The following is a 72,089-nucleotide window of genomic DNA, read 5'->3' as shown; positions in this document are numbered from 1 at the left end:
ATCAGAGGTCCTGCCCCTTCAATTGCCCATCAAAGGTCAAAAGCCTGCAAGCTCAGCTCTTGCCTTTTCAGGGCTTCACACCTTCAGCACTGGAGGGAGGGAGGGGCCAGGTTGCTCATCAGAGGTATAATGCAAGTCAAAAGCCTGCAAAAGTCTCCTAGAATGCATAAATCATCAAACATTTTAGTCTCTGACACAAACTCATTCTCTTTCTGGGTAAGGGCACTCACTGTTTTCCTTGTACCTTCCTTTGATATACCAGATGGAAGCAGGACTATGACATTCTAAGTAATTTATCTTTCTTTTCAAATAAAACTGAGACTTTCCCAACCTTCAAATCATATCAGCTAGGGAAGACAAACCTGGAAAGCCATTCAAAAACTTTGTAATTTCATACCCTCAGTTTTCAAAGAATATTGAATAACAGACTGTTTTGAGGAACACCACAGAAATAAAGGTCTAAGGGAATCAGGGAGCTAGCCACCTAATTATCTAAATGTGAAAGTTACCCTAAATATGCATTGTGGTTTCAAAAATTACACTAAAATATTAGAAAAATGTGATCTCAGATAACTAGGCAGTTATGATCAGGAGAACTAATACAACATCTTTCTTACAGATGCATCTTTTCAGACACAAAGTATTACTGATGATTTTTTATCGTCTGTAGTTTATTTTCATACTGTTTGTGTTAATATTTAAATTTTGAGCCATTTCTTTCCCAAGGAAAGTCAAATATTAATATTATTCTTATTCTCATGCAAAATAATGAAAATTATGCAGTGATATGCATGTATTGTCATTCTATTCTTACCAAAAAAAGGAACACTGAATTTAACATGTGCACTTCTGATTTTGTTAGACTAAAGGAAAAGTGATTGGATTATGCTGCTTTCCTTTCTTTTGATATACAGTTGTCAACTTCTCTTAACAGAACCAGCTTTTTTCCTTCTTAGTTTTTATGTAGTATTATTCTTATTGAAAATGCTCTGTGATACTTGATCCTCGTTAGCCATTTATACACTCTTAATGCTTAAATTTCTCGAGTATCATTATAAACTACCAATCCTTTGCCTCTTCCTCTTTTCATTGCTTTCTTTTGATTTCTTGATCGTTCATGAGAACGTTCTTTACCCATAGCCTGCAAATGAAGATCTATTCTTTGTGACACTCTAGGACAAGGTCAATCAATTGCAATAAAATATTTTTCATTTTACCACAGAACTGAGTCATGAAAATAATTTATGCAACTTCACTTGATTAGGGAGAGTTTGCTATATGAAAGATTTCAAGTATCTTGATTGTATGCTCCATTAAGCACTCTAAATGTATTATATTCTGCTTAATGGCATTGACAAACAGGTGAGAGAGTTTTACACATTTCAGAATCTGTGACTTTTCCCAATTTATTCCTCCCTCGTAGGGTTACTGAAGCTGTCTTTGGAGAATAAGATGGGAAAAGCTGATCTTGGGGAGGAAAAGTCACGTGGAGGTTTTTCTTCTGTCCATATAGTTCATGTTCAAGATGTGTTTTTAGGGTGTTCTTTTTTTTTTTGGTCAGCAATATTCTTTCCACTCTTTCCTGACTAACAAAATTATGGAAGTATGTTCATTGGTGACTAAATAAGATTTTGAAGAACGCATCAACACAGAAGTGTCTATGTTTCTTACTCCAGATGAACTTTAGGATTTGCATGAACTACTTCCTTTTTTCATTCCCTGCATATCTGTTCTTATCTACTTTTGGGGAGCAAGATGGTTGGAGAGATGAAACATCTTATCCACTATGCCCATGCTTCCAGTAACTATGCATAATAATTTATGTAAGGAAAACATATACAGAACTACACACCTAGAGGAAAGGATATTGTCAATAATCAGGGAATATTAAATTTCTGTTTATTTATTTACTTGCTTATTTATTTGTCCTTGCTAGAACTGAATCACCTCTTGCTGTTAGTACCTTGGAAATAACATCTGAACAAAAGCTTTGAAAATAACTGTTTACTTCTTGTCATACAGAGATGATCAGCAAAACTGTTGGTCTGTACTGGGGCAAAGCTCCACAGTCACTAGAAAATGATAGACCCTGTTATCTTCCAACCCCAGCTGAAGAAATGAGTAAAAATTTTTGTAAGATATGCATTTTTCCAACATGTATTTTTCATAAGAAGATATTATTTTGCAAGGGATTCTACCTCAGGTAACAAAATTGAAGTCTAAGAGTGAATATTCTATTTGAGTTAATAATAACATACTTTTTTCCTAGCAAAAAAAATTATGAAGACTTACTTCAAATATTTTTCTGTTAACAAAACTTCCTAGATCTGTACATTTTTATTTTTCTTAACTGAAATATAACGCAAACTGGAAAGAACATTTGAAGCATGAATTTCCATACTTCGCACTCCTGTTAGAAATCACTCCCTATAAAAATCCTGATTTATGAAAGAAAACAAAGATACGGTAGAAAGCAGTACTTTTCTTAGCTAGTAAGAAAAGCTATTAAGAAAAGACTACATCATAATTTAAAATCATTCTTGTACAATTAGATGTCTATATCTGTAACACTTTTTTGTTATTTTCTGTGTAAAAAAACCTGAAAGTATTTAAACTATTTTCATGTACCTTTATAAATGTTTGCATTAAAAAGAGAGGAACAAGATCCTATAGGATCTTCTCTATGACTCGATCTTCTCAGAAACAACAGTACCTATATCAGATGTACACAAATGTAAGTACAGTGTTCAAATCCACTTTCTGCATCTTCACATCTTTGTTTAATTTATCTCTTCTGGGACAAAAAAGGTGTGAGTTTTGGGGGTTTTTTTTGTTTTGTTGTTTGTTTGTTTGTTTTTAGAGAAAGTTAAAAAGCCCATAAGAGGGTGTAGACAGTGCATTCTGTGAAACAAGTAATTGTAAGTATTTGTGGAACATGTCATCAAGTTATATTATCTAATGTAGTTAACTGATCAATAATATCAATATGTAATAAGTAGGGCAATTAGACATACTAATAGACAGAAAAAGAAGTGACAGAATCAAACCATGAAACATAGAATGTTAATATAAAATCTCAAGCAAATCAACATCCCTCATAAGCCAAAGCATGTCCTTACATATCTTTAAGCACTGACATTAATAATACTACTTCTTGTAGTTCTAGTAGAAGAGGGCAACATTTATTTCTTTACAGCAAATTATTCAGAATGTTAACATTTTCTAACTAAATGTATTTATTATCATAATTGTAAAAGAGAAATAAACATCACAAAATTTAAAGACTTGTAGAACACTGCTGTCTAAATATAAAATACAGAGCCTCTTTTTCATGCAGTTTTGCACTAATCACACATGGGGTATTAGTGTAAGAATTTTCAGTGCTCATATAGCACTTTTAATGCTTTGCAATATTAGAATCCTCGAGAATGGTGATCATATTTCCTATTCTATGGTTGAAAATATAAGTGTACATTGTAATTAATAAAATTCCCAAGATCACATAAGTATCCTGAGATAAAAAGTTTGTCTTGACTGAGCAATGATAAAGAGAAGTCCCTTTTGGCCTTCAATATTTTCACCTTAAAAGAAATGTAGAATTCAATAATCTTCTGAAAAAATGCAAAGGAAGTTTGAAGTGAATAATTTTTGCAGGTAATTTTTTTGAGCATTGTTTACACAGAGAATCCCATATCATCAGTTCAGTTGGTTTGAGGGTTTTTTTTCCCAGGTCAACTTTACAAATGTCTATGAAAACTTGTCTACAGATAAACGCTGTTAAGCTGTTAAGCCCAAGTGGCTACTAATCGGCATTTTTGGGAAGTGAGTCGGAATTTTCTGTTTAATTTCAAATTATTACCTATGTTTTCATGTTGACATGAGCTAAGTGTTTCCACACTAATACTACCAATGTTATTCTTAGTTGTATTCTTTTTGCAGCTCAGAGGGAATGAAGATTGCTTCTGCATTATAAATCCTGTTATTTATCTTTCTAGTCATCTTAGCTGAAAAAATTTCTCTACTACATTACATAGAAATATATTTTTAATTGCTCTTGTAGATGCCTTAGATTACTCTTGCCACCTCTTACTGCCAGTTCAGGTTTTCTACAGGTCCTGTGTAACTCTGCCCTCTAGCCCCCCTGAGTTGCCTTGGGATTCTGACCTAGGAGAAAGTTACCCAGAATACATCATCTTAGTCCTGTAGGGGGGCAGAGAAGGTGGGTTGGATTGCAAAAATGACACATTCCATTAAATGATGGAAGATCTAGAAGACAAAACTTTGGTGCTAACCCAACAGAGACATGGATGAGAGATCTGTTCCCTGAATGGACTAACTGTAAGACTTTTGAGAAATATGATGCTCTGCACTTCAGCACACCAATACTTGCGGGTATATTTTCAATTGCATACAAATATGCATGTGCTTTCTAGAGTAATTAAGCTTTTATGTCTAGAATGAAGGTCTTGTCTTAAACAAGGTGACGGAAATAAGAGACTTATGCCATCTGTGAAGATTTTTACTGTTGTTAAAAATCTAAATAAAAATTTACATGAAAATACTTGAAACATCAGTGGTATAACATCTGGAATACTGTTTATGAGTGGCAGAGTTATGTTTTTTCCCCTTAATCTTCCAAAATTAAACCATAAGTTACACATAACCTTATTAAATTATTTTCAGCATGATTTGTTGCAAAGTTAACACACAACTATGTCTAAAGATACCAACCGCTGTCTGCAACCACAATATTGATTCCTAATAACAAAGCGCCGGTATTTATGAATGACTCAGAAAGATTTGGCTGTAGTGTGGTATAAACGGGTCTGTTTGTTATTTGGTTGTGGGGATTTTTTGTTTTGGGGGTTTTTTTGGCTCGGTTCGGGGTTTTTTTGGGTTTTTTTGTTTGGTTGGTTGTTTTTTTTGATTTTGTTTTGTTTTGTTACCTACTATTTACAGAAATCAAGTACTGTATGTTGGAAGGATTTTTTTTCTCTCTTTTTTCTTTTTTTAGAAAGACCATCTTAGCAAGTTGACTGGATCAAAACATATGAAAATACAAAATATGTAACCTCAGCATTCATAAATTCAAAGCCGAAAATCATCTAAGATTTCACACAAGTAAATACTGATTACAGAGTATGAAGACATATATTCTTAAAAGAACACGTTAAAATAGAAATTAGTAATGTGGGCTATATAACAACATAAACATTTCTGCACTTCTTTTTATGTCATGAATTTTAAATGCCTGTTTCCTAACCTGAACCCTCTTTCTGCTTGTTGAAAAATGAGGCTTTTGAAAAGCCTTACACTAGATCCCTGTATAGGAAAGAATTAATGCAATGAAATAAGTAAACTTAAAATTTACACTGAGCCCCATCTTTAACTTATTTTAAGCAAGATACATTTAAGATAAAATCAAACTCTTTCAGTGGAAGTCAAGTTCTGGATCCTATAGATCTAATGCACTTGAACTGGAGAGCAAAAGTGAAAACAAAAAATGGTTTTGTTGAAGAAGCACCGTCTTTATCTTTGGAAGAAATTAAATGAAATTATAACTTTGGGTGTAATTTTCTTTTAACTTCAGGTTTTTAAGCTCTCTTCTTGACTTATTGAACAGATATAAGTTTTCATTTATTTTTTCTGTCTAAAATTTTATCTATAATAATTTTGGTCATAATTTTTATTAGCTTTGAGAAATAGCAAAAAAATTTGGGTAATATTTTTTTCTTCTATGGACATATTTTGGAGCATAAACATTTTTGAAACATTAAAACTTTGATATAGAGGAATTTCTCATGTGGAGTATTGAGACATTAAGGCAAAATGCTTATGAATAATGATGGACTCATCTGTCCATGTTTGATATTTCAGACCAAACTATTGATAGAACAATGAAAATTTCCCCCCTCTTCTTTCACTTTGTTTTTTTTTAGTTGCTATTTCTTAACAGGTTGTGCTCCATCTTTGATATTCTGGTTGGACCTAATGCTTTATTTTATTTAATTTACTATGAAAGTATTTTTTAAAAAAGAATATGATATGGAAATATGCTGAAATGATCAAATATGACCTCTAACTGGAAAAGCTGAGAGATTGAAAAGCTAAAGGTAGTAGGAGATAGAGTTAAGGTAAAATAATGCTGGAATACATATTTCACTTAGGTTTACTTGCTGTATGCTGGCCAACCTTGATTAAGTGTCAAGAATACTGAGTAATCTGGATCCTGGAGAGATTGTTTTAACAGGGTAAAACAGGCATCAGAAAGCTGATTTGCCCCGATATAAAATTTATTGCATCTATATGCTAACGACCTTATTTCTGCATCTTCAGCCATAACACAAGTTTGTAGTCTTACTGAATTCCACCAAGTAAAATCATGTTGTTTCAAATTAGAAGTACTCCAAAAAAGTCTTCAGGAAGAATTTTTATATGAAATAATGGTATTGGTAACGTAGAAGATGACAGTTTTCTTTTTTCCACTGTGTACCACTCCAATGACAAGAAAAATTATGCAGCTTGGAAATGCCATATCTAAGATACACATATCATACATACACATACCATATATACACATACCATATATAACCTTTTGTGCGTACTGGTATCCTAAGAGTAAAGAAAGCAAACTCAAAAATAAGGAAAGAATTTTGATTTGTAACTTGGAGAAAAAATGTTTTAAATGGTGACAAATACAATGGCAAGTGATTTTATTCTTGGCATAGAAAGTGTTTGGATTTTTTATTAAAGAAGTAGTGGGACAAAAATGTGATGTATATATTTCTTAGGACAGAAATGCGTTTAAACTAAGTAGACGGAAAGGTTGGTTTAATACTTGGAATGCAGAAGTTATTTCATAAGGATAGTTGTTTAGGCATTAGAATTTTTTAAAGTGTGCTTGTTGAAGGCTGTTATAATTTAATGCCACTTTAGTGTAAATACCAATAAAACTACCTTAAACTAATGGAACATGATATCATAAGTTAATTGTGGGGGAGAGGTACTATCTATACTTAATTAATTAATATGCAAATTAGACAATTTAAAGATAAAAGACCCATTAAAGAATTATTTGTTTGACTTCTTTCTCAAGGTCATGTCAGAAGAACTGACATTCATCTTGTTTTTGTCTTATAGAATGGCAAGCGTGAGAATGATTGTCTAATTTTGGAATTAATTATCATTCTAGCAATAAAGACAGCTCACATTTTGTTTTTTCTTGCATTTTCTATATGCAGATTTGCTACCTACTTTGAATTTAAGTTTGGATTTTTGGGGGACAAATCTGAAATATCAACAGTGTAACAAATATTATTATCACAAATTTCACATACACATGAAATATGCACTTTTTTGGATAAATTTGTAGTCAAATGATAAGTCTAGATAAATGATAAATACCAGTAGCCTCTCAGTTAAGATGTAATTTTTAGCAAACTAACCTATTTTCCTTTTGTAATCATTAATTTTCTTTATTACCTGCAATAACATTTCCAAGTAGTCCCTAGTTCCACTTAATAGGTTATGAATAATTAACTTTGAAACTATGTACCTAGAAATTTGATATAACTTCTTCCAACTTTGTCACAAGTCATTTCCGCTTCAATAATTACAAAATATTTTGTCTCTATACATAGAATAGAATAGATTAGAATAGAATAGAAATCTCAATTTTGAAGGGACCCATAAGGATCTTTAACTCCAAAATATTTTCATCAGCCTTGGTTTTAAATTCTATATTTCCCACGGAACTATTAGCCAAATTCAACACTTTATTAAGCCCTGATCTTTCTGGGTTTAGATAATTTTTTCATCATTATTATATTTCATCATAATATTTTAAAGGCATGTTTAACAATTTTTCTTTCTCTAGGTGTTTTTTCTTTCTCTAGATGTTTGTTAAAGAAGTAGTGGGACAAAAATGTGATGTATGTATTTCTAAGGACAGAAATGCCTTTAAACTAAGTAGATGAAAAGGTTAACTCTAACTCTAAAGTTAGCAGTTGCCATAATGGAAAATAAGATTTCAGTGATTTTGAAAGGAATGAATTCTGAAGAGGAAAACGATATGTCACTATTTTGATCAGTTTTTGCGGAAATCGATCCACAGCATTCAAAATAAATGCACTGAATTATTGGCTGTAGCTAAACCTTGACTCTGTATATATGTGTGCATGGGTGGGTGCGTGAGTGTGTACATACAAAGGAAGAACTGAGAGCGAAGGAAAAAAAAATAGTAAAAATAAAAAAAAGGTTATTTTCTTGAGTTAAATATTGAAGTGCTTTAACCCAAATTCTAAATGAACTCTAGTTTTCAGCCGTTACATGCCTTTAAAGATAAATTACTGTTGTATTTTAAGACAATTTCTAAATTGCATGATGAGTAGCTAGGAAAACTTAAAAAAATTAATTTCATTATAGCTTTTATTTTCTAATCTATAATTATTTTGAATTAAGAAATCCAGACCTGTTTCTATGTCTTAAATGTTATCTTAAATATTATTTGCTAATGCCTCTAAAAATTGGTAATTTGGGCTCTTCTTTTCAGTTTGACTCCTCTAATTGTTCAAATAATATATATTTTTGTTTTAGATTGTTTCAGCAATAATAAACATGCACATTCAAAAATCAGTATCTAAGAATGACATGGATATTCTGAATCTGGATTTGCTTTCAATATTGTTCCAATGTAGGAATATATGACACACTCTCTCATTGATTCCTGTGTGCTCAACAGGCATTTATTCTAATTAATTCTTGGTTTATTTCTTCCTATTATATTTTTTCATCTATAAAACAAACAATTAAAAATTTATAAATATATTTTCTTAATGGCAGATGCACATAAAAAGAGTAAGAAGACTTAATGGAATTAGTTTTCAGTCAGGCAAACCTAGCTGCTTTGACAGCTGAATCCACCATTTATATCAGTTTTCCTCTAAGTGCATTTAGAAACCCTGCAAAAAGAAGTAATAATTATATAAAAAAAATTGCTTTCCTGTTTTGTCTTCCCAAATTTCCAGTAGCCAAAAAAAGAAAAAATAGTAAAGTTACATGAATTGGCTGGAAAAACTCAAACAAAACAAAAGAGACACCCATCTTCCAAGGTTTTTTAAACCTGAGAATGGGTTCTCTCTAAAAATAAAATAAAAAAAAATAATTCCATTGAAAATGAAAAATTGAAAGTGTTTTTTAATGATTGTCAATACTCCAAGAATTTTGGGATGGAGAACAATAATCAGCTTTGATCCATCTCCTACTATATGTGCAGGTTTTGTCTCTAATAGAATTAGTATTCTTCCTAGTAGTTGTTACGGGTCTGTGTTTTGGATTTGTGCTGAAAATAGTGTTGACAATTCTGGGATGTTTCAGATATTGCTGAGCAGTGCTGACACAGAGTCAAGGCCCTTTTTCCTTTTTGTACTGCCCTGCCACTGAGGAGACTGGGCGTGTACAGGAAGTTGAGAGGGGCCACAGCCAGGACAGCTGACACCAACTGACCAAAGGGATATCACAGACCATATGCCAGCATGCTCAGCATTTAAAGCAGGAGGAAAAAGAAGGAAGAGGGGGACATTTGGAGTGATGGCATTTGTCCTCCAAAGTCACCATTACATATGACAGCACCCTGCTTTCCTGAAAATGGTAGATTATTTACCAGGTGGGGTTAAGCCACGACACTATGCCATGAATAGCGATGGTTATTCAACTTTCATCTCTCTTTGTATTCCTTGTATTCTTATGGAGTTTTTAGTATTTTATGTTTCTGACATTATAAGTTAAACGAGAAAAAAATCAATCTGTATATTTTATTTTTTTTTTAGAAATAGTAAGAAAAAGAAATGACATAAATTATTAATTTATATCACTTGGAGAAAAAGAAATGATGAGGCTTCATAAAAAATGTGTTGTAAGAAGGTAAGAAAGAGAAAAATAAAGAAAAGTAAAAGTTGAGATCTACCTCCTATCAAATGTTTTATGACTCAGTGAGCTGATGTAGAAGATTTAATAGCCAGTAAAACTGTTCAGCACATCATTGCAAGCCAGGAAAGATCTAACTGTTTCTTTCTTCAAAGGGGATAAGAGGCTTTCTGTGTCAAATGCAGGAAAAGGAATGTCTCTTTCAATTGTAAAGTTCAGAACAGTCATTAAGTACTTCACACATTTATCATCACTAGTGAAAACATGCTCTTAAACTTGATGCTAAGAACATTGCCATCTGAAGTTAGCATATAAAAATATATAAATAAATATAAAAAGAAAAGAGGGTTTTCCTTTATATCCCTTCCTCCCCTCACCCTTCACCAGTTTAAAGCTAATTGCAGTGTTATTGACCAAGGATTTTCAGAGAGGCAACCAAGCAAATACTAGACCGGTCACATTTATTCTCCACACTCCATCTGGTACCTCAAAACTTTTTTTTATTTAAGCATCTCTGATTTCATAATATATGACCATCCTGGAAATTTGGGTTACTTCTGCAAACTTTGTAACAGAGATCATTCAGTGCCCTGTTAAAGAATCTTGATCAAGGGTTGCCTAGCATATTGTAGAGTTCGTATCTGTACCAACACTGAGACTATAGGCAACGCTAAATGAAGTGCTCACATTTAATTAGTGTGATAGCATCATAGTAATCTGGTGTACCACTCTGCTAAGATTTGACTTTCCAAAGAATCACTCTATGCAAATTATTTATGCAATTCAGAGTAATGTTAGTGGATGCAAACAGTGAAATATGCATCTTGGAAGAGTAGAGAAAAAATATTTATGCATAACTGTAGATCACGACTTCAACACTGTGCAAATTTTTGGAGTGCTGATGTTTAACAACAATCTTCTGCCCTGCTATATGGTTAAAAGAGATCTGACACTGAGTAAAACAATTTTTTTCCAAGGTAGGTGAAACTGTAAAGGTATAACCATTAAAAATGTGGGTTCTTTGAAAGATATTCATTCTCTAATATGATGAGTAAACAAAATAGATTATATGCTCTGTGCTTAAGGCTGGGATTTAAAGAATCACAGAATGGTTGATTTTAGAGGGGTAACTCTGTAAGTCATCTTGTCCAACACCCCTGCTCAAGCAGCACTACCTAGCACTGTCCAAAGAGATTTTGAATATCCATGGGTATTCCACAGAGATTCCACAGCCTCTTTGGACAACCTGTGTCAGTGATCAGTCACCCTCACGGTGTTTCCTGACATTCAGATGGAGCATGCTGTTTCAGTCTGTGCTCATTGTCTCTGGTCCTGTCACTGGACACTGTTGAAAAGAGCCTTTCTCCATCTTCTTTCCCCACTCCGTGCAGGTATTCATGTACATTGATAAGCTCTCTCCTCGAGCCTTCTCTTCTCTGGCCTGAACAGGCCCAACCACCTCAGTCTTTCCTCATATGTGAGCTGCTTCAGTCACTTTATCACCTTTGTAGCCCTTCTTTGGACTCTCTTCAGTATGTCTATATCTCTCTTGTACTGGGAAGCCCAGAACTGGACATAGTACACCAGATGTGGCTTCATCAGTGCTGAACAGAGAGGCAGGATCATTCCCTTTAACCTGCGGACGACAGTCCTATTGCAGTCTGGGATACCATTAGCCCTCTTTGATGCAATGGCACATTTCTGACTCCATCCAACTATGGGTCCACAAGAACTCACAGGTACTGCTTTCCAACTGGGTAGCCCCAGCATTTACATGAGGTTGTTTCTCCACAGCTGCAGGACTTTACAATTCCTGTGTTGATCTTTATGAGATTTCCACCAGAACACTTCTCCAGATTTTCAAGTTTCTTCTTGGTGGCGGCAAGACATGAAGGCATATGATCCACTCCTCCCAGTTTGCTATCATCCTCAAAATTGATGAGGATACACTCTGCCCTATCATCCTGATTATTTATGAAGATGACAAACTGAACCCAGTATTGACCCCTGGGGTCCCCTGCTACTTAACAATCTCCAATCAGATTTTATGCAACTGATCACCACTCTCTGGGCCCAGCCATTCAGCCAGTTCTCAGTCTATCTTAGTCTACTCATCCAGGCCATATTTCAGCAGTTTCTCTATGAGGATCTTATGGGACACAGTGTTAAAAGTCTTCCAGAAGTTGTGACAGATAGTATCCACTGCTCTCACCTTGTCTACCAACTTAGTAATTTCATCATAAAAATTTATCAAGTTTGTCAAGTATGGTTTTCCCTTCATGCATCCATACTGACTACTGATCAGTTTCAAGTCCTTCATGTATCTGTAAACAGTTTCCATAATTTTCCTAGCAATCAAGGTCAATTTGATTTGTCTGTGGTTCCCTGAGTCCTCCTTCTTGTCATTTTTGAAGGTAAGACTGATATACTTTCCTCCCTTTCTCAGGCACCTCTCCTAGTCAACAAGTTTGTTCAAAATATATTGTAGTGGCATCAGACAGATCCCTCTATTCTCATGAGTACATCTGATCATGGTTCAGGACTTATGGATGTTTTTTATGCTTAAGTATCATCTAACCTTGTCCTACTACACCAAAGGTATGTCTTTACTCCGAATTTTCCTTCTGGGACCTTGTGTTCCGAAGGCCAGTATGACTAGCAAAGGCTGAGGCAAAGGCAACATGCAGTACCTCAGCCTTTTTCATGTTCTGTGTAACCAGCTCCCCCATCTTGTCGAGTAATGGGCCCGCATTTTCCCCAGTTGTCTTATTGCTACCTACGCACTTAGAGAAACCCTTCTTGTTATAACGCCCCTGAACACTGAATTCCATTTGGGCTTTAGCTTTCCTAATTCATCCCTAGAATATCAAACAATGTTTCTGTGTTCCTCCCAAGTTACCTGTCTTTGCTTCCACACTCAGTTTGTGTTTGAGTTTGGCCAGGAACTCCTTGTTCATTGAAACAGGTCTTCTGCCATTTTTTACCTGACTTCGTATTTGTTGCGATGAACCACTCTTAAGCATGGAGTGAGGGATCCCTGAATATTAATCAACTTTCTTGGGCCTTTCTTCCCTCCAGAAGCTTATCTCATGGGACTCTTCCAAGCGGACCTTTGAAGAGGAGGACATTATCATCAATGCACTGCAGAAAACTCCTGGATCGCTTATGCCCTGCTGTGCTGTCACTTCTACAGATATCCAGGTGGTTGATGTATCTCATTGTCCGTGAATGTAAGGCAGAGGGCCTGATCCACTCATTCTTCCTGGTCAGATAGCCTATAGCAGGTACCCACTATAACATCAACTTTATCTGTCCTCCCCCATGATAAGATACAGGCTGCTTTATGTTAGTCTCTCATGATACATAAATTTTCAAAGGAGTTTACAGATGTGCTTGCATAAGTCTGTTAAATATTTCACTCTGAGAGTTTGACAAGTAGACAAAAAAACCCCAACAAACTAAATGGCAGAATATAGACAATAAGACACACCACTGCAGAAACATGAAGAGTAAAGACCAAGTTCTTCATTGTCCAATATAGTGTCAGATATGGTAATACAGCAAATACACTAAATTTTTTGGACCCCACTCTTCAACTTCCAAGTAATTCATTATTGTAATTGATTATTCATTAGGGTTACAGCAGTCCAATATCTTACAGACTAGATGACAAGGCATTTAGAAAGTCAGTGTAAAATTTCAAATCCAGTGAAATGGGGAGACAGGACCTTCATGCTGATATTGAGAGGAGATCCAAAAACTGATTATTTAAATATTGGGCTGGAAGGTGGTAAAAATATTACTGTTCTTTTATCTTGAAAAATATTTTTTATAGTAAAAAGTCATTTAAAAGGGAGGAAGTGTCCTTTCCCATATAAAGTGTATAACAAGATATCTACATGAGATAGTTTTTGCTAAGCTTTTGTTAAGCAGCAGTACTTTCAAAGTATAATTGCCCATTATAAATTTGGTAACTAAATGAGTAATGCAGGATTACTGATATTTGATAAAACCTGATATTATATCTTTTGTTATTCATCCTAGTAAGGGAGTTAAGTTTTCCTTTGTATCTTCATTAGTATCACTGTGATCAGCAGTTTTAATTTTGGAGCCTGTGGCTATGTATATGCTGTTAAAGACCAGAGTCTAAAGTTTGACACACTGATCAAGCTCTTCCTAAAATGGATCGGCCTTATCTTTTTGTCCTAGGTGCTCTGAATCTAATGGGACTTTCCTATCTCCTAGTTGCTTATGCTATTTCATTGCCTCTGTATGTCTGCAATTAAAAAAAAATGGGTTATGCTGTTTCCTTAACAGTGGCAGAATGAAATTGAAAGTGTGTGCTACATGCCCTGGGATACACATGAAAGAACATTGGAGGACTGAGGCTGCAGAGATTGTTTTCTGAAGGAGTGCCAGATCAGTGCAGAGTTTGGAGCATAATAAACATGGCATAGTGTCCACCCCACTGCTTTTGGAGAAGTTTTGGAGGTAAACTATTCTTTGACAATGTTGAGATAGTACCTTAAGGAATGTAAGTTGGAGCAGTCCCAAATAGACTTACACAGTGACCTGGCAACAAGTATTGTGGACTTAAGGGGTCAAGCTTGCTTCCTGACTCTCTTGTTCAACAACACAGATGTATCTGGTGGGACTCAGATAATATGATCCCAGGAATAGGGCTGGACAAGAGTAGTGAATATACCAAACTTTATACTTTCTATCCAACCTGCTTCTCAACCAGAATTACTGGGTCAAATTTTAATTTGCATATAAATAACAACTCCTTCTAGGCAGATGGGAATAACATTGTTGTCATCTTCTAGATTGAGTACTACCTTTGTTTTGGAAGACGCTGAATTTGAACTTGTTGCTTGTTATTCAGCCAGTCATTCTACCTGTTTGTCAAAGCATATAATGATGTTTACTCCTTCCCGAAGTGATTTGAAAAAGGCAATAAATAACTATTTATCTGTAAGCTGACAGGTTGAGTGTTTTTATCTGAGAGTTTCACAAAATCTTATAAGCCAAAATGATAATTAAACACCTGGATCTGAATAAGTTCTTAAAGTTACTACTGATGACCAATTTAATGTACTTAAAGAGATATGGGCATATATCAGCAGTGATGGACAGAAATTTGAGAGATATTAATGTATATCATGCAAAATAACTCCAGACTATTTATTAAGTATATAACTCAGTTCAATACCACAGATTCTATTTGTTTATTTGCTTGATGGGTTTGTTTTGGTAGTCGGTTTTTTTTGTGGGGGAGTTGTGTGTGTGTGTGCAGAGACAGTAATTCTCTATGGATTTAACACAATAATGTCATATTTGATTGGTTTAAGTGGTGCTTCATCATTATAAAATATTATCCACCAAATTCATTAGGGATTGTTTGAAATTTAGCTCTTCTGAAAATCAGTGCTACTCTGGATATAAAAATCTAAGATTAGACTTTACAAACTGAGATTCAGCCATCTAATAATCCCTTACATATCCACAGTTGTTTTCTTCTAGATAGATACCTTTAGAGGTCTAAGAATACAGAAAGAATTATTGGTCACAGGGTTATATGAAAATCTTGTCAGTATTATTTTTTAATAGAAGAGTACTGCAGGGAAGAAAATGTTGTGATAAATTTTAAATGTTTTTTCCAGATTTAGTAAATTCTTCCATGTAGAAATAAGTACAGAACAAAGCAACACGTAATTAAAGAATCTATATATACTGTAGGGAGTGATCTGATTTTATGCCATGGTAATGGCTATTTACTCTGCTACGCATTAGGGAAAAAATGAAAGGAAGTTGTCAGTGTTGATTTTTATCTCTTCAGCCTCATCTGGAAAAAAACAAAGTGCTATTATAGACCAAGTCCATTTCACCTAATTTTATGCAACTTCAGGCCTATATATTATGAGAATATTTTCCTAAATCTATATTCCCCACGTAGAGACTAGGATAATTCCAAAGTTCATTTCACAAATGAGATGGATTTGTCTAGTCACTAGCAAATATTTGGAAAAAACTTTGTTGCAACTCGTACTGTTCATTAGAAAAAAAGTTCTGTCACAAAGTGTGTTTAAATATATATTTAAACAAGAATTCTAAAAAGTAGCTATGGTTGTTTCAACTGCCTAGACAGCTACCTTGAGACTTGAAAGAGTTGGTTACTGTATTATTTTCTTCTGATAGATTTCTTTTACTATGATCAATGTACTTTACATCCCTGTTGAATTCTGACTTCTTGTAGGGGTCAGTTTCTTATTCCCTAATAGTTCTACTAGGGATGTGCAAACTTAATATATTTGTACCATTTACTGAGTTTGCCAAATCACAAGAAACATGCAAATGTTTTATAAACTCTCAGGGGGTTACAATGTAAAGAAATGAAAACAATATATGTGATACCTGTAGAGTCAGCTGGCAGCAAAAAGACAGGAGGGAAAGCATTAAAAAAACCCCTTGTTTGGTTTTTATGGTGACTCTTCTAGGAATAAATTGACTATGATGTGGGGTTTTTTTACAGCTTGTAAAGTTATAGTCCTGATTGATGTTAAAGATATTTTTTTCCAAAGATATAGATTAAAAATACTGCAATCAAAGAGAAAAATACTGTACCATGCATATTACACTTCTATTTCCATACTCCAAAGTAAGACTTCTTTAAATATATCATTGATTTATAGATTTGATCAACATAACTAGTCTACTCCAATTGGGAGGCCTGGAGACACACCATCTATAGCGCAGCTGTCTCCTTTGAGAACGCCCGCAGGATCACTTTCGAGGAGAAAAGACAACGCAGAAAGAACTGTGTCTTGCAGAATATACCACCTAAGGAGTCCTTCTGCTGTGCCTTTTGCAATTGGACATGTCTATCTCATATTGGCCTTATTAGCCACCAGTGTGCCTGTAACAAATGTGGATAGAGCCTTCCCAAATCTTCGTTAGCGAAGCCTAGCCATGAGATTGATAGATGTTAAGTCACAGATGTTAAGTCATTACTAATTTCCAAATATTACAAATTTGCAACTATTTTGGAACAGACTACTCTTGCCTAAATTGCCTTCTTTTGTTCAAGGAATGTCAGATGGTAATTTGTCTGAAAATTAGTCAAAAATAAGGACATGAAGGAAAGTTATTGCCCTTTAAGTAGAGATTTTAAGTTATTATTATATCCACTAAATATCACCTTTCAAACGTACCACAACCCCACTTTTCGTTCTTTTGATATTGTCAGTAGTAATTGACAAATTAATTATTTTGGTAAGCTTTAATGATCAATTTTAGAGTTTTTTTCTATGCCCTATTAAATACTGAGAACTTTGGATAGATCCAATTGATTCTTCCAAGAGGACACTCTGTCAACTCTCAGCTCTGAGACTTGCTTTAAAATCAAACCACAAGATGAGAACCAAGAACCTGGGCATGATTGAAGGCCACAGCTGCCTCAGATGGTTTTTCTGGAGGCCCTAGAGTTGCATTAGGGCACCACTGTGCAATTAGATGGGTAATTTACCACTAGGCACTCATAAACAGAGACTGCCTGAGGCTCCTGTGTGGAAAAGGTATGAGTGGATTATGGCAAATGTTATGTTTATGACTTCTTCTTGGCTCTTTGTTCCTTAAGTACCAGGAAAACTGCATATAGGAAAGCTAAGGACCCATAAGGACATGAATGTTCAGTAAAAATTATGACCTCCACAGTATTTCTGGTAGGGTTAGAAATAAAAACTAGTTTGCTTTTAGATTTATGTCCAGGGTGGTAAAGTACTAGAGACAGGGTTACTGCAAGCATCCAGAGTTTCAAGGAATAAGTTTATATTATCAAATAAAATAGGTTCATTCCCCAGCATTAAGGACTACTGGCACATCACAACTCCAGAATATAGTGACTTTTTCTATTCTGCCTGCTGGGAACCATCAGTGGCCTAAACATTACCTGGAAGAGTGCTAGTTCATACAAGCCGAAACAACGCCAGAGGCTAGAGCTCACTATTAAAGAGTGAAGAAATGTCCAGGATTTAAATCTGTGTCCCAGTTCTATTTATTTTACTGATAATAACATAGTCATTAGGTTCACACCTGAAGAGTTTGTGAGTTTTGGTAAATCAGAGTTGACATGAACTGATAGATCTGATTTATTAAAAAAATAGCAAAAATTGTATTATACCTGAACACAGCTTATGGGAAATAAATCAGAAAAGAATGGATGAAAGCATATTTTTTACAAACTCTAAATATTTTCAATCTGTTTTATTTTCTTACCTCCTTGATAACAGCAGTTTCTTTTTGTTTCTTTTTTTTTTAGTTTCTTTTTTATTTCTTTTTTGTTATCTCTTTTTATTTCTCCGTTTTTTTTTTTTTTTAATGAATTAGAGATTTATTCCCCTAAATCAAGGCTTGTTAACTTTTTAATTAATCATTTCAAATGAAACAGTCATTCTTTCATGAAAATGAGTCACATTTTCTTTGTAATATTTTGTTAGTATTAGATGAAGTATACAAAGAAAATTCAGCTTAAGCATAAACCTTGAGTACTGTGTCCAGCTCTGGGGTCCCCAGCACAAAAAGGACAACAACCTGTTGGAGTGAGTCCAGAGGACAGCCATCAAGATGATCAGAGGGTTTAAGCACCTCTCCTATGAGGAAAGGCTGAGAGAAATGAGTTTGTTCAACATGGAAAAGAGAAGGCTTCAAGGTGACCTAATTGTGGCCTTCCAGTACCCGAGTGGAGACTACAGGAGAGATGGAGAGAGTACTTACAAGAGCATAAAGTGACAGGACAAGGGAGAATGGTTCTAATCTGAAAAATTATAGATTTAAATTAGGTATTCGGAAAAAATTCTTTACTGTGAGGGCAAAGGGGCACTGGAACAGGTTGCCCAAAGAAATTGTGGATGCCTCATACCTGGAAGCATTCAAAGCCAGGCTGAATGGGGCTCTGAGCAACCTGGTCTAGTGACAGGTGTCACTGCCCATAGCAGGAGGGTTGGAACTGGATGATCTTTAAGGTCCCTTCCAAGTGAAACCAATCTGTGATTTCATGATTCTATGATAAATATTATATACAGATTTTCTGGGACATTTACTTCCTTTTTTCAAAATTTTGATTGTACAGATTATCTTGCAAGGATGGACACATCTGCATGAGAACATGGCTATGATGAGATTAAAATTTGTCATAATATGCTGCCTTCTTTCTATTATGTGTAATAATGCAAAAAATAACATATTTTTCAATTTTCTATTTCTTCCTTGCCTTTCTCCTTTCCCTAAAGAAATGTTCTAATGTTTTAGAGAAAGAAGATATAAAAGAAAATGATCCCATTAAATTCAAATTTTCATGGGAAGAAAATGGATGACAGAACTGTTCATACCCACATTATTTGAGATTTGATATTTATTATATTGAGATTTTGCAAATCTTTATTTTTAGGACTTTCTATAAAATTTGACCAAACATTGAAGTCTTTTTATCTTATACATTTTTTGCATGTCTGTCTTACGCTATTTTCAGATGTTTGGGTTTGTGCTTTGACAGACAGAAAAGGATAAATTTCAGAATGAGTCTAGAGAAAAAATGTATTGCTGGCTTTGTGTTAATCACACAGTCATTTGGCAGAAAGCTGTAGCTTGTCCATACCTTGGGGAAACAATTTTAATTTTGGCAGCATGCTTGCCCTGCTCTCTGGAATAGCCCTTTTTACTATCTCTTAGAAAGCTCTGTGGAACACAGCTAAGCTACAAAACTCAGAAAATTGTGGGTTGCATGTGTTCAGGAGGGACTCAGTCTGTATTACTAAACTACTATGCATAGCATGCAAGAGAAATAAAATCTGGGCTTTTCCAGGGAATAGAAGAAAGTTGCTAAAAATTACGAAAGCTATAGATGCAAGCAACAAACCGACCTATAGCTGTTAGCCAGATAAAGCATTCAGCTTCTCACATTGTTGGCTTAAGTCAATGAGCAATTCAGCCTATGCCTGCTAAGGCTGTTAGTTCCTCCTGCTTTAATCAGAGAGATGCCTGTAAGTCTGAGTTCAGTGCCCACCGTGTAAAGTTGACTATTTTTTTTATTTTCTTGATCTAATGCATGTGGATGAATTGTTTTTACTCAGGAAGCAAGAGGGGAGGTCTACAGTGGGCTCTTTATGTTTCAGATCCCAGCCTGGTCAGCATCCAGAATGAAGTAGATTTTTTTGTGTGTGTATTTACAGCTTCACAAAAGTAATGTATCTCAGCAGTCTCTTAAAAATTGTAAAGAACTTATGTTCTAGTGTTAGAGGGAAAAACTTGATAATTATGTTAATAAAAGTTCACCTAAATGAAGGCAAATTATATTCCTCCATTCAATATTTTAGGTATCTGAAGCTAGAACTAATCTAAATATTTCAGGATGATGACTCATTGCCTAAGAACCCTAAGGTTTGGCAAAATTGCATATCATGGGAAAAAAAAATCCTAATTAGTAATTCAAAAGATAAAGGATATATGTTCTCATACATATGCCATTGCTTCTCATAAACTGAAACTTTCCAACTTTTTCAATATAGAATATGACAGCAAGAGCTTATGATTCAGGGACAAACACTTGTACAGTCATTATTTATCATAGAAGATTATAATACCTGGCATTTGTCACCTTTTGCATATGGATTACTAACTTATTTATGGTACTTGAAGGTGCAATGCATATTGGTCAGTGTGCTCTTGTATAGTAGAGCATTTGTGTAATGAAATAAGGAGTAAATTTAAAAAAAGAAAGAGACAAACAGAAAACATTATTTTCAAGGTTATAAAAATATTAAACATTAAATACTGATATGAAATTTATCTGAAGTGCCTTAATTTCCAAACCTCCGACTACTGAAATTGTAGAGAAAATCACATGAAAACAGATTTTCAGATGTTTTCTACTTTGCCAGTAGCAATTTTAAGCCAAAATCCTTTTTAAGCCAAAATGCCAGTAGCAATTTTAAGTCAAAATCCTTTTAAGACAAAGAACAACTTGTATCAAAATGTTTTGGCACTTCCAATTTGAGCTTCCTGAAAATGGTAGAAAATTAATCTAAGTGTCTAAGCATTTCAGGAAGATTTAAACAGAATGTGACGCTAGAAGTGACAAAGGTTAGAGAAGTCTCCTTTCTGACTCAACTAGTTCACTGATACCAAAAAGAAAGACACTTCTGTTGGATCCCAAAATATAATATCTGCAGAAAGGAGCTTAATGGGTTTGTGCCATAAACCTTGGAAAACAGGGGCTGAGAAGAATCCCATGAGGACTGGACACTCTTCACAAGACCTGTTTAAGTTCAAATTTATGGGTTAGCCTGGCTCCTGCAGAAAAATAAGAAAGGACCTTGAGATGATTGTATCCGACCATGTCTAAACCCTTTAATCCTCTTCCTCCCCATATAATCTTGGTTGAGGGAAATATTAACCTATTGGGTAACTGTAGTAAAAACTTGTGTAATTCCCTAATTAACATAGCTCGTCCTCCTCACTAACATGTCCAACCTCCAAGGCCCTTAAATTGTGCTCACGTGTTCAATAAAGTATTCCAGTTTTCTACCCCATACCTGGGATCGCTTAGTTATTGACTCCCCACTCACTTCAGAGGATTAAATTGTGGCATTCAAAAATAGCATGAGACATGAATTGCATCTATATTTCTCAAAACCAAAACCAAAACAACAACAAACTGATCTTCTCTACTCTTCTTCTGAAAATATATCACCTTCTCAATTTTTCCTGGAATGTTTAACAAAGAAACTAATGATGGGAAAAAAAAGTTTACATTCTTTTAGAATTATTTTCAAATTTAAAAAAAGGAACTAAAGAACCCCCTGTTTTCATTAACTCTTGTTAAAGAAATTGAAACTTTGCCATGGAAAGTAAGAGGTATTTCAACTTCAGATGATGATAATAATGAAGAAGTATTCCTTGGCTGGTCAGGTCAGCTCAAGCATTTAAAATACAAGTTTTGAATTCACTTGGCTGATTTTTACTAAGCTTTGGGAACATTTTAGCAGTTCTATATCAAGTCTGGTTGAGAAATGATGGTTGGTGACATCTCTCAACACTGGAAGTGTGTCTGAGTTATCTATCCACAGGACTGAAGCATTTAAATGATGGCTCTTTGTGAATCCATTTTGCTTAGACAGAAATATTAGAGCAATATTAATACACATGAGGTTCTATGAAGGTAGTAGCTGTAACCTAGGAGGGGGGTAGCAAATCCTGTAGCTTCATCTAGATGTGCAGTTGTTCCTAGAATAAACATCTATTTCCTTGTCCAAAAGTAAGGTCTATCAAGAATAATTTTGTCTTCACTGGTAGCTATATTTCTATAACAACATCACTGGGGGGGAGGATAATGGACCACCACAGAAAGTCACACCCATAATCCAAGTAGCAATGTTGATATAAAGGGCGTGAATTCATGAGTCATACCAGGACTAGGCAGGTTTCTCAAGACAATGATGTAAGACTGATGCTAACAGAGCAATCCAGATGTTACTCTTTTCAGCACACCTTGACACTATAGTAAAGAAGACAGTATTTTAAACGGATGGATGATGTAGGGATTACGTGAAGTAAAACCAAGCTCATCTGAATATTTCAAGTATATAGTGAATAATAATATATCTATAAATATTTAGTTATTTCCTCAAAAACACGCGTAATGTTTTATTCAAAGCAAATTTTATATTGCCCCAGTACCATTTCACAGAATTTGTCTACAGAGATTTAATGCCTGTTTAAACAAAGTGTTAGATATTCCCAGAGCTGACATGACTATGCCAACTTCTATTTTTACAACATTCTATCAATAGTATTCAGACTGCTAAATCTACCCACTGTAGCTGTTCTTAAAGGTATTTTTCAAATTTTTTTTCCTAAAGTTGTTACCTTATGCAGCTGATACAAATGTGAATTTAGCAAACAGGAAATTTGCTAACTGTATTTCTCTGTAGACTTTCATCACAGCTGTGTGAACTATGTTGGAGCTCCTTTTACAACAGTCATGGTCTATCAATCTGCTGAAGGAAGGCAGCAAAATTATTTCATGCCTCTTTACAAATACCAAAATACTTAATCTAGCTATCTTTTCCCTAAACCTCTACATTTACTTCTGTGTTCCTGGTTTTTTTTTTTTTTTTTTTTTTCAGAAATGTGAGTGCTAACATCCTTTCTAGTGCAGCAGATATTCCTGTGCTTGTGGATGTTATCACTTACGGATGGGGTATGTGCTTAGAGCAGTGATATGTCATGCTATTTAGTTTTGCTGAATTCTTGATCCCACTTCTTCTTCTTCCAGAAACTAATTTAGCCTGTGCTATCTGTTCAAAATTTGCTGCACTTCCGCATCATATCAGCACACATAAAGGCAGCACAGACAGCAAACAGGCTACACCTGGGCTTGGGCACTTTACAGGTGAACATCTTTAAGGAAGCACATGTGTTTTCCAAAGTACTGGATTTGCCTAATGACTACACTTTTGTGCACCAATTAGCTTGCTGTAAACAGAGTTTATCTTTAGGATAAGGAACTTTGCAGGTGGGTAAAACTGGCATGAAACTTCTCTGGTAGACCATTCTTCAAGAGGTGAATGTAGCAGCAACTTGCAAAGGGAGAAAGATGATTTGTTCTGGAGAGCTGCTTGCAGGCAATGTGATATGTTTAGACAGAGTAGCCCAGTGACTCATAGGGATGATCCAGCCTCAGGAATGCCACAGTGCAGATTTAAGTGGGTAGTGTAGATGCTTTTAGACTGTGCAAAGGCTCTGTACTTGTAACACCGCCTCTTCCCTTCCCCCTTGAAAATTGGGGCTACAAGAAATAGCAAATACCACAGCTGAAAGTTCCTAAAGCTGCCTCATCCCATTGTTAAAATCATATCTGCTCAGAAGAGTACCTAAATATATACTGTAGGACTATTTTTGATTGTCGTAACTGCAAAAATGCTCTTTCTCTTGATATTCCCTCTATGTGAATGTACAATAGACAGGATAATATGCTGAGGAGGGGAAAGAGCATAACCTAGAGGTAACTTGGCAACAGTGGAGACAGATGGCTGATCTGAAAGCATCAGAGGTTTGCTCCCAAAGTACCTCCCAAAATAGAGTTGGTTGTAAATTAGAATTGCCCTTTACAAACAAGGTGTATTGCTCTAAAGTCTGGCCATCTGATTACGGGCGCAGATGGTCTGATACTGTGGAGATTTAGAGGTGTAAAGGGATACATGACAGGTAAGTGCCCCAGGCTCATGTCTCAGTGGCCTAAGGTTACGCAGGCTAGATTCAGTTTGTAATTCTTTTTGAACAAGTATTTTTTTTATAAGACTACTAACAAGGGTGCCAATCCTGTTGTTTTTTTGAGTGTGCAAGTTATGGACACTGCTTCAGTACATAATAGATCAAGAACGACAACTATTTTTATATGAACCACAGAGCAATCTAGGCTATTTTGAAAGATCATGTTCAGTGTAGGTCTAGAATATTTAAATATTTGAAATGTATTATGTATGTATAGGTGTAGGAATCTAGATATTTATAAACTTCTTACATATATATACATATGTTTACAGAAGTTTACAAACACATAGAGTAACATACACACATACACACAGATTTATAAATACATATATGCTCCCATATAAAATTATTAATGTATGTTTAGTTATGATGCAAAAAACCCAGATTTTACTCCATCAATACATTAAATGCATTTATGTATACTGTATATTTATGAAGCAATACAATTGTCCTTGCATTAAAGACTTGATTTTTAGTGCAAATAGTCACTGCTTTAGCACATTATCGGAAACTTTACGGGTCCTTCTGAGCTGCGGACATCTGGGTTAACAGAAACTGTGGCTCCTATAACCTAGCTTAACAGATGGAGGATAAAAAAGGAAAACCTGTTTCACTAAAATATTTAAGGTGTATAAACCACTCTTAAATAGCTCTCCATTAATTTATGAGACACATGCAAAATATATAGTGCATTTCAAAACATTTCTTATTCTATCCTAATCCCAAATTCAGGGTAAATGAGCTTAAATAAAATCACATTTAACCTTGTTTGCCCATATATATATATATGGGTTTTATATGCACATTATACACACAGTTTTTTATTGGACAGTGAGATAGTAACTATTTAAAGGTCCATTCCTGAACTTGGAGAAAATATAGGTACATTACAATGCAATATGTAGTACCTTGTCACAGTTGTTGTGGCCTTATGAACTCAGATGAGAGACTTCATTGTATTACTTGATTCCCTTCTAATCTCTTGCTTCTCATGTCTACTCAAAATTAAATAAAATAAAAACAAAAAAATTGAAGGTCAAGGATCATCTCCTATAAATTTCTGTATTTCATACTCAAAATACAGTATAGCAAAAAGAATACTTTACTACCGTGGAGAAAATGAAATGAGTTGTAATTTTATTTCTGGAAAATATTTCTTCATATCTGCAAAAGAGTTTCTGGTTTTCATCTCATGTTAAACTTTACAGTTAGATTGATACTGTTGAGACTGGGCAAGAGGAGACATTAAAAGCCTGAGAAATATTACTGTTTACTTTTCCATATTTATTCTTATGATTTAGATTTATTTGAGGTAGTAGGAATTATTTTCAAAAAGGAAGCTAATAACCTCTGGACATTACTAATGTGTAACATTCCAAAAATATTTCCTAAAATATTCCTAAGATATTTCTTTGATAGTGGACTAATCATTTTTATTCTTTTCTTATTTAGCTCAATTACCTTTAAGAAAAAAAAATTAGTATCAAGCAGACAAGTACTTGGACAGAATACATTATTGATATTAATGTCTATGCAGCATGAGAAAAAGAACAAGGATACTGGGGGTCTCAAAAGGATAAAAAAATTTAGTAACCTCTTAGACACTGAGATAATGTCTTTGTATCTCTATATGTATTTTTGAAACCCTTTAGGATGAATTATTCTTTATAACAAGGACAAGGCAAGGTTTGCAGGTAGGGTTTGCATGCCCAAAAAGCTGTCTAATCTTTTTGGAAATTCCACGTGATTAATGGAAAATGGTACATCTCCTTACAGCTTTTACCCTACTGATATCCTTAGCTCATTGTAGTTAAAATAGAATGCCATTGTACAACAGGTGGTTATTTTACCCTAGTGATATATGCAGTTTAGGTATTTCAGTAAGTTTCAGTTTTTCCATGAACAGTCTGACAGTTGAATACAGCATCATATGGCTAAAAGTAATTTTGAGAGCAGGCAGCAAAGGTTTTCTTTCTTTTAGTTAAAACCACCAGAAATAAAGTTTATTTCAGCAGTGCCTTTTTTTAACTGAGATCCAATTCTACTCTTAGTGTCTTATGTAGAATTGCTGGTCAGCAAAGATGAATGTTCATTCATTCATGGCCAGTCTTTGTGAACAAAGATTTGGGAAAGGTCATTACCCTTCGAGCCTGCACAGTGGATTCTTTAGGTGAGACACAGTGTGTGCTGAACTGAGCCCACCCTTTAATCCTAAGGTTCATCTGCCGGGGCCGAGCGAACTTGGATGGTGGCAGGCCGTAGGTTTGTTTAGAGTGACCTTCTCTTAGATGGATGGCCTTACAGGGCTGACGAGCTCCATCTGCCCGGAGGGGTTCCCTGACCGGGAATCGAACCCAGGCCACGGCGGTGAGAGCGCCACATCCTAACCACTAGACCACCAGGGGTCCTCAAAAGATGAATGTACATTTTATTCAAAGAATTTAAGGGGACCTAAAGGATACTGTGATCCAGCACAATGACTTTCACAGCTGGAACCTGTATGGAAATGCTAAGACCACACTTTAATTCCCATTGCACACTAAATGCAATATCCCTGATCCTGCATTACTAAAAGCTATGGCAAAACTTTCACTGGCTGAACTGAGGATTGGACTAGTCCCTGAATCACCTGCACACTCAATAAGTGTAATTTTCTATACCTATGGGTAAATTAAAAAAAAAAAAAACAACAAAATAACACAACAAAACCCAGACCCAAACTGTTTCAGCAGAATTCTCTGTACTAACAGAAAAAGGTTAAAACTGTTTAAACTTGAATCTGAGAGGATTAACTCCCAAAGTTACTTAGAATTCAGAGGATGACTTGTTTTCACACAAATACAGTTTAGTACTTAGTGAAAACATACCTCATTTGAACTTCAGCCTTGTGATTTTGTAACTAACAGAACTATTTTTCTATTTTTTTATACATATATATCACATGCAATACTTACATCTCCATTTTGTAGTCGAATGTGTAGAAGTCAATAATAGAATTTTAAATTTATTTAAGACTGGGCACTAAACCAGAGGTTCTTACAGTGGTTAGAGAGTTCCAGTTTATTAAAACACTGCAATTTGTTTTAGGTTTGTGAGAAAAGTACTTGGGAGGAGTGGAGGAGCAGCATCTTATTTCTTTAAATGCTATGAAAGTTTTAGACCTAACTCTCCATGCATAAGAAATACAACAACCAGAAAATATTTTGCTCTTGAACAGACAGATGGTACTTAATGTCGTCTGATATGTTGGTAATAGTTATATTCAGTCTCTTAATTTTATTCTTTTTATTAACCTTACATATATATTTCTGTTATCTATGCATTAGAAAATCTGTTGCTAACACATGTTCAGAAGGCAGATTCATTATCTGCACTAGCTTGCTTACATTGTTTTAGAGCTATTAGGCCTAAATTTGCCACAGCCTACAGGTGTATACTGAATCCCAAGCTACCCTTTCCAGACATAATTTTAAAACATTGCTTTAAAAGCCCTGGGAGGCCCCTGAGCCATTCTAGCTTGGTTTAATTCTTTTTTTCTGTATAGCACATTTTGTAAGAATGTGCCCCAGAGCAGTAAACAAAATCTATCAACAAAATCCATGGAAATTTGTCCTTCTATTCACCCTTAGACTTGTTTTGACACTTGTTTTATTTTATTATTATTTTTTAAATTACTTTACAAATGGTGAATACAGTTTTGCGTGTTCCCTTACAGTTGGCTGCAGTCATTCTTGGTAATCAGTTACTGGTGTAATAGCTCTTTAATTTTACAGCATATACAGAATTGAAACAATTTATTCATAAATGGGCTCTGGTTTTCATTTAATACTTGAATGCCTCTGAAAGGAGGAAGCTTATAATACTCAATAGAGTCAAGTAAAATTCAAGATTCCTCATTGTATTGGTGCTGTGTTGCAATCTGGACAAACAGAAGTCCTGCTGTCCTTGTCCTGAATATGATCAGCTGTTACCAGATGTCTGAAAAGCCACATGGTGCCTTTACGATGCAGACAAACATCTATGAAAGGGGAGAGGCCACAACGGCATCATCAGTCATCCATTTCAAGCAAATGAATATTCTGCTCATGGTTGCTTGATGTTGCAGTTATAATCACACTGTTGAAAACTTTCCTATGTTAAGCAAAGATTAAATACAGAAAGCTTGTCATTCTGTGAGTCATGTGTGAGTCTAAAGCACGATTACTTTCTGTATTGTTTATCTGTAAACTTGGGCTCTGTTTAGGGCATAGGGTTGAACTGTGATCGTTTCTAGAAGGCAGATTCTCACCATATTTTCTGATTTAATATGCATCCAGATGCTCAATCTTACAGTCTGCTAGGTCAGTAAAAAAAATTTGACTGTCATATGCAGCAGTATGTCATTTTGTATTTTTTGTAAGGATATCGTGAATGTTTTAGGCCAAGCTACAAAAAATTCAACAAAAAGCAATCAGGTAAATATTACATGGCTCTCTGAATATCTATATTACTAAATGAAAGAGGGGGAAGGAGAAATCTTGAGCATAAAATCTGCAAGGCTATACTGATGCCAGGAAACTTAAAACGCATATATCATGGGTATATGCACACAACTGTTAAGCTCACAGTGTTGTAGTGCTAGGAAAGCACATCCCATCATTAAGTTTATGCCAGCCTCAACTCTGCAACAGCGGTTGACCATGATTTGGTCATTCACATGTGCTAAGGACTCTTTGCAATAGGCAGTGCATTATGGCAAGCCTGTTTGGGAGGGTGGGAGAGTTAGGTCGGTGTCTATAACTCATGCCATGCTACTCAGGCTTAGGGACAAAAAACAATCCATGGCATACAATCATGCAGTACATGAAGTGCTGTTGTTCACTCTTCTCAATTGTTATTTTGATCCATATCTCAGGCTTGGTTTGCTCCAGCTAAATCTCTCCAAGAAAAATCTATTCGGTCAATACGAGTTTATAACATCTATTTTCCAGATGATTTCAGGCCCAGGGATTAATCCCTGGCCTGCCTTTATATATTAACTTAAACAGAGCTAAAATGTAATGATGGTAAGCCTTTTCTGAAGTCTACTTCAGGCTTTGTATTATAGGTAGAACTGGAAAAATTTGGAGATACAACATCATCTGTCTTCTGATACATTTGCAAGGTTTTGCCAGAATTCCTTCTGTTAATGGAATGCTCAATACGCACTTCTTTTGTTGTTTACTTGTGACAAGAGGATTAAAAAGGTAGACAAGAATAACACAAACCCATGCCTGCTGTCCTTTCATAGCAGTGAGCTTCGATAGATTTATCCCACATCCACTAAGCCATTTACCCTGAGACAATTCAGGGGAAATTCAATAAAGAAATTGCTCCTGAGTTGTCCAACATCCACCATACCAGATTCAGTAGTCTTAACACAGTACTGTTTTCTGATTGTTGCTTAAGGCATCAAAAAATACACTGAAAAAACACCACAAAATTTCCCATTAAATGACATACATTAGGAGAAAAAAACCCAAACTACAATATAGATTTTTTATGTGAAAGCTTTTTATATACATCAGAAATAAGAAAACCATTACTTTGAGCCATATTCTAACCTCATACTATGGCATCATTACTTAACTTAATCTATATAAACTTAAAAAATATTACCATGCTTAGATTCAAATGAGCTATACAGACTGGATTCACAACCTGCCAGATAAATACATCTGAGGAAGCCAACCAATCAATAAACCAAACCAACCAAACAAAGAAAGCTAGAAGGCATCTGCAGTAGCCATTTCAAGGTCTCCCTTGTTCTTCTGGTGGTAGACTCAGCCTGGGATAGCAGCAGTCTCACTTGTTTTTCCACTTTCCAGATTCAGAAAACAGGTCAGGTGCTTTAAGTTCCATAGTCTGGATATATGTTTCTCTTGTAAGGATGGTTTCAGGTCCATTCATAAATGACAAATTCATTCCTATATTTTAAAAGGAAAGAAATTAAAATTTGAATTTTATTTGTACTAGGTTAAATTTCATGCATCTAATATTAATGCAACATATGAGATAATACTTCCTTCTCTGCAAGTACTGTAATCCTGTAACCTATGATACAATATATCCAGAACTGGTAAAGGCCACAGGCTTTGCCATAAGCTTGCAAGGTCTTAGGACTGCAGTTTGTAAGGATTCCTTTTTCTGAACTTTTCTTGACCTGCCTGCAACTTTGTTTTATTTGGTTTTGCTGTAAGAACAATTATTCTTCTGATCAGGTGGCTGTGGCTAATTTTTTTGCTTATCATTATATGGTACAATCAAAGTTTTATAGATATAGTAGTGACAAATAGTTTTTTTCTATGCAGAATGAGATGTTTATGGATCTAAGATAACAATGTAAAAAATGCAGACCTGGTCTGATAGCAGAATCTTTGAGAAGTGGGGATGCAGCACAGAAAAACACAAGAGTGGGATGATAAAGGCTGGAATACAGAAAGGCAATGCAGACCTCATACTGTAAATAGCTCACCATGTGCAGTTACAGAACTGCATGTCTGGGGTGGGACAAAATTGATTTTAGGGGTAACAAAGAAGAAAGAATGAGTATCTAACATACCTAAAAGCTATCACAGATATTATATTCAGATATTAGATGCAGTTGTAGACCAATAAAGAAAGAGAAAGTTATAAAATCATTTTGGCAAACATATTAAAATTATTCTGAGTTAATCCTGGAGAGAGGAAGAAGAAAACCTCAACATTAACATTAACAATATTTTTCCTGGTGAAAGATTCCTGCTGCTGAAAATTCACCCTACACAAGCACTAGAATGAAATCGATCCTAAGACTCAGAGGAGCAGGGGAAGGGATAACACCAGAAAAAAGCATGAAAGCTGTGTCTATAACTGTTTTAACTGTATCATTGCTATCACAGACTTTTTTTCTGTAGAGAAGCATTATTTCCTCTTCTGTAATAATTTGACCTGAACTAGTAATATTTCCTGTATTAGACTGTTAAAATAACCACTAGACTAACAATAAAGAATTTTTTTTATACAGATGTCATGTTTTCCTCTTTCCCCTTAAACAAGATTTTTAACATAGGTATATTAAGTAAAGTCTGAACTGAAAGGAAAAAGAGTGGTGGTAAAAGCCTTCTAGATTGCTATTGCTCAAATGTTTTTTACTTCCTCTTTCAAAACTGACTAGAGAGAGAAAAGCAATACAGACCATCTTAGTTCCCCAGTTGCAAAAACACTTAGTGACCTCTGAGAAGCCCTGGGGTATCCAAGATATCTGTAAGTTGACAAATACGACATAAAACCTATGCACGATCCATATTCCCTTCTAGTCTGTCAGTAGGAGGCTACTTGGGATAATCTAGGGAATCTCAAATGGCATTAGAGATCTCTGAAAGCTGCTACTAGATCTGACTCAAAGGACACCACTGGAAATTTAAACTTTCTGAGTTCTGAGGGGTTTTCCATATAAAATTTGATACCATCTTATTTTATCTCCAGATCAAATATTAAATTGAAAAAGACTGTATTCTGATGCCACTTCAGACTGAACAAAAACCTGTTGAGGAATACAGAGGTATAGGACAAGCATTTTACTAGGGTGTAATGCTTCTAGCTTCAGTACATGTTAATGACAGGGTTTACTTTCCAATACATGTGACTTATTTTTTGCATGTTTATCTGCCTTCAAGTAAATCATAAAATGTGTTTTGTCATCCTGTATCTTTACGTTTTCTTACGTTGTTTTTGTCTTTTCAGTTGACAGACTAAATGATTTCTTTTCAAATTTTTCCAAAGACAATACTATTTTTGCTAAAACTATTTTTGAAAGTTTTATATTCAAAAACACTTAGCACCTCAAAGAGAAGAAAAAATGGTCTTTATGTGATTTTAACCTGTCACAACTACAAAAATATAAAAGTACTTCTTAAAATTTAAGGCCATGTTTAAATTTCGGGCTATAGGTCTATCACTTATGAGTCTTACTCCTTTATATTATGAGTGACTTAAAAATGTCCCTTCAGCTATAAATTACTGTATTCAAGATTCTAGCATTTTAGCCTGTATTAGTGAATGGTATACATATCCACTGTCCCTTTTCAAACACTTCCCAGTTACATTTATGTACATTTAAAAATTTAAGAGTATATAAAGATTTACATGTCATGGGAGAAATCACCAAATTGATGATATGAACAGCAATGGTGTTTTTCTTAATTGTTCCTTGCTGTATTGCATCCTATCTCTGCAGTTTGCAGTCCATGTCAGTGTTTGAGATGGTATTTTGGAGTAGCTAGATCATTGATCTGTTTTAGTATGGCAGTGTGGCACAGCAACTTGTTATCCAATGACATGTCTAGACTATCTTCCCTACATATTTTCACATTTTGTCTTCATAGTAAACCACTCAAACAAAGAAAAACTAAACCTAGATTGCTTTCTAACCTATTCTAATTTTATTGCTTACTATATATATTGTTGTCTCCTCTAATGTTACATGTGTTTTCACCACAGCACTGATCAGTTTTGATCTTTTTAAGTTTTTTTGTTCTTGCTGCTTATATTTTAAAATTCATTGCTTTTATAAGTAGCTGAGTATCATTAACCTACTAGTTTTAAAGCTTAAAACTTTTTCTGTGTTATTGGAAATTTAAAATTTATTTTTCCTAAAATTTTTTCAAACCAGCTACCTTATTTTCTCATAAGACTCCTGGTAATTTTTCTATGCTCTCTTCAGCCTTCATTATAGAACTAAACTGTGATGAAACTCATTCCTTATTGGATTGAAGAAGGATTTTTCCCATAAGTTAGCCAGCTTGATAAGAGCTTTAATACATTTTCCAAGTGTGTTGTTAGAATAAATGCTTGCACTTTTTGATATGATTCTGATCAAATAATCTTTCTGAAGGATTAAAAGCCAAAAGTCTGTAGAGAGAGAAAAAGTCTGGCAGATGAATCCTCTGACTTGCAAATGTGAAATCTATCTTTTAGTTCTACTTTAATAACTCCCTTCTGACTTTTTCAAAGCTCTATATTTCATTAAAGAAACAGTTCACACAGGTGTGGCTGAATAAACTTTAACAGTCTAAACTAGCAGGAACAGTATAGATGCAAATACACAGAAATTGCACTGAAAGAAATTCTAAGAATCTCAATTAAAATTTGAGAACTTTTTTATGAGTAGTTTATATCTCAACTCCTTGCTTGATGGAACTTGATTTCTTTCAGCAAGACATGTGAATAACTGTAGTATACACCCTTCCCAAACTTAAGTCATTCATACTGAAGATGAGACAAATTTCATCTCAGTAAAACTGACTGTGTTTTATCTATTGTTCCATATTAAAATCTTAATTCAGGTTTTCAAATTAATGCATACTTTCAGCAATGGAACCTATAGGCCCATTGTGTTGATTTTACTTCTCAGTCATCTTGGATATGCTAAACCAGAAAACAAGTCACTTAAATGTCATATGATGAGTATTATCTTGTTGGGCCATTTTTTTTTGCTTCCTATAGTCTTGATTAACAAGTTGATCGGGTCTGAATGCTAATAGGAATGTATTTTTAAGCATCAGATCTGAATGCTAATAATAACATAGCTCTACAAAATGCTTAGCAATATTTACTCATTCATACTTTAAACATAATTTCTTCAGACATGCATTCTAAGAAAGTAAATAGTAGGTATTGTTAAAGGATTTAGAGGGACCAGATTTGCATGCACTGATTTAATTATTTGTTTATTTTAAATATTTTCTGGAAAACATTCACGTAAAATTGATGTTCATGTTCCAATAGTAATTAAAAAAAATGGTCCTGGGCAGAATTAGTTCACCAGATTGGAATCAATGTTACAGTGATTTAGACCTGAGGTAAGCCACTGTAAATTACTTATACCACACTATAAAAAAAAAAACAAACACCACCACCCACAGTTAAATATTTTCCTGTCAGATTTTTGTGATATACATAAAGATAATTCCATGAGTCCTGAAACTGAAAATCCTTGTGAGAATTGGAAACAACTTTGAGTCAGGCAGTTGAATGGTAAACACCAAGTGTGATGGTTTGACCCCGGCCAGCAACTAAGCACTCACTGGCTGCTTGTTCACTTTCCTGACAGTGGTGTGGGGAAGAGAATTGGAGGGGCAAAAGCAAGAAAAGCTCATGGGTCATGATAAAGTTATTTTAGCAAGTGAAGGGAAAAACTGCCCACAATCGAAACAGGTGGTGCAAGGCCAATGACTCTCCACCTCTCACCAGCAGGCCTATGGCCAGGCAGTGTCAAAGCAATGGCTACCTTGGAAAGGATCCCTCTTAGTTTTACTGCTGAGAGTGATGTTTTATACTATAGAATATCTCCTTGGTCAGTTTGGGTCAGCTATTCCAGCTGTGTCCTTTCCCAACCTCTTGCCTGAAGGGGGGCATAATGACAAACAGAAAACCTTGACAACACTGTGCAAGTGTTGCTCAGCATCAGCTAAAACTTCAGTGTGTTGTCAACACTGTTTTGGCCACCAGTCTAAAACATAGCACCATACATGCTGCTATGGATAAAACAAACTCCATTTCATCAAGACACAGTACGTCAGGTTTAAAAAAAAAAAAAAAAAAAGAAAAGGAAAAATGAAAAAGAGGAAAAACAAAAAGAAAAATGGAAAAAGAAAAATGGAAAATGAAAAAGAAAAATAAGAAAATTCAAAACTCTTCAGGTTGGTGTGATAAACTCAAAATGCTTAGGCTTTGCAAAGCCTGAGAAGTTAAAGTAGATTTACATTACAATTAAATGAATGCACACTTTAAAAATTGAAAGATAAGACAAGGATAAAGCATCCTGTCCAGTCGATGCAAATACATTAGTTGCTTGTTTCTTCCTCTCTCCCCCACAGAGTTATCTCTCTATGCAAACACACAACACGCAGATTTACATGGATCTCAGTCACAGCAGCATCTTCTTTTATTACTGATGAAAACTATAATGTGGGAGAGAATAGACAGACTTTGTCATTCACATTTTACATTAGGAAACTCAGATCCTGAGAATCTACAGCACAGATTCACAGATGTTCCTTCACGAGTAAAGATTTAAGTATGTAACCAGTCTGGACAGAAATGACTGCAAAAGATCCCAGGGGAAGCCTGTAACACAGCCAGGGACAACATTCTCTGTTCCTGAGCTACAGACTGAGCTGCAAGATCATACCTGTCTTGTTTTCATACTGTTATAGGGAGAAGATAAAGTTGTTCTCCGTGTCTTTTCCTGGAACCATCTCTTTTTCTGATCAAGATGAATAGCCCAATGGTCTCTTCTGTACAGGTAAGACACCCTCAAGCTATAATAATGCCTCAATTTTTTTCTTGGGATTTTTTTTCCCCCTGAACTTTACAAGGCAAGATGATACCTTCTAATGTGTTAAATGAGTTGTTCACAGTGAAAGACGGAAGGTGCTGCTCACCCAAGAGAAACTAAGAATTGCATGGTACCCTGTGGGATTTGGATCAGACAGTAGTAGCCTGAGCATTATTTCAGTTTGAAAATATTCTTCAGTGGTGTTGCTAAATCCATTTGCTATGTCAGGAGGTGAGGGGCAGGTCAGCAGATCAGACACAGAACATCTTCAGGCAATTTATTAAAAAGGAATTTATTAAAAACCAGTGAAGGGAAGACCACGTTTCGTTTTATTAAACACAAATAGAGGACCTTTACAAGAGGGGAGGAATAGGTTAGCTCCCAAGAGCAGTTTCATGGTCGTATTTGTAAGTATTGTAAGAAAGAGTTTTGATTTTTGAGTGAAAATAAACCTTTCTGAAACTTCAGAAAAGTTTGGGGATTTTCCTGCTTTCTCAGTTTTTCACTATTTCACCCGTATATAGCTTTGGTAGCATTCTATGCCTCATGAGATACTAGAGTTTTTTCTTGTCTTTTAAGAAAGACCTTCTGCTCTGGAAATATGGAGGTCAGGCACGCTGCAGCAGCTGCCACTTTCTCTCTAGTGCATCCCATGCTGCTGAGCTGATGAGACGCAAGCTCCAGTGGCCATACTTGCTTACTCAGCTGATTCGATCCAATAGATATTCAGGCTTACATCAGACTTAAAGGTTTGATCCCTCTGATTTCCATTTTTCTTCCCTTTCCTTAGTCTACATGTTAACAGAACTCCAAAGCCATCCAAGAACATGCTTGCTAACCAGGGATTTCAGTAAATATTCCAGTACCACTTCCAAACAAATTAATGCCGTGCAGCTAGCTAATATTTTGTATGTCCATGATATGGAACAATTACAATTTTTATGTAATTGTATACAAACATACAAAAAACATTTGTATGTTTGAGGATCTGAAGTCAAACATTTTTGACTTAGAAATCTAAAAGAATAATTTTTAAAGAATTCTTTCATGGCTTACCATGTAAACATTCATAATTCGCTTGACTGACAATCATTGGACTCAGTGGCATTTATTGCATATTCAAATGAACAAAATGTCATCACACTTTGTACACTAGAAGTAGAGGTTAGGTGTCACAGCACTGACATACTAATTCTATTACTAGATAAAATACAAGTTTCTGTCAGGTTGAAAGAAGAATGTTGCAAACTACAAAATTCAAATATTTGTGTCATCTGAGGTGAGCAAACCAAAGCCTTTGTCTAGATGTTGGTGGTGTGGTATTGCAGTACTGCCTGTTACATAGGACCTGACTGCTGCTGATATCCATCATCCAGCTGTACTGAAACACCTGCAGAGCCCAACCTAGGGTGCATCTCTTGCCACTAGACAGTAAAGTGATCTGACATGATTGCATAAGAGTTAATATTGATGATTTTATTTTTGATTTTGCTTCATTATATAGCATTTTCTTGAATTTGCGTTAGTGTGTGACTTTGAGTCGGAGTTGGTAGTAATACATGTAGGGAAGAGTAATAAAAGATGGGGAGTTTTGTTTGTTTCCTTGAGGTTTTGTAGTTTGGTTTTGTTTGTCCAGGTAGTGGATCCCAAGGATCTCAGACAACAGTTGAAAGATCATGAATGGAAATTTAACCACTTTCAGGAAAATGGAGGGAAGTAAAAAAAAAAGGAAAGAAAGTACAAAATTGTGAAAGGAAGTTGAAAACACTTAATCTTACAGTTATGAGGATGTGGTAAAAATAATGCTTCTAGGAATAAATATCAGATTTCAACAGAAAAAAGGTTGCAATCTTCCCCCAGACAATCCACTATAAGAAAATAAAAATTTATTGCATATTAAAGTCATATTTGTAACCAAAGTCTAGCCCTGTAAAAATGACCATATGGATTTACTTACATTCAAAATCCAGTTTTACTATTATGTGGATCAAACAAAAAATTGTGCAGCTTGTTAATTTTATAAAGAACATAATGTCTACTCAATTTTGACTAAAAAAACCTTGTGAGTTTCCACAAATAATCACAACTCAAATAGAACTAAAAGTCAATACGACCCAGATTTTAAATAGAATGTCACAGTCGCTGGTTAGCTTAAAAAAAAAAAACCAAAAAACTAAGACATATTTCAACACAGCATAAATATTGCATACGGTAATGTAGTCTGGATTACAAAGTATTTGAAAGATTTCAGATTTCAAATAGTGCACAAACCTGTACAGGATATCTTTCATTCTGCAATAAACTCAGGCATAATATATGTATGCTGACATGTAGCATTGATTTTTTCTTATGTACAGCTGTATTAATTTTTAAAGTTGATGCAGAAAAATGTGCACCTTTCAGAAATATAAGTAAGCAAATGAATAAGATCCTCAACAGAAACCTCCATTAGGAAACTTTTTAAATGGATATAGATATGTAAAGAAAAAAAAATTCTTGCAGTTTTTTAAAATAGTTTTTTTAAAGGATATCACCCTCTCTTATACTTTCATATTTACAGATTTTACATGCACAATCTTGATTTAAAATTTAGCACTTGTTCAAGTTCATTTCTACAAGTGATATTTTATAAATTCAATAGCTGGAAGCAATCAGCTTTTGACGTCATTTTTTTTAAAGAAACAATAAATAAATAAAATAAATAAACAAACAAATTCAACCCTGTAGCAAGCTCATTACATGCAAGTTTAAAACCAGTGTCTACTGTGTATTTTCAATGCATCAAAAGCAACACAACATACATAATGCAAATTATTTAGAGCTATTCATCAGAACATAGGAAATGCAGTAAGGGAATATGCTCATATGTAAACTTACAATGCATAGCAGTCTTCATCTATCTCTCTGGCTCGCCCAACCTGACACCAGACTTTCATCAAGTTCCACAAAACAGCTCAAGTTTTACATCTTGGAAATTTTATTGTCACCGTATATATTGCTGCAGAAATGTATGAAATATCACTTTTACAGTGCGATTCCTAATTGACATTCCCTTTAAAACAGCTACATAAAACATAGGTGAACACAGACTTTCCTCCCAACTGATATCCACTCACTTTAGATCCATTTATTTATTCTGTTAAAGGAATATTTACTCCAGGTCCTTCAAATTTTGTTTAGAAAAGAGAAGGGGTGCCTCATATAATTCATGAAGGAAGCCCACACATTGATAATTGATTGTCTACCTGAGGGAGTGGGTGTTTATTTGGTTAGTTTGGAGGGTTTCGGTTGTTCTGTTGGGTTGTTGTTTTCTCAGACTAATAATCCTATTAAAGAACTTTAGGCAGAGATTAATGACAGTTTGAAAACATCCACCTCATTAAGGTTTCATCAGTTGCTTTTGGAATTAGAAAATGAAATAATGAAAATGTCACCTGTAATTCCACTGACTCTCTTGTTAAGGGGAAAACAACTTCATTTACTAACCAATGTAAATAAATCTACTCGTAATCAGACCAGTGTCCTATTAAGATACAAAAATAAGGCCAGATATCGACAATCTAAGTGAACAGATTTGGTGTTATATACTATCTGTGTCGTGTCTGAACAGCAGTTGATTAAGTTAATGACTAGTAGAGTAAGCTTAGAACTACTTCAGATATTTTATGGCATATTGATTTACTGAAAACACTTGGAGAGAATGCGCAAAATGTCCTGTAGACTTTCTCATATACGAGTGAATTGTCAAACTTAACATGAAAATGGAGTAGCAGTTACGAAGCTGTTTATTTCAGCTGCTATGAGGCTGAATGTATAACAGAAGTGTGACAGCTATATCTCCTCAGCCAGACTGTGAATTTGAGAACTGAAATTCAGTTTTGAAGAAGTGATTCACTGTTACTCATAACAAAAGGTTAAGTTTTGTGACAGTATTTGACAAAGAGTGGGATTAGGTGAAGATGGTAAAAAGGAAGTTTCCCTGTAAATGTACACTATATAAAATAATCTGCAAAACAGAACAAAATTGTCACTCTTTTAAGAAGATGGCTTAAACATGGTAGCCACAGAACACCTTTTCTACAATTAAACTTTGTGCTGATGGCAGTATTTGACTAATTGACTATCTGAACTCTTTTTCCTGGAGACTGTACCCGATTGCTGATCTTGCGAATGAAACTAGAATTAGTATATTTTTACTGTAAGAGATGTCACAAGGTAAAGTATGAAGATGTAAGTTGTCAATGAGTCAGTAGCAGAGTGACATTGCCTACACGCTATTTTGAAATTGCAAAACCAAAATGGTTTTTAAGTAGTTAAATTGTAATAATAATAATAAATAATAATAATACAGAAATAATAACAGTCATAATGATCAGGTTCTGAACATCTACAGCATGAAAAATAAAGTGAAAATCAGCTACTTGTCCAAAAATTATGCCAATAGAGATCTTAAAATTATAAATGAGGAGAGAAAATAAGTCACATCAGAGGGGATTTATTTCCTTGGTTTTTTGCAGCCATGTTTATCTTGCATTATTTAGTTGCCCTAATGTTAACCAACTAATTCTATCAAAGAAAACTTTCAGATGCAGTTTTTAGGCTGTGATAACAAAACATGTACATAATCACTCAGTTTACCAGGAAGAAGTAGAAATATTGATTGATCACCCTTCAACACTTACTGATGTCCTGGTGAAAATATGAAACTTGAAAGCAGAGAAAACTCACTTACTAGGATGGCCTAATGTATTAGCCATTGTCAATGTAAAATCTGAGTCAATTGAAAAAACATGAAGTGCCCATACTTATGTATAAAATAGTCTTTATAAAGAAACAATCTGATTTAAAGGTAGATTTCAATTCTGGACCTAAGTGTTGGACATGCCATAGAATCATGGAATCATTTAGTTTGGAAAAGACCCTTAAGATCATAAAGTCTATTTATTAACCCAACACTGTCAAGTTCACCACTAAACCAAGTCCCTGAGTACCATATTTCCAGGTCTTTTAAATACCTCTAAGAATTGGTGACTCAAGCACTTCCCTGGGCAGCCTGTTGTTGAGGAACATATCTGGTTCAGGTAGCTCAGCTTGCAAGGTGCAGATTGAGCTGCAGATTGAAATGTAGATTGAGCTCTTGATGGGAGCCATGGGCTGCCAACCTGTGGGATAACAAAGGGCACAGCAGGAACTGGGAATCGATAACTGTTTGGATACAACAGAGATGAAGATCAGTGAAGATCAGTGGAGGGACATGGAGAGGAGGGGAGAAGCTGAAGAGTTGGGAGGAAGAGCAAGACTTGTGCACAGATAGACTATGAGGGTGTAAAAGCCCAGGGGTTCCTTGGTTAGGGATCCTCCTTGGAGGTACCAGCTTGGGCTGTTTCTGTGTTACTGTGACATGAATAAATGGCTTAATGGAACAAGATATCTGAGACTCTGTCACGGGAAACCTGGAGTTTAACTGGTAAGGAAACCTGGTCTGACTGTGTGAGTGGGGTGTATGGGGAGTCAAGTTGGGCACTGTCAGCTCACTGGAGCCGGCCCCTGTGAGAGGACTTCAGCCCCAGCAGTGACAGTCTCTGGCCTTGAGAGTGTGACTGACAGAGAATCTCATGAATGGTCAGACTGGGTAGTTTTTTTAACACTTCTAATGCTTCACAACCCTTTTGGTGAAGACTGGCCTTTGCCTGGAAAGGTATTGCCTCTCAAAAGCACACTTTTAGGCTTATTTTTCTTACTTTTTGGTTGTTTGCTTCATGCCAGTGGATAGAATGGCTCAGTTACCATCTCAGCTCATCTATTCGCAACATCACATGTGGACATGACTGACATCACCTCCTCACCCACACCATCCACTGATAACCTCCTCCAGCGATGCAGAAGAGCAGTTATTGTCTATCTCAACCTCTGCAACCAGGCACATGGATTATTTAGGACAAGGTGTCATCAGGACATTGTTTATTTTTATGCCTCATTACTCCTTTTCTATGAGAATGTGATCCATTCCTTACCTCTGGCAGAACACCTGTGTAATTGAAGTAAAATATCCTAAAGCTTTCCTACCTATAACTTTCAGTTAACTATTCTTTAGATAAAGGTCCACGCATGTATTCTTGAGAGACTGTCAACACTGATATATTGGCCAGAATGTTCATTGCTGAGTGGACAAGACATGCTCTTTATTCCAGGAGCTGTGTACAGTTACTTAGGTCCTACCAGCCCAGAAAACAACAGATCAGAAAAGGGGAAAACCACATCCCCATTAACAGACTGGTCATACGGGTGAATGAATATATAGATGATATAATTATTGTTATTATAATCACCTATTAAAATTTTTAACTACACACGGAGAACTATTTTTTCGCTCTAAATCTCATTCTTAGATAACTAATCTAAATGAATTTCCTCAGTAACTCTATCTTCATCATCATCATTGATCTGAGGTGATCTTCCCCTCCAAAAAAACCCCTAAAGAGTACTAATTTGAATGGCATCCCAGATACTGGTGAAGACGATATTATATAATAGTGATATAATTAAGATATTATTTCCAGTGAGTAGTCTTTTACATCTTTTCATTGTGTACTGTACTACCCAGTTTTGATCAGGTAAAAGCTGGTTCAGTAGAGAAAAAACCACTAAGGTAGTTTTAATGTAAGAATTTCTTTTTTCTTCCCCCCCCCCGTAAACGCAGAATTCTTTATAACATTTAAACACATTACCTTGAGGTTTGGTACCCAGTTCAGATACAAGTTTCAAGTCTTGCTAGAAGGATAATATTCACTGGTCTAGCAAACAGAAAGATCCTCATTTTAGTTTGAGGTTATGCTCATCCAGCCTAATCTTCTATGATAGATAAGGCACAGAATTTTCCCTTCTAATACCTGCCTGCTGCTCAGAAACTTGTACTTAGACACACAAAGTCTGTGTAAGAGGAGTTCGTCTTTTCTACCTCTGTTTCTTCTGCTTATCTCAAAACCAGCTTGGTCTAGAAACTTATACATTTATTGCATTTACTAAGCCCAAAGGTGAACTGTGCACAAGGGTATATGCTATGTGGCTAATTTAAAACTATTTGCTAAGGAAAAAGAAATTAACTACTGGATGCTGTGCAAAATCTCTACAAAGATAATGACTTTAATGAAGAGTTCTTAACAGCCTGCAGGATTCAGAATCTCTTCTCTCAATGACACAGCAGATCATGGTAGTATACATGCCCAATTGTTCACTATTTAGCCAGCACACATCCTTATTATTCAGTATTTCTCTCCACTGTGTCCTCACAAAGATGTCTCCCAAGACAGCAACATTTCAAAGGATTTAATAGTTGGTCTCATTGCCTCACTTCCTTAATTCCCTGACTTAGAGCTTTCAAATTTTGGCAAGCACTTTGCCTAAAACTTGCAGAAGTATAAGTACATTGGTTTAGCTGGTTTTGGTCCTGAAGCTTGCAAATTCTTTTTGTAAGGTCTTTAACAATTACTAGAGTAGCAACATCAGTAATAGTAGCAGTTTGCCCTGAGGCATTTATTCAGCAAAGCACTTTTGTATTATTTTCTATATACTTATCTGAATTCATAACAGTACTTGGAGCTTATGTATTTTGTGGAAAGGAACTCACCTTTTTTTTTCCAGTGTTGCATGTTGCAAAAGTGAAAAGTCTCTAAGATGTATTTATTCACATGCACATAGAATCATATCATATCAGAGTAATGGTCGATGTAGTGCACAGTGTAACATGTTGCTCATCTATCTGACCAAGGATGTCTTGAAAGAAAATACAAGGAAACCTGTAATGGAAAAATCTCGCCATGCAGAAATTTTTTCTCATTTCAGGTACATACCTCAAAGCATGAAAGTCTATTCATTTTAAAAGTAACCATGCATTTTCTCATGGTTCATGTAAAAAGCTGGTTTTGCCAGTTCATCCTGCCTATTATACTGTTTTTTTTCTTTGACTGAGAGCATTTTGTGTAAATGTTTATTCCTGAATTATGCTGAATGTATTTCGTCTTCTGAGTTAAAAACAATGTATTGCTGATCAATTTAAACAAGAATTAGAAAAACAGGTATAATTTTCTTTACAAATATCTGTATTTCAAGTGTAATCTGAGTATTACTGCTTTTATTGATTTCTGTAAAGTTTTAAATACTAGTCCAAACTAGTATACACTAGGTACACTGTGAGAAGTAAATACTTAAACCTTAGTCTTGGTTATGCAATTTTGGTTCTGATTTGCACCTCAAAATTCAATTATAGTGAAGATTTACCCCACCTGAAAGGGTTCATTTATTGCAAATAAATGTGCAAATAAGTTGAGCACCATTATTCTAAATTCTTTTGCATTAGTGAAAAGAAGTAGGTATCTTATATCTAGATCTTAGGTATGCTGAACCAACTCTCAAAAGTATTTCTGCCCAGTGACAAAAGAGAAACCAAAATGACGGGGCTCCTTAATTAAGCTTTCAGTTAGATGTCAGAACTTAGATGTTTTTGTGCAGTGCCTTTGTTTCCCATGCCGAAATCCAGTATCTTCTGATTCAAGGAAATTGAATTAATGATAAATTCTGGATCCTATATTAAAAAATTACAAATATACTAATCTATGCATGTAAATGGTCTCACACACCTTGCCAAATAGTTGGGTTTAAGACACATCCAGGTCTCCTGTAAAAGGATTTCATAGGTTTGTTAGTTTATGTTGCTCTTTAACATTAAGTACACTGTTTGTGTTTAGAAGCCACATCCAGAGGTTGAGAGGTTCTGATTTCCTTAAAAACCCCTGATCAATGCCACATCCTGGGACAGGTATCCTAAAAATCTCGTGTCTGTACAATCAAGCTGTGTGCCTTAGCCCACAAGATCCCAGATTCGTGTCAGTCATGTCCATATGGGCTTACCTATTTGTGGGTGATGTCTTTTCACAGATTGCATAGATTATTGAACAACAGGGATTTGGTGGTTATTTCTGGTTCTGAGTCCAACAATGGTGAGGGTCCCACCTCCCCATCGTCATCCATCAGGTGAACTGATTTGGTCTTGTATTTCCTCTTTTGGACAGGGGCGACTTCTAGTGGCTTAGGTTGACCTTCTGGCTTAACTTCAACCTGAGTTGCCATGGTGTCTGTTATTTTATTGCCTTTCATTTTCTCAATATAGTGCTGTACCATACTGAGCAGCATTTGGTAGGCAGCGGCCAGGCCCTAGCATGTTGCAGTAAGCTGTCCCTCTCTGGAGCTGCCACAGCATTTTCCCTTCACAAATCTTATCACTTTAACAGGTTCCTGAAGTTGTTCAGGGGTGAACTTCAAGACCACTGGAGAAGTGCTCCAAAAACTGGCCCATGTCCTCCCACATTCCATGGTGCTCAGAATTATCCACCCCTGGGGTGGGTCTCTGGACAATTACCTGTCTCTAGGCAGGGTAGAGAACATCATAACAGAACTAGCACCAAGATTACACTATTCTGAGTATCTAGAGGGAATCCTATATTCTCAAAAGCTGTGTTAGCAGATCCAAAGGAACAGAAAGGAGTGAAATTCTGGGAAAAGCCATCTTCCCCTGTTCCTCCTACAGAATGAGTGCCATTATCAACAAAACTCCAGAGATAACACCCCAGGCCCAGGGCAAAAACAAGAGACAAAATAGTGGAGGCTCCTGCGCTGAACCATTCAGCTCAGGAGAACAAAGAAAACAATATGGTCCTACGCCCTCCCTGCAGCCAGAACACAATGGAAAGATAAGGAAAAGCAAAACCTGGAAAACTATTTTGTCTGAGATGAGTTATGCTTACAGAAAATGCTGACTGGCAGTGGATGCAGTTATCACAGTCCTTAACAGCTTGCCGTGGTCCTGGGTGGCAAGAAGAAACAACAAAGCAGCTACTCCCGACTTTGCTACAGTCCCAGTGAGGAGAAGCAGTTACGGGTGGTAACTGGGACTCCTGGAACAGCTTTGACCTGCAGCAAAGCCCTCTTTCCAACTCCTCATGCCAGCTGGGAGAGTGGCCTCTTCTGATGTCATGATGGAATGAATATTCATCACTTTAGCTCCATCCCCTGACTTGTAACCGTAATAAGATGCTAACACAAACCCCTGTATTTTGTATGAACAAGTGAATTTCTTACTTGTGTGTATAAATCATCTTCCTGTCCATCAGTTTAAACTGATGAGGCTGTTTCTGAAGAAGTTGGACACATTTCTGTCTTTATCTGGCTGAAGGCTGTTGCTAGGCAAGATGTTGTAAGACTTGGCCTTCCTTTGAGATGTTGAGCTACTGACAGTCCTCTTAACACCACGAGTACCACACAGCCTCAAACAGCAGAGTATGCTGGTTCTCTTTCTGTCATGTCTTGCATCTTACTGCAAATTACTTAGAGATATAATCACTATCCAGTCATTTTACAGATACACTAAATACACATGCATACTTTTCCACCCTTTTCCATTTACTACTAGGTTTTGTCCTGTTTCTAAATATGTCAGAATGGGGGATTTACAATTGAAAGAGAAAATGAAACAAAACTTTCTTCCTTTTCCAAGAATGTCTGAAATTTGATACATGTTTATTTCAGATGAAGGAAAGGGTTTTTCTCAGATGAAGAGAAAATGTTTCTGTATGGCGTCCATCCCAGGGGTTCAGAAAAAAATATCTCTTTTGCCTTTTTGTTCAGACAGAGCAGAAGCTATACCTGAAAGAACAGAGAATGAAAAAGATCCCTATACAGGTCATTCACTTAAGATTATATTTGTGGGTCCCTTCCAACTCAGAATATTCTGTGGGATATGCAGATGGATCTACAATTTTTGTACTTCTACTTGTTTCTATGTTATCTTTTTTTATACTTTACTATCAGAATCTCTCACTTACTGAAAATTGAAGGTGATATAGCCAGCATAACTATTCTGAACATAATTTGAATTTCCATTGACCACAGTTCTATTTTTGTTTGTGCATAACTTACAACATTTAGCCTAGGATCCAGGGCTCTTTAATGTCACATGCTAACAAGAAAGAGTTATTTCTCAGTATGAAGTGATTTGATGGAAATTAACATGTGATTATGTTGAAATGTGCTAGTGAGTCGTATGAGTCAAAATGCTTGTTTTTCACATACATTTGGTTCTGTAAAGGTTTCAGGCAAAAGTTGATGAGGTCTGCACTAAAGTGTGCAGCTAGACAGACATATTAATAATGTTGCTAGACAATCAATAAGAATAAATAATGATGTGTGATAATAACAGTAATAACAACAGACATTTATAGTTGGCTCAGAACAAAACCTGGAATATTCCTTTCAAATTTTGTGGATTACTAGCTCTGATATCAGATTTGGACCTTCTTGTGTTCTTGTCCTCATGGGTTAACACCTAGTTTTTCTAATAAGGCAGCGTAATACACAGACGTAATAACTTGCTCATATGTAATGCTGTGATAACATATTTATTGAAGTGTCTCAACATAATTTTTTACATAGTCATTAAGAATTTCTCAAATACATCTATGAAAAAAATAAGAAGATAAGTTTCATCTTAGACACGTAATGAGAACTGGCGGACTCTTCCTTTCTTTCTTTCCTTTTTTCTTTCTTTCTTTCTTTCTTTTTCTTTCTTTCCTTCTTTCTTTCTTTCTTTCTTTCTTTCTTTCTTTCTTTCTTTTCTTTCTCTTTCTGTATTCTGAATATGATAATTAACAGACTTAGAAATAAATTTCTAATTTAAGCTGAATTTCCTTATGCTCCAAGCCTCTGTTAATACCAAAAAGTTCAGATATCTCATTCTTATGAAAATATTTTAAGAAATAAAGTAAAGTATAAATGCATTTAGACTGAAATGCATCCATATGGATGACAACAACTGTAAAATGAATAGATCTACTTTTGTCAACAATCTTACAATTTCTATTCATGAATAACTTATGCTCCATTTATGCTCAATTCCTGCCTAAGTTCCACTGGAAAGTTATACAACACACCTTTTGCATATAAATTCTGCTAGCAAAAACCCATACATAGTCCAGAGCTGAAAAAAATGATACTTGCAGGTACCCAAATATTCATGAGCAGCCTGTTTCATCTGACAACTGAAAAGCTAAGTCAAGTGTGTGGTGCTCAGACTGGTGACCCTCCGATGCCTTTCACTGGACTGGCTGTACTTTATTAGTATTCAGCATCTATTGTAACTTGGAAGAACAATAACGTTAAACTAGAAAAAAGGAAAATATGCTATTCCTTAATTGTGCTATGGCCTTCTTATGGGAATGGTAAATATTAACTACAATCTTTACATCATTAACAGTAATTCTAACTAACTAAAAGCCTTGTTAATGTTTTTTATCTATCATAGGAAATAGCTGAAGAAAGAAATAGAAATGAGAAGAGGAAGAAAAGAAAAAAGAAAACCTGCAAACTGCCAAGGAATGACAAGAACACAGATAGCAGAGAAACACTTATGGCTAGTTGTGCAGAGACAGTGAGGTGAAGGGAAGAAAAAAGTTGCAACAAAGAAATCAACAAACAGAAACACTCACAGCCAAAATCCTAATATGCAAATAGAAATAAAAAGAATAATGCTTTCCTGTACTAAATAACAGCTACCAACATTGCAATTCACTTTCAGAAATCAGACAGGTTTATCATCATAACAGTTTGCTGCTATACATGCTGAACTTTGGGCTCAGTTTTTTCCCAAGAACTGAATATGGTGATGCTATTCCTAATACTGTTTATTTTTCTATTAACAACTTTTTGTTCATGTTTAATATAGGAAGCTGTTGTGTGCAACCACATTTTAAGAATATTTTTCTAACCATTTTCTGAGAGTAAAAAGAATAATTTTTTTTTTGGTAGAATTAATAATGTATATTTTACCCTAACAATTTTCACACTGAAATGAAATGTGTAAAACTGTATTTCTGTCTGATATTACATAGTATGTTGTGTTTTGCATGACACTTAATTGCACTGTATTCTTTACAACACAGAAATGCTACCAATTGTTTAAATAGAAAATATTATCTAGTTATTTTTGTAGGAAAGGAATTAGTGTATACCAGTGAAACCGGTAACTTTGCAGTAAAATCAATGTCATTTTTTCCTAACACGTATTTGTATTACTCATAAATGCATCATTCATGATTGCTTAAAAGAACCCACAACTGTAATCATCTTTATCATAAGTTAACAAGAAAAAAACATCGGAATCTCACATTCAGACCTTACTCTCCTTCTTTCAGAGCAATGTCTTAAGGTTGTAAGGAAAAAACCAAAATCACATAAAAATCTCACAAAACAGATGCCAGTCTTGGGAAAGTGGGTAGAAACCTATATATTAAACAGGAAGCTGCTGAAGACCGAGGCTGAGCTGAGCTGGGCTGAGCTTGATTGGGTTGGCAGAGATGCTCCTGGGACCCCATACTTTTAGCTGGTTTTTTGTGGATGGATAATTTACAGAAGCTTTTGCGTAGCCTAAGCTGTATAAAGTTGCCAGATCTGTACCACTGATAAAGAAACTGTGCTGATTTTGACTGTGATAGAGTTAATTTTGTTCACAGTAGGTACTATGGAGCTGTGGTTTGGATTTGTGCTGCCAACGGGGTGACAGGACTTGAGGAAACATCATGAAGTTGAGTTTGGGGTGGTTAAGGTTAGATATCAGGAAAAGCTTTTTCATCCAGAGGGTGGTTGAGCACTGGAACAGGCTCCCCAGGGAAGTGGTCACAGGACTAAATCTACCTGAGTTCAAGAAGCATTTGGACAATATTTTCAGGCATGTGGTAGGATTCTTGGGGTGTCCTGTGCAGGGCCAGGACTTGGCCTCAATGATCCTGATGGGTCCCTTCCAACTCAGCATATTTTATGATTCTATTATAACATAAGGATATTTTTTTTTGTTTCTGTGTAGTGCTTACATAGTGCCAAGGCCTCTTCTGCCTCTTACCAGTGAGGAGTCAGGAGGTGCACAAGAAGTTGGGAGGGGGCACAGTCAGGACAGCTGACCCTCAACCGACCAAAGGGATATCCCATAACATATGGCATGATGCATTTCAAACTTGAAGGGGAAGAAGGACAAAGCAGGGAATGTTCAAAGTGATGGTATTTGTCTTCCCCTGCCACTGTTACTTGTGATAGAGTCCTTCTTTCCTGAAGATGGCTGAACACCTGTCTGTCCATGAGAAGTGGTGAATTACTTCATTGGTTTGCTTGCCTTGCACATGTAGCTTTTGCTTTACCTATCAAACTGTCTATACCTTAACCCACGAGTCTTCTCACTTTTCTGATTCTCTTCCCCACCCTACCCAGAGGGACGGAGTGAGTGGCTGTGTGGTGATTAGTTACTATCTGGGGTTAAACCATGACAGAAATGCATGTGTTTTTTAATATCTTGGGACTTCTTTGAAGCAAGGACAGGATTTTCAGTACTTTTAGGAAGTCTTTGTGATACTGAGATTTAAGTTATTGTGTTTGCTCAAATTTGTGTATATGTAATAACTAAATTTGAGTGCACATACTTTTAACCGTTTTAGTCAAAGTGGATCAAGGTAAAGTTTGTACTAGTATAAAGATAGCCACAGGCTTGTCTCTTTTTCCTAATACCAGGTAGGCTATGTCATTTTAATATTATGACATGGTAAAACAGAGAATTCACATACAAAGAAGTCATATTTCAGATCCCATTTAAGTTGTAAAAAGATGGATTTTCATTACCCATAAAAATAGTAAAAGTTTAAAAAATTATCAACAATACCTAAACAGTATTAACTGAATTCACACAAGTTTGAGTGTAAGCAACAGTTTAATTATGCCTATGAGGAAATTTTTTAGTTTTATAAAGCTATATTTATTGTCATTAATCTTTTTTTCAAAGCAGAGAAGTACATTTCTCATGCAGTTCATTGTTATATGTATTGATAAGATATGGCAAATGAAGATGTTGCCTCATTTTCTACTTTTATGCCCCTATCACTGCAATTTTTAGATTTCTGATGGGAAACTCAGAGCATGGATTAACTGGAATGATAATTTAGCTCATGCTAAGGTAATATTTTCATCGTTTGAAATAAGTTTTTAGAAAGAGTTTTTTTTCTGGAATAGATGCAGTAGAAAAAAACAAACAAACAAACAAACAAACCATTCTTGTAGAGAAAAATCCAAAGTAATTTTTTGCACAATAAAAAATTCTAAATTCCTATAAAATAATGTGATGAATTACTGCAGAAATAGCATTTAAAATGCTGATTCTTTGGATTGAAATTTTGTCATTTAAAAAGATCATAGTCTATTGTCAAATTTTTTTATCAATTTCTTTCTGCTTTGGGGACTTCAACTCTTCGAAATATGCAAAAGGCAACAATTTAAAAAGCTTTACCTTTATGTATGGAAGGTATGGAAACAAAGTATTTTAGTACTGCTAATAAGAATTATAGGGTTTTCAAAAAAGAAGAAAAAACCCACATAGGAACCCTCAAAAGGAAAAGATAGATTTCATGGGGCATCTGTTTAGCCTGCTCTAGTTAAAAACAGCATTCATCTGTAAAACATCAATCTGTCAGGCACATTACTAATATAATTTTTATGACAACATAACATATTGTGAAGATATGATCCTTTTCAATTTTCTTCAACCCTATTCAGCAGACTGTCCTATTCACAGATCCTCTTTCAAATGACAATTTTTTGGTGAAAAACTAAAATCCCTACACCAGTAATTTAGGTTTACCCGTATCTTTGCTTTATATTTGCAATTACCATTCAAGAAAATAATCTCCCCCATAATTCTACAAAACTACCCAAATCCCAGTGTGGCCCAGATGTAGCATGCACTATAGGGGACTATATCAGCCTCGGAATTTCTGTGCTGCTGCTACCTGTAGAAATTTAGATTGCAGCATGCAGAACATAGTGGATTAATGAGAATATTTAAGCTACATATGTATATACATATGATTTAGTACAGGCAGGAAAAAGAAAATAATCTAAAATGCCTTTTATTTCACTAAAAATTTAATTGTATTTGCATGCATGCAGCCCACCACATTTATTCAATAATCTCAGTATTAATTAGAGCAAAGTCAACTTTTTTGCAGTATGTATATGTGCCCAGGTAACAAAAAATTTAGTTTACTATTTTTTTCCTACTAGGATTCCTGCTTCATGTCTCTATTATTTTCTTCAAATCACTCACTCACTTGATTCTTGGCACTCCTCTGTCTTTCCAGAATGTCTTCATATCTGAAAGTATAAAATTTTACCATGAAAAAAGATGCAAGAAACTTCCATTAATAGAAAGGCAGCCAAGCTTGCCTCTTCTGTGTTTCTACCAATAGTGGTAACTTACTTTGGTGCTTAAATCTGGTGAGGATTTTATGGTAACATCTACTCAGGAAACAACCGTACTGGTATCCTTGTCAACTTAGTTGCCTTAGTCAGCTTTCCATCTTGTCCTGCTCATGTAAACTTGGCAGCTCTAAGTGCCACAGCAGAATTCCATAACTTTATTGAAAATCTCCTTTTCCAGTGAGCCAAGCCTGCCTTTCCATGGCATAATGGAGCAGCATGAGCAGAAATCAAGCATTTGTGCCTTCAGATTGGGGTGTCTTAAACAGTTCTGCTCCGTCTCTTATTTTCTTCCACTTTCCTTTTGTAACACTGTAAAATGATGCTCATTGCTTAGTCAAAGGATTATTCCTCTCAAACTGAGTCTAGATTTCTTTCTCTGGTTTCACTAAGAATTTTGTCTTGTAAAAAAAACAGAGAGGGATTTTTTCTGTCTTGCCTTTGAGATACTCTGCCTATACTGTGAGTTCATTCATGGCAAAGAGTAATAATGCCGTTAAGAAGAACAAATAATTCTGCTCTAAAGTTTATTACATTCAGGTAGCATTATAGAAATAGCTCTTCTGAGGAAAAGTGGGGGGTAATGAATATTAAAGAAATTAAAATCATCAAAAAGAAAAATCTACATTTTAACTTCAGTTATCTCTCATTTTTACCTGGACTGTTAGCAGACTGAGAATCTCAATAATTTCTAGCATCTTTGCTCTTAATTTTCATTTTTCTCTCCTCTCCTCACAAACAATCAGAGTTGGTAGATTTACCTATTTCTATTTTAATGATTTTTAAAAAGCATCAAAGGAAAATTTGGAATAAAAAAAATCTGTTGTTTCATTGCTGTTGTAGGTTGACCTCACCAGCTGCCAGATGCCCAGCTGCTCTCCCACTCCCAATCTTCAACAGAGAGAGAAAATAAGATGAGAGAGGACTGAGATAAAAACAGGGAAAATTCTTATCAGCTACCATCATGGACAAAACAGACTCAACCTGGTAATTTACCTCAAAAAGGTAATTTAATCTATTGCCAATTAAAATAAATTTGGATAGTGAGAAACAAAGATAAAAACTAAAAATATCTTCCTCCACCTTCCCTTCTTCCCATGCTCAACTTCACTACTTAATTTGTGATTCCTCTATCTCCTTCCCTCAAGAAAAAAAAAAAAAAGGCTAAGAAATAGAAAGCAAACAAGCATGCTGGTGGTTAATTATCCTAGTGGACTTTAATCGTTTGCATTGAGTCCGTGAATTAATTTGAATGTTATTCCTGTGAAATACTGCATTGTCAAGACCGCTTGTTTGGAAACCAGACACTTCCACAGGTATTTCTAAACTACATATGGTTCATATAGTTCCCAGTTCTGGCTTCAGTTCTTCTTCTTTCCCTTAGAATGCATGTTAAAAAAAAAATAGTGATGTGCAGACATTATATAAGAATCACAGAATCATAGAATCAGCCAGGTTGGAAAGGACCTCTGAGATCAAGTCCAACCCTTGATCCACTACCACCGTGGTTACTAGACCATGGTACTAAGTGCAACATCCAGTCTCATCTTAAAAACCTCCAGGAATGGAGAATCCACCACTTCCCTGGGCACTACACAGTCTAAAATCTAATAACTGAAAGTAGCTGCCATAGAAATTAAAGATCATGCAAAGTTTTATGTGAATTATTTTTGTCTTGGGATAAGTTTGCTTTGAAATCTTAGTTAAAAAATTTCAAAACATTTATTAGAAGCTTCTCATTTTCTTTTACAAGAGAATAATAGGGAAATATTGAATCAATTAAATCTTTATATACAAATATATTGATTTCACAAATATTGCACCATAACCACTGTCTGATAGCAAAAAAATATTCCTTGTGAATTAAAAAAAACTATGTATTTAACATCAGAACTTGTCTGCTCAATATTGCAACTCATTAATTCAAGTTCTTCAGACTGGCAACTATTCAAGTTCCTCAAATCTATTGGAGACTAATAAATTTGTCATGAAATATTCACATTGAGGAGTGATGTAAATGTATAACACACCACTTATTTTCTGAAAGAATTGATGGAAATTAGAAATAAGAGAGGCAAATAAAATACGCAGAAAATGTTTGTAGAATCTCAGTATTGAATTTGCCTAGTCATATTGATTGCTCAAACTAATAACTTATGCCAAATAACTTCACAGAAGTTGGATTCACAGTTTTCATGGTTTAAGAATGGTATTCTCCAATTTTGTGTTCCCACTGAAGCATTCCAAACCAAGCGCTGCTTGCTCACTGCCCCCCGCCTCCTCAGCCCTCCACCTAATCTTTCCCCTGTAGTGGGCTGGAGAGGACAATTGGAGGCACAAAAGTTAGAGATCACAGGTTGAGAAAAGAACGATTTATTTAAAAGAGCAATGAGATAAGAAAATGAGACACAACAATACTAATGACAGAGTGTAGAAAAGAAATGTTATTGCTCACCCCACAGGCAATACCCTTGGCAATACCTGACCGCTCCCTCCGTCATGCTACTCTGAACTGGAAATGAGTCCTTCACTTTCCCCTGGAAAATGATGTGAGGTGGTATAGAATAACCTCCCGGTCTTAGCCATGCCCCATCTTGGCTACTCCAAAAATTACTGCTGCCGAAACAAGAACAACAGTCTTCCTATATGTCTGTACTCATCCTATCTCAAAGAACTTCTACCTTTTTGGTGGAACAGTCAGGTGCATCATGATGTTAATAATAAAAATAATGAGAGTTAATATTGAAAGTAGATAAAGACATAAATAGGTAGCAAAAGTAGGAGAAGGGAGGGAAGTTATATTCCATTTCTACAGACATCTTATGTCTGTAAAGATGTAAAAAATTACAAAAATCAAGGCTACCATATATGGCTGAGACAGTTGGAATTGTGCAGCCTAGATAAGAGAATGCCTCTGGCAAGACCCTATAGCAGCCTTCCAGTACCTAGAGGGGGCTACAAAAGAGCTGCAGAGGGGTTTCTTACAACAGCATATAGTGGTAGGACAAGGGGAATTGGCTTTAAACTCAAAGATGGTAGTTTTAAATTACATACCAGCAAGAAATTCTTTACTGTGAAGGGGTTGAGGCACTGGAACAGGTTGCCCAGAGAAGTTGCGGGTGCTCCAACACTGGAAGTGTTCAAAATCCAAAGGTTGGACAGAGCTTTGAGTAACCTACTCTAGTGAAAAATGTCTCTGCTCATGGCAGTGGGGTTGGAACAAGATGATCTTCCAGGTCCCTTCCAACCCAGACCATTGTGTGATTCTGTGATTTTATTATTTCATTGCATTGTACATAGTTGAATTCTAAGAGAAGATGCAGAGGGAATGAAATAGAGAGCAAGAGGAGACCGTACATTCTGGAGTTCATATATAATATTTTTAAAGAGTTTAAGAACACAGAGTTGCCTAAATCCACAAGGAACAGCTCTTGACGGTGGGGAGGGGGGGAATAAATCTCACAACAAGTTTCAGTCAGCTCTATGTGAGGAGAGACGCTACTGCATCCACATACAAAGCAAGACTCCTGTAATATGTTTATCATATTTAACTTAAAATCTTAAAAATCTGTGAATGCTAAATAAGTTAGAGCAAAAAAACCTATGTCTGGAAGTTTTCCTAAGAGGCTGCATAGTACATGTGCTTTACAGAAAAAAAAAAAAAAGATTAAATATACTTAAATCATTCCCATTAAAACGATAGAAAATAAATAACTGAAGAAATGCCTCTGTCCATTTTGTTCTCTTATAGCATTAAAAAAGATACCTTAAAATGTGATAATTTAGCAAAAAATGGAGATTATAGCTTGAAAAGGTCATCACCTCTGTGTGTCCTGTCCATACAAAACAAGGCTACAGCAAACAGTATATTTTTTATTATATAGATAAATTTCCTAGAGAACTGATACTGTTCTTGTTGTTACATGTCTATCAAATCACTGATATTCCGATACTGTTCTATAATACAGTGGAATCTTTTTTCTTCTCATTTTCATATGTTTTTCAGTATTTAGCAACAGATACTAAGAAGGGAATAATTTATTAATATCTCAGAAAAAAGCCAAAAGCATAAGCCAACAATATATCTTTAAATTATAATACTTAATGAATAATACCATTTATGTTTTTATTTTCACTTCTTTTCAAAGGGGTGATTTATGTTTCTATTTGGCAAAATCTTCTCACTCCTGTGAGAATACGCTGTATTTACCCTTATTACTGGAAGATTTCTGGATGAATGAGGTCAAGATGTAGAGTTAATCGTTATCTTGATGAATAAGAATGGATACTGCTCTTAGTTGTGTGTCTTATATAGAAGAAGTAGAAACTTTTTTTTAAGTTTTCAGGACTTCTGAAAGCAGAGGACAACTATTCCCCTAACAAAGGAATAATTCAGTTTTGAAAGTTATTGTTACACATTTATTCATGAGAGAAATGCTAGCATGATCTAAGCAAGTTGCTCAAACATTGAAGGTCGTATGTCAAGAGATGGGCAGCATTGTTTATTATCGTAAACAATTGAGGTAAATTTTAATTTGGAAGTGTGGTTCTGTTGACAGGTATTCTACACTCTTGAACAATTATCTTGTTTGTATTTGTTAATAAGGTGTGAAAACTTAAAAGGTGGAACAATCACATGTGCATACTGTGCCGAACATTTCATAATGTCCCTGTAAGCTGTGGAAAATGTAGCATTGATACCAGCAAAATATTTCATTCAGATATTAATACGATCTTGTACATGCCAAAGTGAGATTGTAGCTGGAGATACAGTGAACTATCTAGAAGTCATTTGGATAGAGACAGAAAGAATACCTTTCTGACTGTGCATCACTTATTCAATGTGCTCTGGTAGTCGATGAGGAAACTAACCTATCTGTATGAATTCCCTAGTGCAGAAATCAGGATATCAATTCATTTTCTTCTTGTTTGTTTTTTCTGTCTCTGGGACAAGCAGTCTTACAGGCTTTGCTTCCTATCCATAAATATAAAATTTTGAACAGGGTCCTGACTTAGCACAGTTACTGTGAAAACCATACTATTACTTATGATGGTTTGCACTCAAGACATACTTCAAACTCTATTTTTCTTTCTTCCTCTTTCATCTATGGCAATGCTAATTCATTAAATCTAATCCACTGAATTAAACAGAATACTTCCAAGTTTGAAAATCAAAATATCGAAAAAAAATTTGTTCATGCATAGGTAATATTTTTTCCCTAGCATAGTACTATTGAATGCAAATAGAGTCTGTAAAAAATTAGGGAAAAGAAAGGTGCCACTCAGTCCATGGTATATTGATAATTTTTCTTTTTTTACTACTAAAGTCTAAGGCATTTATTACCACTGTTATAGCAGCGCAAGATATGCAAATCTTTTGCAACTGCATTGTGACAGATGGTAGAAGTATTTAATATGCCTGTTTCCAGTTTGGTTTCTAAGTCCAATATATGTTGTTAAAAGATTGGAAGTTGGACAGGAAGGATTAAAGCTGCTTGTTTGTCTTGAAATAGCTGCTACACTTTGAGGTGAGAGGGGCTGTTTGGAGACAGAAGGAAACAGCTTTGTCTCCGAAATCTTTTGATCATGACCAGGCTTGGAGAACCTGGGAGTGGGTGTCTGGCAGCACAAATGCACTCTGGAAGACCCTGCAATTTGCCAGGAATACTCCTATAGCAGGTAGTTAATTCATCCACGGTGAAGCATCTGAGGTGACAGAGGGCAGAAAACTTTTAGCACGGGGATTTGATGAAGAGCATCTAACCCAGAAAGCCCCTAGAAGGTGTTGGTCTGTTAGTTCTGGAGCAAAACACTTGTCCTTCAGGACCCAGGAGCTTCCTTTTTTCTCAGATCTTCAAACCTTTCTCAACAACAGAGTGACGTTCTCTCTGTGTAAAGTCTTACCCTGAGCTTGCGTATTATTTTACACATACAGTGGTGTTGAGAGATAATAAGCCTTCGGTCCTTCAGTGTGTTTTGATGTTTTCACTTTAAAGAGAAAAAAAATGGTGGAAGGGAAAAGGGAGAAGTTGCACTGAAAAGATCTGGTGGACTTGGGCCCCAGACACAAAATACCAGACTTTTCTTTATATTAATGACAGCATTTGGGATAGAAAATAGATTACCACATCACAGAAGCCATGAAGCCAAAACTCTAGTGCAGACACAAATATGACTTCATTCTTTTCTTATCCACAGGAGAATATCACTAACATGAATATAATCTTTTAATCGGAGAGGATGACCAAACCAATTTTTCTCTCTTTTGCAGACTTAACTGCTTCAATACATATGTGTTTGAAGAAGCTGCATCCAGACTTAAGAATCTGTATAAATGTGTCATATATTCAATAGGGGGAAAAAATAATTAAAATAGTAATGGAAATTTCATGTTACAAATATCGTGACTGCTTTAATTTGGAGGAGGTTAACCTCACTAGGAAAACACAAAAGAAATTTTCCAAATGTACATCCTTAGCTCTTGTACAAATCTGTTTCTCTTTTAGGAAAATTCCCTTAGCAAATAGTGCTGGAGAAAACAGTTTTTCTATAGAGAAAGAAAGAGTTACGAACTGTATCAAAAGATTAATTTTGTAACTTCATGGACTAAAGCATTAAGAGAGAAAATAATTAGGATGCCAAGTACAGTACATGCTTTCATGTTTGACTTTAAGAAGAAGGAAAATTATTCTTAACAGATATGGCAATTCAAAACCTTGGCAATCCATTAGATTACTTAAGTCCTCAGTAGAAGGCTTGTACACAAACTTACTGATTACATACCACTTATTTTCTTAAATAAACTGAGAAGCTAATGTTTTTTCATATAGAGAATTGTTCTAAGAGAAATTAAACGTTTTGTTGGTGGGTTTGTTTTGGGGTTTTTTTTGGTCTTTTTTTTTTTCATAATTTTCCCAGTGTTATTAATTTTCAGGAAAAGTTAACCCTTTCTGCTCTAGTTAATTTAAAAAATCCCTGAAGATAATAATTTTGAAGTTTTATTGCTCTGTCTTCATATACATTCACCTTTGTTGGCATAAGATATCAATATTATGATCATAATCCCTAAAATTTTCAACATGTAATAATTATACTATAATTTATTATATTACTTCCTATAGAGATAGAGAACATAAATTTACAAGTGTAATAACACATTTTGTTACTGGAAAAACATCGATTTTTCTCATGTTAGTGATGTTAGTGAAGTTATAGTTAGGTTTGTCAAAATTTTTCATCATATACCATGTTTTTTGGGGATTTATAACTAGTATACTAAATTGCTGCAGTCTTAGATTTCACACAGGGTACACAGTCTTAGTGAGGGAGAGACATTCATTTTACCTTTTTGATATTACTTTAGATTTTATAGATACATTTGACAGTAACATAATGCATGTATATAGTAAACTCAGTTTAAAAATTTCCTATGTTAGTTTAGAACAATGAAGAATTGCCACCGTGACATCATCTGTAATGAAATGAGCTTTTTGAGACATACAGAGAATTTACTCTCCAAGGCAATGGAGACCTGGTTGTCTGGGATGATTAGAAGAAAGGGGTGAAAAAACACACAAACGCTTAGCAGGGAAAGGAAGGACCTGGATTCTGCAAGTTGAAATTGCCTGCTGATGGCTAAACCATGGGTACTGTCCAAAAGGACAGCAAAAATACTATCTAGAGTTAGTGAAAGACTCAGATGAAACATTTGAGAGTCACTTAGGAAGCCAAGACCATGGTCACTGCAGGCCATTGCAGCTCATGAACAGGTTGATAGCAGTTGTGATCACAAGATTGAGACAGAATACGCTAGTCTTGTTTTCTAAAACACATTTGGATGGGGAAAACTGTTTCAGTTTTTGTGGCTGAAGAGTCATTGGAAGTTCTGTGCATAAGTGAAAGAATTTTGGAAGGATTTCCATGCCATTTTTCCTAGTCTTTTCATCTAATTTTTCCAAGTGTAACCCTGTCCTATTACTGTCTTCTAATAGTCCTATTATATAGGATCCACTAATATCTACTGGTATTCAGTCATATTTTATGGTGAATCTTTGTTCTTAAATTTGTTCATAAATTGCTTAGTTTCACACAGGTTGCACTCAAAATGAGGCAGGGGGAATGTAGTTTAACTGCTAAAAAAATTTCAGGTCTCAAAAATTCCTTAACTTCTACCAAAATTCAAACAAATTTCTTTTTCTATCAACACTTCTTGTTCTCCATAAGAAATTGCTATTTTAACACAGTGTAGGTCACTGGACTCTAATGAAGTCTACTTTCTTCCTTCTGTTTTTTTTTTTTTGGTTGGTTGGTTTGGTTTGCTTTGGTATTTTTAATAATGTATTTATTGCATTTATCTTAGATGTTAATTCCATATCTTTTAACTTTCCTTTTGAGTCATATAAGGGTTATGTCTTTTTTTTTTCTTCACTTGATGTTTAGTGATTTTTTTTTTGAGCTTTCAGTATTGCCCCTACCATCACCACAGTCAGCATTTAAATTCATGCATATGACATGGAAACAGTTCATAGTTTTAAGGATCAATAAACCCCTTCAGGCTCAGACATGACAAAACCTTGATTTTATTTAAATGTCCAAATTTTTTTAGACTTTTTTTAATGAGAAAAATGGCATTTCTAGGCTGCACCAAATCTCTTTTGCAATCACTGTAAAAGTTTCCATGTGCAGTAAACAAATACATTTTGAATGCCTCAGATTTACTGTGTATAAATCAAACTAGTCTGCAGGTACAGTTGGTGAATGCTAGTTGCCCAGGATGTTTCAGAGCGAACTCTAGTCTAGTTTCATTCTATAACTTCATTAGCAGAATTTTTTCAGGGGCATCTCATGTCCACACGCAATAAGTCAGATCTCAGTGAGGCACTTTGCAGAGGTGAGATCACTGACTATATAGACAGAGAGAAAAACTGAGAGAAAGTTGAATTGGGAAAAAAAAAAATCAGTTGACACAAATTTTATGGTTTAACTAAAGCTACAGACTATTGAGGAAAACCTTAATTACCTTTCAAATAGTTTAAATGTTCGAATGAGACTGATGGAGCTGCTGACATCCTAGCAATTCCCAGCTAAATACCATGAATATTAGTGTTGAATTGGCATTCGCAGAGCAATTGTGAGACTGCAAGTGAAAAGAACATTGTACATTTTAAAGCATAGCCATTTCTGTACAAAGCACTGTTATCTGACTAAATTTAGAGTATTGACAGCCTGTCTTGAATGAATTAGTTTAGAAATGAACTTGTCTTACTTTATTTTAAGCATTTCGTCTTAGGTCTTTGGTACAGAAGAAACCTCAAATGCAACTTCAGATGACTAGGAAGTCTCCTTTAAAAGAAGTGTTATTGAATATTCCTGAAGTTTTGTTGAAGTGTTGCCATGCTCTATTTAGATTACTAAGTTCTTATATGGACTCTTCTCGAAGTTGAAAGCTTATTCATGTAACAATATAGTTGGAAATTTTAGCGTAAATATACTGGAGGAACTTGTATTTCAGGTTTTATAAATCTGTTGATTTGATAGCCTAAAAAAGAAATTTAAAGAACTATTGCTTTCATCCTTTTTCAATGTATGAGCATTCGGGTGACTGAAATACGGCCTTAGACATAACTGGGTAGAAAGTCAAACTAATTCCTGTCAACTACAGTAGGTAGTACAAAAGTAAGAAAGTACAGAGATCTTTATTTCCCATAATTATCCACCTGGTGGTAAAATTCTACTGTTTTATTTTTGATAATTTAAAAATAATTTGGGTGTGATGAAAGTCTCAGGATTGTCATCACTTTTTCATAGCTTTATATGTACTGGAATGTAATTCAATGTGCACTTGAATTCATTTAAAATATTTAAAAAGTCTCTGACAAAATGTACATTTGGTTTTTTTCCTGTCTCATTCCCTATCCAGTTATGTCTATGGCCATATTTCAGTCATTATAATCTGGTATCTTAACTTTTAATATCTATTCATTGCAATTATAAGAAATAAACAAGTGATACGGTTTACAGAAATTATAATTCAATTAAATCATTATGATTCTGAGGAAATATTTTTAATGTATCATTCTTTTTAATGTTTCATTCTTTTTAACAGTTAGCTGCTTATCTATGAACTCACGATTTTGGAGGAGGAAATATCTGTTTTTCTGTATAAAATCTAGTTCACTAAAGTAGAGGCAAGTTTGTATTTGCCTTCTGGCTTACTAATGGAATACATAATTTTTATATTTTCTATTTGTTGAAGAAGAATCATGTGAGATTTTTAAGTTCTAAGTGTCTTTTTTAGGTTGACAATATATGTAATACAAGTGAACTGTGAAATAATGTTCAAAACATCTGTATCAGTTCCAATCCCTTATGTTTTTCATTTAAAAATCAAATAAACTCAAAACTGAGGTACTTAATTCTTAAACAACTAAAAAAATTTACTTTATTATTCTGCTTTATTTTTCTCTTTCTCATGCACACATGCTTGCTTTCTACTTTAAGATAAATACAAACTATGGAAAGCTTAATTAATACTCTGTCTGAGCAACTACAAATGCCCCAAAATTAAGCTCTTCTTTTCTGTAAAGTCTCATTCAGTTCAGCTCTTGGGTTCATGCTATGGAGTCAATGACCAAAAGAAAATCATAAAATCATTACCGATGAATTTTTAGATGGCTTGAAAATTGAGAGAGTAGTAAATAATAAAGAGGATTTATTACTCTACAAAGTTATCTGGATCATTTGACAAGTTGAACATAATCAAAAAATATCTGGTTCAATACCAGATAGGGAAGTCACCAGCAGAAAGGGAAGTCATGTATTTAGATGCAAATAAATTAAATTGTATTTAGAAGGTGAAACACTCCAGCTTGGAAAACAGTGACACACAGGAAGAGCTGGGCTAAGATCTAGTCCACTTAAACCCGAGATGAGTCCTAAAAATTAAACCTGAATAGAACCAATCTTTAAATAAACACACGATCAAGTCGCAACACCTACTTTTCAACAGTGCCTAATGTGCAGATACAGAAACCATCAAGCTTGTTTCTACAGCACCTTTGTTGGTAGTGACAGACAGATCTGTTTTTTACATAAAAGCTGGAATACTGACACAGAACTTCAAACTTTACTTTAGGTCCTTTTTATTCTGAGCGGGATTCAAGCTGTGGGCCTGACTAAGAGGCTATGAAGTATCACAGGTGGGAGTGAGAGTCATGAGAAAGGAATGAGATCTGAAATAATATTAGACAAGAAGACTATAATTGCTGAAAATTGAAGAATTACTTTTCTGGTTCCAGATTTCATGATTTGTTCTGCTTTTTATACCAGATAAGAAATGCATTGAATTTTCAGACAATAAAGTTTCAAATCCAGTGCTCATAATTCTGGGTAGGATGCTTTCCTATGTTCTCTCTATCTGACACATGGGGGAAATGGTCAAGGGCATAGGGACCATGCATTTTTTGACTTTGATAATGCTAGGGAAATGGAAAGGCTTGAGAAGGAACGAACAGATCCTGTGAGTTAACATCAGTTTGTTGGACTGGTGTTGATAACTGGGTTTGGCTTTTACAATCATGGATCCCTCTCTGGAATAGATGGGATCCACTTGTCAAAAGTGTAAAGGGTCTTCCAAATTAACAAACACACAATAAGAAGGAGAAGGGTTAGCAATCATTGTTTGCTCCTTCCTTAGAAAAAGAAATGTTTACTGCCTTTGGAAAAAGACTGCTTCTGGAAAGTGTGCTGGTCCTGCTACACAAGAAATTTCACTAGATAACAAACTGCCTCCCTCTCTCCTCAGAAGTTGCTCACTCTATAAATTTTTCCCTGTGGTTTTCTAAGACAGCTTCAGAAACATAAGTTGTTTGAATTAATTTGAAAAATGAACTCATTTTGGCAAACTTTGCCTCTACGTCTGTGGGAGCTGGAGTTTTCCAGAGAATAGCAATCCCAGAGTGAACATTTATCACTGAAGCACTTTAGAAGACCTCTCTTTCACCGTAAAGAAACATGAATAGCTATGAAGTGTTTTAAATAGCTTAATTATATGAAACATTTTCTAGCAACTCAAGTCTGTAAGAAAATTTTTAAAAAAACAGTTCACTGCTTTACAAACTACATATAGTCTAACAGACATCAAAGACATTTTTAAATGTTTTTTTAATGTCATAACTGTGAGTTGATTATTAAATTATTTGAAGGGTTGAAAGATGAAGTTTGGAGGTTTAGCATTACCTAGCCTCCACATTAACCTTCTGGTTGAATTCCAGCAGATTAATTCCATCCTTATGTTTTATTATAATCTTTTCACAGGGGTAATTAGGACCTTAAATTTGATAATTCTTTTAAACAGACCCGATTCAACCCAGCTGTTGGTAAACTGAAAAGTTTCACATTTTGTCTGAAGTCAGGACAATTTAGACAGTACATTTGAAAAATATAAAGTTATGATTTTAGATGGAAAATGACCATTCATTTTATCAGTTAGCACTTTATGCCAATTAAGAGCAAACTAATAATACTATGCCATAGTTATTTCCTCTCTGGAAAAAAAAGAAAAGAAATACTTCTATGCTGTTTTGTACTGTTTGCTTATCTGCGGTCGCACTGAGGTAAATAAAAAAACAAAAGACAATTAACTTTCCTGTTATGTATCAGACACAGAAGTGAGTAAGCCATTCACTATTATTTACCAGGAAGTACAATAAATCTCCTTTTGCCTATCCAAGACTTAGGTGGATTATGTCATACAGTAGTGATAAAACATTTTGTAAGGGGTTATAGTAAAAACTTTTTGTTGTTGCTGCAATTAACATTTATTGTGCTATACATTGTGTAGATTTGTACAAAGCGGAAGATAATCTAAATATTGAGATTAATTTTAACTATGATTAATTTTTAAATAATATTGGACGAATTTTTAGTTCTGTGAAATAATGGATCACCACAGCTTTTGGTGAAGTTTACCGAATTTTTCTGGCTAGGACTCTGGTCTTTGTTCTGTGTGAAATTCCATAAAACTGCTTTAAAAAAAAAAAAAAAGGCAGCACAATACTTTATCTTTTGTGTTCTAAATTTCATAGTTTTTCATGGTTTTCTGTTGTTTCCTTTTTTTATATAATATCTTTTCCAAAAAAACCCAAAACAAAATACTTCCTCTCCATTAAATTTTAAGTTTACTTTTGTGAGAATTAAGCAGGAAAATATAAATATGATTAAAATATTTATAATATTATAAAAAGATAAAAATATTATAAATAGTTTACACAAACCTAATGTATTTTCTTATGGTCATAACTACATATTATATACAAGGGAAACGGTTCACATTAAAATTACATACCATACTCCCCATGACTGTGCCATACTCCTTTGGATTGAAATACTAAGTATGCTGGAAGTTTTGGGGTTTTTTTTGTATAATACTCAGTAAAACAAAAATTTTAAAATTTATAACAGTTCAGATTTTACCTCTATATTTCTTCTCTTCTTTTGCTATTTTTCACCTGAATTTCCTGGATATTCTGAATGTTTGCATATGCTTAGGTACATATTAATTGGTAAGATCTTGATGTTTTGATGCTGAATGAACCTTAACACAGGTCCACTGGATAGCTATTAATAATAAACACCCAGGTAACTAAATATACTGGTGCTTTTAAGTTACTTCTGGAAAAAGGTGGTGGTTTTGCTACCATTTATGCAGATATTTAATTAAAATAAATGTATGCCACGTATTTAGAAACCACAATATTTAAAATCCGTTTTTCTGGGAAATACTACCTCTTTAGAAATACTGTTACCTTCAAAGAAATCTTGGTTAACTTACACACCTCAAGGTGAAATCAGATTTGAAGATGGGAGCTATGAGGGTGTGCAGGAGGATTAGTCAGATGTTAACTTGCACAATTGTATGCTTTGCTTAAACAGATTTTTTTTACAATTTCTGTAAAACAACATGATGAAAACATGAAATGGACCAAAAAACAGAGATCAGGCTGTTAATATACCCTTGTAAAATCTGTAGAATAGGTATTAGAACTATCAGTAGTGTTTTGATCTTTGTATTGTTATTAGGAAACTTACATTTTCTTCAGTATCCTAAGTGGAATGAATTAAGGATCAAAAGTGTTACTACACTTGATTAGAATTCAATTAATATATTTAGTCAAAATATTAGCGGTATTGACATTCAGGATTTCAAAATATATTCTGATATATTTTATTTCCAAAATTCTATAACAAAGATTTCAGAAACCCTATTTTATTTACCTTACGAGAATGTCAGGTTTTTTTGTTTACCTTCAATATTTTTCACTTTCATGTTCATTTACACTTGTGCAGAAAGTATCCAAAACTGAAAAAAAGGAGTTCAAAAATTAAACAGACTCTTTATATTGAGCAGGAAGGAGATGTTTAAAATACATATTTTTACATTTTTTTCTGATTTTTTATCGTCCAAACCCAGATATATATCCATTTCAGTTCTCCTGGCCACTTTCTTTATTTTACACGTCTTTAATTTGCCCAGAGCTCTGAATTTTAAATCAATCCATTTTTCCATCACTTTATCCTGGAATCCAAACATTAACTTTCAGACTTGTTGCTTGTCACGAATGTTTGTTTATTAAATACTATTTTCTTTGCTATAGTCATATTGCATTTCATTTCCTAAGATTTATAGGAAAATTTTTGTTTCTAAGTATTCACAAACACTGCAGTTTTAATCATACCTGATTAGTTAGTTGAGTACCAACTACTTTATATGGGAGTAACTGCATAATGTGAGAGCAATTATGTGATTAGTTTATTTCTTCTAAGTTTAAGCATTATCAAGAGACCAAAAACTGAGGGTTGTGAGGTAATTTTTTTTCAGCAACTTTATCTGTTATCACCATGTGATGTTAACTATTTTACCATGTTGTTAAGGAATTGTGCTGGATTCTGAAATAGAAGTATAATGTTTCACAATGGTATCATTTTTTTTTCTAACATGTGCTGGCCTTATGATAAATCCTAGGACTGTCTATGCTGTAAGCCATGCAGAATTTTCCCAGTATATCAGAGAAAGAATTAGCGGTAGACCAGTAATCAGTGTAGTCATTTTAGTAGAGCTGCAGCAAGCCAATTCCTCCTACTTTTGAGATAATTTCTTATGGTGCTGTATAAGGCTGACACTTCAATGCTGTTTCAGGATCTCAACTAGCATCTTCTTATTTGACAGTGTGTCACTTCAGATACTGCTTAAACTGACTGAGAGCTGGTCAGGGGATTTCCCACACTGTGTTACATTACACAGTGTATTCATGACCATAAATGATTTTTTTATCAGTTTCATTAATATTTTATACTGACAGTATGCATACTGGTACCCATTGCTGTCAGTAAAAGTTTTGGTAAAGACTTCTTAGAAAAAAAATTGTCTTTAAGACACCATAAAATAGTCCTTTTTTTTTTCTGCATTGTCCTGGGTTTTCTCACAGGTGTGGACATGACTAGGTTTGCTACTCTATACCATCCCCATTTCTGGGGAACTAACTTCAAGAGGGAAAAAAAATGAATGCATGCTGGAAGGATGCCATTTTTTTCTGTTTTTTTCTTGGGGAAGTTGCAGAGACCAGCGATGCAGACTCTCTCACTCCTGCCTGTTCCTTCCTGTACCTCAGGAAGAATGCAACTCCAAGTGGCAAACTCAACCAAACCTAGCAGAGTTCATGCACTGTGGTGCCCATGCCAGAAGCAGCTGCAGGGAAGAGCGATAGTGAACCTATTCGAGAGGAGGCAAGCACAGCCAAGCAGAATGGAGCAGTCTGGAGTGGATTGCACTATGCGGAGTTAAATCAGTCTGGAAATCGGGCAGCACAGTGCAGATGATCCAGCTTTTTGGAGTGTTGTCCATAATTGTTTTTCACAGTCTTGGGCTTGGGCTTGGGGAACACTGGCTGCAGAGAGAATCTACCATCTTGTCATTGTCTCAGGAATAATTGCGGTCGCTGTGAGCTTCAGAGAAAATATGCCATCTTGTTTTTGTCTCGGTGATGGCGTGGAACTGAGTCAAGATGGTGAACAATTTTTGTGCATAAAGCACCTTATCTATGATATACTTTTTTATTAATGTTGTTGATGTTGCTGTCCCTGTGCATTTCTTCTTCCATTGTTGTTTGCTTTCAGTAAATTATCTCAACTCCACAATGTCTTTGCCCCTTTCTCACTGGAGGGGTGGGGAGGGAAAGCGGAGTAGCTTATTTAACTGTTTGAGTACAGCTACATTTTCTTGCTTTCCAAATCAGGACTTTCTAGACTTAGTAACAATACAAAACAAAGTGAAACCATAATGAGAAACAAATGAACAAACAAAGAAACAAACCATTCAATAAAATATTAATAAAACATCATCTACCTTAGTGAATGGGGTCCTGCAATTCCAGAATTTCTCTCCTTTTTGCCCAGGTTTCATAGAAAAGGGACAGTAAGAGTCTTCCTGAGACACACAAAATCATCGAAAAAAACACTTACACCTTGTATTTTTCCTATCTTTTTTTTCCATTCTAAGGTTGGTGATAATGTGTGGCTTTTCACAGGAAGAAAGGGTCGGCACACTTCGAGGGTCCAAGGTGAAATGGCCTCTTTATTAAAATGGCTCTCACCTTCTACAGGGTAAGCTGAGAACTCGCTAGAAGGAGAGTGTAACTGGGGAGGAGCAAGGGCGGAGGATGCAAAACAGGGGGATGGCACAACCATATAGGGAAGGGTACTGCAATGCAGCAAAATTCAACCAATGAGAGGGAAGGGTTCAGGGCCATGAGGGACAAGGAAATTTTCCAGGACTTTAAGCACAGTACATAGGGAATTATACAGAAAATTAGGAAACATGACATAAAACCCAAAATGCATAAACTCAAATAGTCCATTACAATCTGTATCCATTTATAAAATGGTTTCATCTTCAGGAGGAACCTTGAGTTCGATGCTTTTCTTCCATTCTTCGTTTTCATCCTCCAACAGTAGTGCACTCAGAAGTCGAAGCAAATGTGTGAGAACAGTTGGGTTTAGGTCATGTTACTGAATTATCTATCATCTCTCTTCTAAGGCAGAGACAAACCCAGCACTGACACATCACTGGAGCTTTTCCCAAGTTGATCTGTAAGTCAGCAGTGTTTTGTCTCTTGTTTTGTCAGTAGTCAACAGAAATGAATGTTAATGATAACTGATATTGTGAGAAAAAATATCAAATGGCCTTTAGTTTATAGTCATGTTCTTCATTTCCATTGTTTTACACAATTAAAAAGCCAGTATGGAGGGAATAAAATCCATCCAAACATAAATTCTATAGGTTTTATCTAAAAACTGTGGCCATGACAAATATTCACAGATATGCACTGCTGTCTCAGATATGTCAGTGACCAATAAGAAAAGTTCAGTAGCCAAAGAAGTTCTACTGATGCTTGGCTAGATCAAAAAAAAAAAAGAACTTCTCATGTCACTAACTCCCACACCCATTCAACATCTCATCTGAAGACAGGCAGAAGACTTGGTATACATTTAATAAATACGTGCTATTGCATTTTTGCAGTGTTACATTTTCAATACAGTATAGATAAGTCAAAGCATGAAACAATTTAAGGCAAATGTGTGAAGAGTCAGGTTTGTGATAAAGAAGTAGTGAAATGAACAGTGTTTCATGCCTTGTGTTTCATTGAACCTTATAGTAGCTTTAATGCAAAAATCTATAAATAAAAGAATTAAAGGACATGTAGTGTACTTGGTCTTAAATTAAGAGATATTGCCACCACTATAGAACATTGTCAAAAGATAATGATGTCCTGCTACCAAACACTGTAAATTTTGAGGTGAAGTCAAGAAATTTATTTTCCAAGTTATTGATTTTATGACAAAATTCTATTACAATGACTTTATTTCTAATACACCAAATGATAGATGCATATGTAATAACTTTATGTGATGGATGTTGATGCAGTAAATTGACAGCAGCTTACAGACTGCATGGATTGGCTACAACTCAAATGCAAGTACATGTGTATGTATGTGCCTTTCAAACATTCAAAACTGATCTACCAACAGAAGCAGAGTTTTATCCCTATTATTATACCTTTTTTTTGATGATTAATAGACTTTTTTTCCATTATCTGAAGTATTTTTTGTTAGTTAGTATTTCTACTGAAAGATTGAATGGCATAGATTAATCAGCTACCTGTTTTAAGGTACCTTCAATCTTTGTAGGCTGTTAGATAACAGAACATAGTGTGAGAAAGTGGGAAAACCACAAACTGAAATGCTCTCTTTTTGGACCAAGTAAGCAGAAAATGAGAAGAGGGACGAAAATAATCTTGGTACACCCCAACTCAACTCATTGCCTATGTCCTTTTATACTGGATGGCTGATGAGGAAGAACTTTATTTCCTTGCATTACCAGAGTACAGGAATATCAGACTGTGATTTGGACAATAACAATTCTATTAAAGACATTTTTTAGTTATTAATGGTACATAAAACCGCATCCCATCTTCTCACAGGGGATAATTAAATTATGATCATGGCATTCTGTAAAGATAAACTTTATACACATTTAGTAAAAGGAAAAGAAGATCAGTTATTAATATCACTTCACCCATCTTAATATAACAATTAAGATAAAGCTTTCAATACAGAGACAAGTACCGGGAGTGCCACAATCACTACTGGTACTATTAGACAACTTAAAGATTTAATATCCTTTTAGTGAAGATTTCCGATGTGCCACCATTTGGTGTAGACTGAGTATCTTGACCCTCAGTTTCCGCCAACTTTCATCATGGGAATCCCTTTCACAAGCTCCACAGGATGTCTCATTCCATTTTTGGGCATTATACTTACCCAGAAAAAAGAGAAACTAAGATGCAGTTTCTTAAGGTGGTTCACATACAGAGCCCCAACATTCTAGAAGATTATTTAAATATAAACATCAAAAAATGATACAAGGTAAACTCTTTTTCAGTACGCTCACACTAATATTCACCGCGGAAAGAACTGAAAAATGCTGCCACTGGATTTTGAACCCATCATCAGCTGCAATACAGACCACTGGAAATCTTGTTATTCTGTGGAAGCTGAGATGAACAAACACTGTAGCAGGCACCTTAAGTCTGTTGTGAGGAAGGCCCCTTGTATTGTTGGTCTTGATAGGAAGAAGTAATCTTTTGACTGATGTATGTGATGTATGTATTGTATGGTATGAATGTGGTGAATTTTTATATGGGGTATCTCACTGTTTATTTCATGGTCTTAATGCTTGCAATTTGAATATGTTGAATGTTATAGAGGCACTTGAAGCCAGAAGGATAACCTCAGCAAAAGAAATGTTAAGAAATAAAGGCAAATTCAAAGGGATCATATTAAAGTCTTTCAGAACATGAAACTCCCACAGCGACTTCAACAGTTGTCTTTGTTGAATAGCTGCTTGATCAGAACCAGTCTTTCCCCAGCTATAACAATAGATGCTAAAAACTCAATGTTTCCTAGTTTGTGTCATTTCCTGTTCATTTTAGTTGTAGTTTATCCTCACGATAATTGTAACTATTATGAGCAGTAAGTCGTTTGGACTTCTTCAGATAGTACACATATATATATTATTACATCTATAACCAAGAAGAATGTTTTTAATAGATTACTTTTAATTGAGACTAGAATATTTGTTACTATAATCATCCGTGAGCCTTTCTAGATGCAGACTAGAAAACTGCATGCCAGAAAATTCTGATTGCCTGTTTAGTACCTTAATTTCCGTGTACACATAAGACTTCTTAAACACAGAGAACATACAGATAAAATTGGTTTATATGCAGAGAGAAGATGATAGATCAGCTAAACTTTTATGTAGAGGTTTGGAAGGAAACGTGTAGGAGAAAAGTTACTCTGAGTGATGTGGTATTATAGCTTTGTGGTGGTTTGGAGCTGGCTCCCTGCCAAGTCTCCAAACCTCACCACAAGAGCTCCCCCCCTCCAAAACCAAGGGAAAAAAATAAACAACAAGAGAAGCAAAATATATTTACACTTATATTACATTTATATATACAATTACAACAACTATATACACATAAAAAAAAAACTCCCAACAACCAAAAACAGAAAAGGAAAAGGGACAAAACAACAAAAAAAA

At 35.1% G+C, this 72,089-nt stretch overlaps 1 long non-coding RNA gene across 1 annotated transcript; it reads right to left on the bottom strand.

Annotated features, from left to right (window-relative positions):
• Positions 1-28,097: 28,097 nt before the first annotated feature.
• Positions 28,098-68,605, bottom strand: LOC127467208 (uncharacterized). Its single transcript, XR_007903008.1, has 3 exons — positions 68,334-68,605; positions 51,784-51,826; positions 28,098-30,197 (listed from the first exon to the last, which is right to left on the bottom strand). It is a non-coding gene; the product is annotated as an uncharacterized LOC127467208 (long non-coding RNA).
• Positions 68,606-72,089: the final 3,484 nt, after the last annotated feature.

Source organism: Manacus candei, unplaced genomic scaffold (assembly GCF_025592945.1).
Source record: "Manacus candei isolate 608988 ecotype Guabito, Panama unplaced genomic scaffold, ASM2559294v1 h1tg000014l, whole genome shotgun sequence".
Classification (NCBI taxonomy): Eukaryota; Metazoa; Chordata; class Aves; order Passeriformes; family Pipridae; genus Manacus; species Manacus candei.
This window is presented reverse-complemented; position numbering and strand designations above follow the sequence as displayed.